The sequence below is a fragment of the Oncorhynchus mykiss genome, chromosome 9 (genome assembly GCF_057628025.1).
Source record: "Oncorhynchus mykiss isolate SJ-2025 chromosome 9, ASM5762802v1, whole genome shotgun sequence".
In the NCBI taxonomy this organism is placed as follows: Eukaryota; Metazoa; Chordata; class Actinopteri; order Salmoniformes; family Salmonidae; genus Oncorhynchus; species Oncorhynchus mykiss.
Genome location: NC_143030.1, coordinates 668,185 through 737,500, shown reverse-complemented (window position 1 = coordinate 737,500; position 69,316 = coordinate 668,185). Strand labels below are relative to the sequence as shown.

General features: G+C 40.4%; 2 protein-coding genes and 1 long non-coding RNA gene across 8 annotated transcripts in view; 2 read left to right on the top strand and 1 right to left on the bottom strand.

Annotated features, from left to right (window-relative positions):
- Positions 1-8,635: 8,635 nt before the first annotated feature.
- On the bottom strand, positions 8,636-31,589 carry LOC149980689 (uncharacterized). The gene is made up of 3 exons (XR_016482988.1): positions 31,036-31,589; positions 28,247-28,384; positions 8,636-8,872 (listed from the first exon to the last, which is right to left on the bottom strand). It is a non-coding gene; the product is annotated as an uncharacterized LOC149980689 (long non-coding RNA).
- Positions 31,588-37,375, top strand: LOC149980688 (uncharacterized). Of its 6 annotated transcripts, none has more exons than XR_016482983.1 (5): positions 31,589-32,100; positions 33,092-33,299; positions 34,439-34,598; positions 34,756-35,356; positions 36,162-37,375. XR_016482983.1 is itself a non-coding variant. In XM_090183235.1 (4 exons), the coding sequence occupies exons 2-4, from the start codon at positions 33,202-33,204 to the stop codon at positions 34,882-34,884; spliced, it is 387 nt and encodes a 128-aa protein (XP_090039361.1). In that variant the 5' UTR covers positions 31,588-32,100; positions 33,092-33,201; the 3' UTR covers positions 34,885-37,375. The 6 variants fall into 6 exon arrangements, 1 of the variants encoding a protein (XP_090039361.1); XR_016482987.1 differs by having other exon boundaries at positions 34,731-35,356; XR_016482985.1 differs by having other exon boundaries at positions 34,756-35,278; positions 36,162-36,460.
- A 24,348-nt stretch (positions 37,376-61,723) lies between these two features.
- Positions 61,724-69,316, top strand: part of LOC149980687 (antiviral innate immune response receptor RIG-I-like) — a 44,934-nt gene continuing 37,341 nt past the window's right edge. The window contains exons 1-3 of the mRNA XM_090183234.1: positions 61,724-62,133; positions 68,501-68,632; positions 68,746-68,927. Of these exons, the coding sequence (XP_090039360.1) occupies positions 62,028-62,133; positions 68,501-68,632; positions 68,746-68,927 (420 nt within the window). The 5' untranslated portion in view covers positions 61,724-62,027. The remainder of the gene's footprint in view (positions 62,134-68,500; positions 68,633-68,745; positions 68,928-69,316) is intronic.

Below are 69,316 nucleotides of genomic sequence, written 5' to 3'. Positions count from 1 at the left end.
TCTACTCTACTAGTATACTCTACTCTACTCTACAGCATACTCAACAGTCTACTCTACTAGTCTACTCTACTAGTCTACTCTACTAGTATACTCTACTAGTATACTCTACTCTACTCTACTAGCATACTCTACTCTGCTAGTCTACTCTACAGCATACTCAACAGTCTACTCTACTAGTCTACTCTACTAGTATACTCTACTCTACTCTACTAGCATACTCTACTCTACTAGTCTACTCTACAGCATACTCAACAGTCTACTCTACTAGTCTACTTTACTAGTCTACTCTACTAGCATACTCTACTCTACTAGTCTAATCTACTAGCATACTCTACTCTACTAGTCTACTTTACTAGTCTACTCTACTAGCATACTCTACTCTACTAGTCTAATCTACTAGTCTACTCTACTAGCATACTCTACTCTACTAGTCTACTTTACTAGTCTAATCTACTAGCATACTCAACTCTACTAGTCTACTCTACTAGCATACTCTACTCTACTAGTCTACTCTACTAGTCTACTCTACTAGCATACTCTACTTTACTAGTCTACTCTACTAGCATACTCTACTCTACTAGTCTACTATACTAGTCTACTCTACTAGCATACTCTACTCTACTAGTCTACTTTACTAGTCTACTCTACTAGCATACTCTACTCTACTAGTCTAAACTACTAGCATACTCTACTCTACTAGTCTACTTTACTAGTCTACTCTACTAGCATACTCTACTCTACTAGTCTACTATACTAGTCTACTCTACTAGCATACTCTACTCTACTAGTCTACTTTACTAGTCTACTCTACTAGCATACTCTACTCTACTAGTCTAAACTACTAGCATACTCTACTCTACTAGTCTACTTTACTAGTCTACTCTACTAGCATACTCTACTCTACTAGTCTACTATACTAGTCTACTCTACTAGCATACTCTACTATACTAGTCTACTCTACTAGCATACTCTACTTTACTAGTCTAATCTACTAGCATACTCGACTCTACTAGTCTACTCTACTAGCATACTCTACTCTACTAGTCTACTCTACTAGTCTACTCTACTAGCATACTCTACTCTACTAGTCTACTTTACTAGTCTACTCTACTAGCATACTCTACTCTACTTTACTAGTCTAATCTACTAGTCTACTATACTAGTCTAAACTACTAGCATACTCTACTCTACTAGTCTAAACTACTAGCATACTCTACTCTACTAGTCTACTTTACTAGTCTAATCTACTAGCATACTCTACTCTACTAGTCTACTCTACTAGCATTCTCTACTCTACTTTACTAGTCTAATCTACTAGCATACTCTACTCTACTAGTCTACTTTACTAGTCTACTCTACTAGCATACTCTACTCTACTAGTCTACTTTACTAGTCTAAACTACTAGCATACTCTACTCTACTAGTCTACTTTACTAGTCTACTCTACTAGCATACTCTACTCTACTAGTCTACTTTACTAGTCTACTCTACTAGCATACTCTACTCTACTTTACTAGTCTAATCTACTAGTCTACTATACTAGTCTAAACTACTAGCATACTCTACTCTACTAGTCTAAACTACTAGCATACTCTACTCTACTAGTCTACTTTACTAGTCTAATCTACTAGCATACTCTACTCTACTAGTCTACTCTACTAGCATTCTCTACTCTACTCTACTAGTCTACTCTACTAGCATACTCTACTCTACTAGTCTACTTTACTAGTCTACTCTACTAGCATACTCTACTCTACTTTACTAGTCTAATCTACTAGTCTACTATACTAGTCTAAACTACTAGCATACTCTACTCTACTAGTCTAAACTACTAGCATACTCTACTCTACTAGTCTACTTTACTAGTCTAATCTACTAGCATACTCTACTCTACTAGTCTACTCTACTAGCATTCTCTACTCTACTTTACTAGTCTAATCTACTAGCATACTCTACTCTACTAGTCTACTTTACTAGTCTACTCTACTAGCATACTCTACTCTACTAGTCTACTTTACTAGTCTAAACTACTAGCATACTCTACTCTACTAGTCTACTTTACTAGTCTACTCTACTAGCATACTCTACTCTACTAGTCTACTTTACTAGTCTAATCTACTAGCATACTCTACTCTACTAGTCTACTCTACTAGTCTTCTCTACTCTATTAGTCTACTCTACTAGTCTAATCTACTAGCATACTCGACTCTACTAGTCTAAACTACTAGCATACTCTACTCTACTAGTCTACTTTACTAGTCTACTCTAATAGCATACTCTACTCTACTAGTCTACTTTACTAGTCTACTCTACTAGCATACTCTACTCTACTAGTCTAAACTACTAGCATACTCTACTCTACTAGTCTACTTTACTAGTCTAATCTACTAGCATACTCAACTCTACTAGTCTACTCTACTAGCATACTCTACTCTACTAGTCTACTTTACTAGTCTACTCTACTAGCATACTCTACTAGTCTACTTTACTAGTCTAAACTACTAGCATACTCTACTCTACTAGTCTACTTTACTAGTCTACTCTACTAGCATACTCTACTCTACTAGTCTACTTTACTAGTCTAAACTACTAGCATACTCTACTCTACTAGTCTACTTTACTAGTCTAAACTACTAGCATACTCTACTCTACTATTCTACTTTACTAGGCTACTCTACTAGCATACTCTACTCTACTAGTCTAAACTACTAGCATACTCTACTCTACTAGTCTACTTTACTAGTCTACTCTACTAGCATACTCTACTCTACTAGTCTACTTTACTAGTCTACTCTACTAGCATACTCTACTAGTCTACTTTACTAGTCTAAACTACTAGCATACTCTACTCTACTAGCCTACTTTACTAGTCTACTCTACTAGCATACTCTACTAGTCTACTTTACTAGTCTAAACTACTAGCATACTCTACTCTACTAGTCTACTTTACTAGTCTACTCTACTAGCATACTCTACTCTACTAGTCTACTTTACTAGTCTAATCTACTAGCATACTCTACTCTACTAGTCTACTCTACTAGTCTTCTCTACTCTATTAGTCTACTCTACTAGTCTAATCTACTAGCATACTCGACTCTACTAGTCTACTCTACTAGCATACTCTACTCTACTAGTCTAAACTACTAGCATACTCTACTCTACTAGTCTACTTTACTAGTCTACTCTACTAGCATACTCTACTCTACTAGTCTACTTTACTAGTCTACTCTACTAGCATACTCTACTCTACTAGTCTAAACTACTAGCATACTCTACTCTACTAGTCTACTTTACTAGTCTAATCTACTAGCATACTCAACTCTACTAGTCTACTCTACTAGCATACTCTACTCTACTAGTCTACTTTACTAGTCTACTCTACTAGCATACTCTACTAGTCTACTTTACTAGTCTACTCTACTAGCATACTCTACTCTACTAGTCTACTTTACTAGTCTAAACTACTAGCATACTCTACTCTACTAGTCTACTTTACTAGTCTACTCTACTAGCATACTCTACTCTACTAGTCTAAACTACTAGCATACTCTACTCTACTAGTCTACTTTACTAGTCTACTCTACTAGCATACTCTACTCTACTAGTCTACTTTACTAGTCTAATCTACTAGCATACTCTACTCTACTAGTCTACTCTACTAGTATTCTCTACTCTATTAGTCTACTCTACTAGTCTACTCTACTAGTCTACTAGTCTATTCTACTCTACTATCTACTCTACTACTCTACTCTACTCTACTAGTCTAAACTACTAGTCTACTCTACTATTTAAACTACTAGTCTAATCTACTAGTCTAAACCTCTAGTCTAAACTACTAGTCTAAACTACTAGTCTACTCTACTCTACTAGTCTACTCTACTAGTCTACTCTACCAGTCTAAACTACTAGTCTACTCTACTAGTCTACTCTACAAGCCTGAGTAGCAGTACTGTCTTTCATATTCAAAGTCCAAATCTGTTTGAAATATGAACTAATCAATGCAAGAGTGTAGAAAACATCATGTGTTTATGTCATTCAGAGGACTATAAACACTCAAACACAGTCCACTAATGAACATCACTACAGCATTGATTAAGAGACAGAGAGGAAGAGATGAAGAGAGAGAGAGAGAGAGAGGGAGAGAGAGGGAGAGGGAGAGGGAGAGGGAGAGGGAGAGAGAGAGAGAGAGAGAGAGAGAGAGAGAGAGAGAGAGAGAGAGAGAGAGAGAGAGTTGTCCAGTGTGTTAGAGGTTGTTGTAATATTTGTAAGTCCTCTAGACGTTGAGATAAGAGGACCAGAAGGGGTCCAGTGACCTGTCTCAAACGGCTCCCCATTCCCTACATAGAGTGTTGCTTGGACCAGGGCCCATAGGACTCTACATAGGGCTCTACATAGGACTCTACATAGGACTCTACATAGGGCTCTACATAGGGCTCTACATGGGGCTCTACATAGGACTCTGCATAGGACTCTACATAGGGCTCTACATAGGACTCTACATAGGACTCTACAAAGGACTCTACATAGGACTCTACATGGGGCTCTACATGGGGCTTTACATAGGGTCCTGGTCTATAGTAGTGCCCTATATAGGGAATAGGGCTCTGGTCTATACTAGTGCACTATATAGGGAATAGGGTCCTGGTCTAAAGTAGTGTACTATATAGGGAATAGGGCTCTGGTCTATAGTAGTGCACTATATAGGGAATAGGGCTCTGGTCTAAAGTGGTACCACTATATAGGGAATAGGGCTCTGGTCTAAAGTAGTACCACTATATAGGGAATAGGGTCCTGGTCTAAAGTAGTGCACTATATAGGGAATAGGGTCCTGGTGTAAAGTAGTGCACTATATAGGGAGTAGGGCTCTGGTCTAAAGTAGTACCACTATATAGGGAATAGGGCTCTGGTCTAAAGTAGTACCACTATATAGGGAATAGGGCTCTGGTCTATAGTAGTGCACTATATAGGGAATAGGGCTCTGGTCTATAGTAGTTCACTATATAGGGAATAGGGCTCTGGTCTAAAGTAGTGCACTATATAGGGAATAGGGCTCTGGTCTATAGTAGTGCACTATATAGAGAATAGGGCTCTGGTCTATAGTAGTGCACTATATAGGGAATAGGGCTCTGGTCTAAAGTAGTGCCACTATATAGGGAATAGGGCTCTGGTCTATAGTAGTGCACTATATAGGGAATAGGGCTCTGGTCTATAGTAGTGCACTATATAGGGAATAGGGCTCTGGTCTATAGTAGTGGACTATATAGGGAATAGGGCTCTGGTCTAAAGTAGTACCACTATATAGGGAATAGGGCTCTGGTCTAAAGTAGTACCACTATATAGGGAATAGGGCTCTGGTCTAAAGTAGTACCACTATATAGGGAATAGGGCTCTGGTCTATAGTAGTGCACTATATAGGGAATAGGGCTCTGGTCTATAGTAGTGCACTATATAGGGAATAGGGCTCTGGTCTATAGTAGTGCACTATATAGGGAATAGGGCTCTGGTCTATAGTAGTGTACTATATAGGGAATAGGGCTCTGGTCTATACTAGTGTACTATATAGGGAATAGGGCTCTGGTCTATAGTAGTGCACTATATAGGGAATAGGGCTCTGGTCTAAAGTAGTACCACTATATAGGGAATAGGGCTCTGGTCTAAAGTAGTACCACTATATAGGGAATAGGGCTCTGGTCTAAAGTAGTACCACTATATAGGGAATAGGGCTCTGGTCTAAAGTAGTGTACTATATAGGGAATAGGGCTCTGGTCTAAAGTAGTACCACTATATAGGGAATAGGGCTCTGGTCTATAGTAGTGCACTATATAGGGAATAGGGCTCTGGTCTATAGTAGTGCACTATATAGGGAATAGGGCTCTGGTCTATAGTAGTGCACTATATAGGGAATAGGGCTCTGGTCTAAAGTAGTGCACTATATAGGGAATAGGGCTCTGGTCTAAAGTAGTACCACTATATAGGGAATAGGGCTCTGGTCTATAGTAGTGCACTATATAGGGAATAGGGCTCTGGTCTATAGTAGTGCACTATATAGGGAATAGAGCTCTGGTCTATAGTAGTGCACTATATAGGGAATAGGGCTCTGGTCTATAGTAGTGCACTATATAGGGAATAGGGCTCTGGTCTATAGTAGTGCACTATATAGGGAATAGGGCCCTGGTCTATAGTAGTGCACTATATAGGGAATAGGGCCCTGGTCTAAAGTAGTACCACTATATAGGGAATAGGGCTCTGGTCTAAAGTAGTACCACTATATAGGGAATAGGGCTCTGGTCTAAAGTAGTACCACTATATAGGGAATAGGGCTCTGGTCTAAAGTAGTGCACTATATAGGGAATAGGGCTCTGGTCTAAAGTAGTACCACTATATAGGGAATAGGGCTCTGGTCTAAAGTAGTACCACTATATAGGGAATAGGGCTCTGGTCTATAGTAGTGTACTATATAGGGAATAGGGTGCCATTTGGGATGAACCCTGGGATGTGTTTTGAAGTGTTTTGGTTAATTAAATGCGTATGCACCGAAGAGGACAATAGAGACTCTCTCTCATCCATCTCTCTCATGTCCCCTTCACCCATTTCATTAGTGGTCCTCTACATATCAGACATCCAGACACATCAAACAGCAGGGGGCCACCTGGAGTGTGTGTGTGGAGTGTGTACGGAGTGTGTGTGTGTGTGTGTGTGAAGTGGAGTGTGTACGGAGTGTGTGTGTGTGTGTGTGAAGTGGAGTGTGTGTGTGGAGTGTGTACGGAGTGTGTGTGTGTGTGTGAAGTGTGTGTGTACGGAGTGTGTGTGTGTGTGTGAAGTGGAGTGTGTGTGTGGAGTGTGTACGGAGTGTGTGTGTGTGTGTGAAGTGGAGTGTGTGTGTGGAGTGTGTACGGACTGTGTGTGTGTGGAGTGTGTACGGAGTGTGTGTGTGAAGTGTTTGTGTGTGTGTGTGTGTGTGTGTGTGTGTGTGTGTCTGAAGTGGAGTGTGTGTGTGTGTGAGAAGTGGAGTGTGTGTGTGTGACTACCACAACATTCAGGTACAGAACACATTTAAAAGCGGTGTTTTGTTGCTGCTGCTGCTTTCAAAGCAGGTTTTTATGTCCTGACAACCAACACGTCTTTGTGAGAGACAGAAGGATATCAGTGACGTGGGTCACCGAGGTAGCTGGCCCTTTAAACACGCTACACTTTATAACCACACTGACCCTGTCAGCTATAGATCAACCTTATCCACAGGCTGAGGTAAACAAACCTCTGGTATCTATGGCCATGTTGGCTTCATTGTTTAGATTGTATTATCGTTTTATCAATAACTACAATCAGAGTTAACCTCAAAACAACACAGTCAGAGGAAGGTTCTCCTCAGAACAACAGTCAGAGGAAGGTTCCCCTCAGAACAACAGTCAGAGGAAGGTTCTCCTCAGAACAACACCCAGTCAGAGGAAGGTTCCCCTCAAAACAACACAGTCAGAGGAAGGTTCTCCTCAGAACAACACCCAGTCAGAGGAAGGTTCCCCTCAAAACAACACAGTCAGAGGAAGGTTCTCCTCAGAACAATAATCAGAGGAAGGTTCTCCTCAGAACAACAGTCAGAGGAAGGTTCTCCTCAGAACAACAGTCAGAGGAAGGTTCTCCTCAGAACAACAGTCAGGGGAAGGTTCTCCTCAGAACAACAGTCAGAGGAAGGTTCTCCTCAGAACAACACGCAGTCAGAGGAAGGTTCCCCTCAAAACAACACAGTCAGAGGAAGGTTCTCCTCAGAACAACACCCAGTCAGAGGAAGGTTCCCCTCAAAACAACACAGTCAGAGGAAGGTTCTCCTCAGAACAATAATCAGAGGAAGGTTCTCCTCAGAAGAACAGTCAGAGGAAGGTTCTCCTCAGAACAACAGTCAGAGGAAGGTTCTCCTCAGAACAACAGTCAGGGGAAGGTTCTCCTCAGAACAACAGTCAGAGGAAGGTTCTCCTCAGAACAACACCCAGTCAGAGGAAGGTTCCCCTCAAAACAACACAGTCAGAGGAAGGTTCTCCTCAGAACAACACCCAGTCAGAGGAAGGTTCCCCTCAAAACAACACAGTCAGAGGAAGGTTCTCCTCAGAACAATAATCAGAGGAAGGTTCTCCTCAGAAGAACAGTCAGAGGAAGGTTCTCCTCAGAACAACAGTCAGAGGAAGGTTCTCCTCAGAACAACAGTCAGAGGAAGGTTCCCCTCAGAACAACAGTCAGAGGAAGGTTCTCCTCAGAACAACAGTCAGAGGAAGGTTCTCCTCAGAACAACAGTCAGAGGAAGGTTCTCCTCAGAACAACAGTCAGAGGAAGGTTCTCCTCAGAACAACAGCCAGAGGAAGGTTCTCCTCAGAACAACACCCAGTCAGAGGAAGGTTCCCCTCAGAACAACAGTCAGAGGAAGGTTCTCCTCAGAACAACACCCAGTCAGAGGAAGGTTCCCCTCAGAACAACAGTCAGAGGAAGGTTCTCCTCAGAACAACACCCAGTCAGAGGAAGGTTCTCCTCAGAACAACAGTCAGAGGAAGGTTCTCCTCAGAACAACAGTCAGAGGAAGGTTCTCCTCAGAACAACACACAGTCAGGGGAAGTGGTTTGATTTTAAGGAAAGACACTATTGGTAACTCTTAGTTTTTTTTCCATTTTTTTAATAAAAATAATTTTGCACGATATGAAAAATATGACTCACATCTAAGACAAACTAACATGGTAACAAAGCATTCAGCATAGTGGAGTATACATGAGACAGGAAGAGCAGCTGGTCAGTGAAGACAGACTTCATCACAGCAACGGGATGGAGACTCGTCCAGGGGCCTTGACTTTGTCTTGGGAATGTCCACGGTATTCATAACTCCAGACTTTAGCTGTGGGGGAAACGAGGGATCAATTCGAGTTTCATTCATTGTTTTGTGAAATTATAATGGACAGAGGGCAGTTAAAATGACATCGTGTCGAATATTCATAAAAACACAAACGAACAAACAAACATTCGCATCTTATTAGCCGGGACGACAAGTGAAATATTCAGAACGTAGACGCGGTCAACGTAATGACAAGACAGATGACATCCTCAGAGAATATGAACGTAATCAGGTAAGGAGAGAGAGTCCCGGCAGAGATTGGGGTTCACACCGTACTGTAGGGGTTCAGTAGCCTCACGCCAGTTCGTGCAGGGGTTTGGTTTTGAGCCGTTAGTTTGATCATGATGTCCAACCAAGTGAAAGACCACAGTGGATACTATCCTCAGAAAGAATAGGCTCCACAGACCACATCACTTGGTCAGGAGTTAGAGTTACCTTAGTAGTTCAGCTGTTAGTGTCCTGAGTTACCTTAGTAGTTTAGCTGTTAGTTAGTGTCCTGAGTTACCTTAGTAGTTTAGCTGTTAGTTAGTGTCCTGAGTTACCTTAGTAGTTCAGCTGTTAGTTAGTGTCCTGAGTTACCTTAGTAGTTTAGCTGTTAGTTAGTGTCCTGAGTTACCTTAGTAGTTTAGCTGTTAGTTAGTGTCCTGAGTTACCTTAGTAGTTCAGCTGTTAGTTAGTGTCCCGAGTTACCTTAGTAGTTTAGCTGTTAGTTAGTGTCCTGAGTTACCTTAGTAGTTTAGCTGTTAGTTAGTGTCCTGAGTTACCTTAGTAGTTTAGCTGTTAGTGTCCTGAGTTACCTTAGTAGTTCAGCTGTTAGTTAGTGTCCTGAGTTACCTTAGTAGTTTAGCTGTTAGTTAGTGTTCTGAGTTACCTTAGTAGTTTAGCTGTTAGTTAGTGTCCTGAGTTACCTTAGTAGTTTAGCTGTTAGTTAGTGTCCTGAGTTACCTTAGTAGTTTAGCTGTTAGTGTCCTGAGTTACCTTAGTAGTTTAGCTGTTAGTGTCCTGAGTTACCTTAGTAGTTCAGCTGTTAGTGTCCTGAGTTACCTTAGTAGTTTAGCTGTTAGTGTCCTGAGTTACCTTAGTAGTTCAGCTGTTAGTGTTCTGAGTTACCTTAGTAGTTCAGCTGTTAGTTAGTGTCCTGAGTTACCTTAGTAGTTCAGCTGTTAGTGTCCTGAGTTACCTTAGTAGTTTAGCTGTTAGTTAGTGTCCTGAGTTACCTTAGTAGTTTAGCTGTTAGTTAGTGTCCTGAGTGACCTTAGTAGTTTAGCTGTTAGTGTCCTGAGTTACCTTAGTAGTTCAGCTGTTAGTGTCCTGAGTTACCTTAGTAGTTCAGCTGTTAGTGTCCTGAGTTACCTTAGTAGTTCAGCTGTTAGTGTCCTGAGTTACCTTAGTAGTTTAGCTGTTAGTGTCCTGAGTTACCTTAGTAGTTCAGCTGTTAGTGTTCTGAGTTACCTTAGTAGTTTAGCTGTTAGTTAGTGTCCTGAGTTACCTTAGTAGTTCAGCTGTTAGTGTCCTGAGTTACCTTAGTAGTTCAGCTGTTAGTTAGTGTCCTGAGTTACCTTAGTAGTTCAGCTGTTAGTTAGTGTCCTGAGTTACCTTAGTAGTTTAGCTGTTAGTGTCCTGAGTTACCTTAGTAGTTCAGCTGTTAGTTAGTGTCCTGAGTTACCTTAGTAGTTTAGCTGTTAGTGTCCTGAGTTACCTTAGTAGTTTAGCTGTTAGTTAGTGTCCTGAGTTACCTTAGTAGTTTAGCTGTTAGTTAGTGTCCTGAGTTACCTTAGTAGTTCAGCTGTTAGTTAGTGTCCTGAGTTACCTTAGTAGTTCAGCTGTTAGTTAGTGTCCTGAGTTACCTTAGTAGTTCAGCTGTTAGTGTCCTGAGTTACCTTAGTAGTTTAGCTGTTAGTTAGTGTCCTGAGTTACCTTAGTAGTTTAGCTGTTAGTTAGTGTCCTGAGTTACCTTAGTAGTTTAGCTGTTAGTGTCCTGAGTTACCTTAGTAGTTTAGCTGTTAGTTAGTGTCCTGAGTTACCTTAGTAGTTTAGCTGTTAGTTAGTGTCCTGAGTTACCTTAGTAGTTCAGCTGTTAGTGTCCTGAGTTACCTTAGTAGTTTAGCTGTTAGTTAGTGTCCTGAGTTACCTTAGTAGTTTAGCTGTTAGTGTCCTGAGTTACCTTAGTAGTTTAGCTGTTAGTTAGTGTCCTGAGTTACCTTAGTAGTTTAGCTGTTAGTTAGTGTCCTGAGTTACCTTAGTAGTTTAGCTGTCAGTTAGTGTCCTGAGTTACCTTAGTAGTTTAGCTGTTAGTGTCCTGAGTTACCTTAGTAGTTTAGCTGTTAGTTAGTGTCCTGAGTTACCTTAGTAGTTTAGCTGTTAGTTAGTGTCCTGAGTTACCTTAGTAGTTTAGCTGTTAGTTAGTGTCCTGAGTTACCTTAGTAGTTTAGCTGTTAGTTAGTGTCCTGAGTTACCTTAGTAGTTTAGCTGTTAGTTAGTGTCCTGAGTTACCTTAGTAGTTTAGCTGTTAGTTAGTGTCCTGAGTTACCTTAGTAGTTTAGCTGTTAGTTAGTGTCCTGAGTTACCTTAGTAGTTTAGCTGTTAGTTAGTGTCCTGAGTTACCTTAGTAGTTTAGCTGTTAGTTAGTGTCCTGAGTTACCTTAGTAGTTTAGCTGTTAGTTAGTGTCCTGAGTTACCTTAGTAGTTTAGATGTTAGTTAGTGTCCTGAGTTACCTTAGTAGTTTAGCTGTTAGTTAGTGTCCTGAGTTACCTTAGTAGTTTAGCTGTTAGTGTCCTGAGTTACCTTAGTAGTTTAGCTGTTAGTTAGTGTTCTGAGTTACCTTACTGTTAGTAGTTTAGCTGTTAGTTAGTGTCCTGAGTTACCTTAGTAGTTCAGCTGTTAGTGTCCTGAGTTACCTTAGTAGTTCAGCTGTTAATTAGTGTCCTGAGTTACCTTAGTAGTTTAGCTGTTAGTGTCCTGAGTTACCTTAGTAGTTCAGCTGTTAGTGTCCTGAGTTACCTTAGTAGTTTAGCTGTTAGTTAGTGTCCTGAGTTACCTTAGTAGTTTAGCTGTTAGTTAGTGTCCTGAGTTACCTTAGTAGTTTAGCTGTTAGTGTCCTGAGTTACCTTAGTAGTTCAGCTGTTAGTTAGTGTCCTGAGTTACCTTAGTAGTTTAGCTGTTAGTTAGTGTCCTGAGTTACCTTAGTAGTTCAGCTGTTAGTTAGTGTCCTGAGTTACCTTAGTAGTTCAGCTGTTAGTTAGTGTCCTGAGTTACCTTAGTAGTTCAGCTGTTAGTGTCCTGAGTTACCTTAGTAGTTTAGCTGTTAGTTAGTGTCCTGAGTTACCTTAGTAGTTTAGCTGTTAGTTAGTGTCCTGAGTTACCTTAGTAGTTTAGCTGTTAGTGTCCTGAGTTACCTTAGTAGTTTAGCTGTTAGTTAGTGTCCTGAGTTACCTTAGTAGTTTAGCTGTTAGTTAGTGTCCTGAGTTACCTTAGTAGTTCAGCTGTTAGTGTCCTGAGTTACCTTAGTAGTTTAGCTGTTAGTTAGTGTCCTGAGTTACCTTAGTAGTTTAGCTGTTAGTGTCCTGAGTTACCTTAGTAGTTTAGCTGTTAGTTAGTGTCCTGAGTTACCTTAGTAGTTTAGCTGTTAGTTAGTGTCCTGAGTTACCTTAGTAGTTTAGCTGTCAGTTAGTGTCCTGAGTTACCTTAGTAGTTTAGCTGTTAGTGTCCTGAGTTACCTTAGTAGTTTAGCTGTTAGTTAGTGTCCTGAGTTACCTTAGTAGTTTAGCTGTTAGTTAGTGTCCTGAGTTACCTTAGTAGTTTAGCTGTTAGTTAGTGTCCTGAGTTACCTTAGTAGTTTAGCTGTTAGTTAGTGTCCTGAGTTACCTTAGTAGTTTAGCTGTTAGTTAGTGTCCTGAGTTACCTTAGTAGTTTAGCTGTTAGTTAGTGTCCTGAGTTACCTTAGTAGTTTAGCTGTTAGTTAGTGTCCTGAGTTACCTTAGTAGTTTAGCTGTTAGTTAGTGTCCTGAGTTACCTTAGTAGTTTAGCTGTTAGTTAGTGTCCTGAGTTACCTTAGTAGTTTAGATGTTAGTTAGTGTCCTGAGTTACCTTAGTAGTTTAGCTGTTAGTTAGTGTCCTGAGTTACCTTAGTAGTTTAGCTGTTAGTGTCCTGAGTTACCTTAGTAGTTTAGCTGTTAGTTAGTGTTCTGAGTTACCTTACTGTTAGTAGTTTAGCTGTTAGTTAGTGTCCTGAGTTACCTTAGTAGTTCAGCTGTTAGTGTCCTGAGTTACCTTAGTAGTTCAGCTGTTAATTAGTGTCCTGAGTTACCTTAGTAGTTTAGCTGTTAGTGTCCTGAGTTACCTTAGTAGTTCAGCTGTTAGTGTCCTGAGTTACCTTAGTAGTTTAGCTGTTAGTTAGTGTCCTGAGTTACCTTAGTAGTTTAGCTGTTAGTTAGTGTCCTGAGTTACCTTAGTAGTTTAGCTGTTAGTGTCCTGAGTTACCTTAGTAGTTCAGCTGTTAGTTAGTGTCCTGAGTTACCTTAGTAGTTTAGCTGTTAGTTAGTGTCCTGAGTTACCTTAGTAGTTCAGCTGTTAGTGTCCTGAGTTACCTTAGTAGTTTAGCTGTTAGTTAGTGTCCTGAGTTACCTTAGTAGTTTAGCTGTTAGTTAGTGTCCTGAGTTACCTTAGTAGTTTAGCTGTTAGTTAGTGTCCTGAGTTACCTTAGTAGTTCAGCTGTTAGTGTCCTGAGTTACCTTAGTAGTTTAGCTGTTAGTGTTCTGAGTTACCTTAGTAGTTTAGCTGTTAGTTAGTGTCCTGAGTTACCTTAGTAGTTTAGCTGTTAGTTAGTGTCCTGAGTTACCTTAGTAGTTTAGATGTTAGTTAGTGTCCTGAGTTACCTTAGTAGTTTAGATGTTAGTTACTGTCCTGAGTTACCTTAGTAGTTTAGCTGTTAGTTAGTGTCCTGAGTTACCTTAGTAGTTTAGCTGTTAGTTAGTGTCCTGAGTTACCTTAGTAGTTTAGATGTTAGTTAGTGTCCTGAGTTACCTTAGTAGTTTAGCTGTTAGTTAGTGTCCTGAGTTACCTTAGTAGTTTAGCTGTTAGATAGTGTCCTGAGTTACCTTAGTAGTTTAGCTGTTAGATAGTGTCCTGAGTTACCTTAGTAGTTTAGCTGTTAGTTAGTGTCCTGAGTTACCTTAGTAGTTTAGCTGTTAGTTAGTGTCCTGAGTTACCTTAGTAGTTTAGCTGTTAGTTAGTGTCCTGAGTTACCTTAGTAGTTTAGCTGTTAGTTAGTGTCCTGAGTTATATTAATAGTTTAGCTGTTAGTTAGTGTCCTGAGTTACCTTAGTAGTTTAGATGTTAGTTAGTTTCCTGAGTTACCTTAGTAGTTTAGCTGTTAGTGTTCTGAGTTACCTTAGTAGTTTAGCTGTTAGTTAGTGTCCTGAGTTACCTTAGTAGTTCAGCTGTTAGTGTCCTGAGTTACCTTAGTAGTTTAGCTGTTAGTTAGTGTCCTGAGTTACCTTAGTAGTTTAGCTGTTAGTTAGTGTCCTGAGTTACCTTAGTAGTTTAGATGTTAGTTAGTGTCCTGAGTTACCTTAGTAGTTTAGCTGTTAGTTAGTGTCCTGAGTTACCTTAGTAGTTCAGCTGTTAGTGTCCTGAGTTTCCTTAGTAGTTCAGCTGTTAGTTAGTGTCCTGAGTTACCTTAGTAGTTTAGCTGTTAGTGTCCTGAGTTACCTTAGTAGTTCAGCTGTTAGTGTCCTGAGTTACCTTAGTAGTTTAGCTGTTAGTTAGTGTCCTGAGTTACCTTAGTAGTTCAGCTGTTAGTGTCCTGAGTTACCTTAGTAGTTCAGCTGTTAGTGTCCTGAGTTACCTTAGTAGTTCAGCTGTTAGTTAGTGTCCTGAGTTACCTTAGTAGTTTAGCTGTTAGTTAGTGTCCTGAGTTACCTTAGTAGTTCAGCTGTTAGTGTCCTGAGTTACCTTAGTAGTTTAGCTGTTAGTGTTCTGAGTTACCTTAGTAGTTTAGCTGTTAGTTAGTGTCCTGAGTTACCTTAGTAGTTTAGCTGTTAGTTAGTGTCCTGAGTTACCTTAGTAGTTTAGATGTTAGTTAGTGTCCTGAGTTACCTTAGTAGTTTAGCTGTTAGTTAGTGTCCTGAGTTACCTTAGTAGTTTAGCTGTTAGTTAGTGTCCTGAGTTACCTTAGTAGTTTAGATGTTAGTTAGTGTCCTGAGTTACCTTAGTAGTTTAGCTGTTAGATAGTGTCCTGAGTTACCTTAGTAGTTTAGCTGTTAGTTAGTGTCCTGAGTTACCTTAGTAGTTTAGCTGTTAGTTAGTGTCCTGAGTTACCTTAGTAGTTTAGCTGTTAGTTAGTGTCCTGAGTTACCTTAGTAGTTTAGCTGTTAGTTAGTGTCCTGAGTTACCTTAGTAGTTTAGCTGTTAGTTAGTGTCCTGAGTTACCTTAGTAGTTCAGCTGTTAGTGTTCTGAGTTACCTTAGTAGTTTAGCTGTTAGTTAGTGTCCTGAGTTACCTTAGTAGTTCAGCTGTTAGTGTCCTGAGTTACCTTAGTAGTTTAGATGTTAGTTAGTTTCCTGAGTTACCTTAGTAGTTTAGCTGTTAGTGTTCTGAGTTACCTTAGTAGTTTAGCTGTTAGTTAGTGTCCTGAGTTACCTTAGTAGTTCAGCTGTTGGTGTCCTGAGTTACCTTAGTAGTTTAGATGTTAGTTAGTGTCCTGAGTTACCTTAGTAGTTTAGCTGTTAGTTAGTGTCCTGAGTTACCTTAGTAGTTCAGCTGTTAGTGTCCTGAGTTTCCTTAGTAGTTCAGCTGTTAGTTAGTGTCCTGAGTTACCTTAGTAGTTTAGCTGTTAGTGTCCTGAGTTACCTTAGTAGTTCAGCTGTTAGTGTCCTGAGTTACCTTAGTAGTTTAGCTGTTAGTTAGTGTCCTGAGTTACCTTAGTAGTTCAGCTGTTAGTGTCCTGAGTTACCTTAGTAGTTCAGCTGTTAGTGTCCTGAGTTACCTTAGTAGTTCAGCTGTTAGTTAGTGTCCTGAGTTACCTTAGTAGTTTAGATGTTAGTTAGTGTCCTGAGTTACCTTAGTAGTTTAGCTGTTAGTTAGTGTTCTGAGTTACCTTAGTAGTTTAGCTGTTAGTTAGTGTCCTGAGTTACCTTAGTAGTTCAGCTGTTAGTGTCCTGAGTTACCTTAGTAGTTTAGCTGTTAGTGTTCTGAGTTACCTTAGTAGTTTAGCTGTTAGTTAGTGTCCTGAGTTACCTTAGTAGTTTAGCTGTTAGTTAGTGTCCTGAGTTACCTTAGTAGTTTAGATGTTAGTTAGTGTCCTGAGTTACCTTAGTAGTTTAGATGTTAGTTAGTGTCCTGAGTTACCTTAGTAGTTTAGCTGTTAGTTAGTGTCCTGAGTTACCTTAGTAGTTTAGCTGTTAGTGTTCTGAGTTACCTTAGTAGTTTAGCTGTTAGTTAGTGTCCTGAGTTACCTTAGTAGTTTAGCTGTTAGTGTCCTGAGTTACCTTAGTAGTTTAGCTGTTAGTTAGTGTCCTGAGTTACCTTAGTAGTTTAGCTGTTAGTTAGTGTCCTGAGTTACCTTAGTAGTTTAGCTGTTAGTTAGTGTCCTGAGTTACCTTAGTAGTTTAGCTGTTAGTTAGTGTTCTGAGTTACCTTAGTAGTTTAGCTGTTAGTGTTCTGAGTTACCTTAGTAGTTTAGCTGTTAGTGTTCTGAGTTACCTTAGTAGTTTAGCTGTTAGTTAGTGTCCTGAGTTACCTTAGTAGTTTAGCTGTTAGTTAGTGTCCTGAGTTACCTTAGTAGTTCAGCTGTTAGTGTCCTGAGTTACCTTAGTAGTTTAGCTGTTAGTTAGTGTCCTGAGTTATATTAATAGTTTAGCTGTTAGTTAGTGTCCTGAGTTACCTTAGTAGTTTAGATGTTAGTTAGTTTCCTGAGTTACCTTAGTAGTTTAGCTGTTAGTGTTCTGAGTTACCTTAGTAGTTTAGCTGTTAGTTAGTGTCCTGAGTTACCTTAGTAGTTCAGCTGTTAGTGTCCTGAGTTACCTTAGTAGTTTAGCTGTTAGTTAGTGTCCTGAGTTACCTTAGTAGTTTAGCTGTTAGTTAGTGTCCTGAGTTACCTTAGTAGTTTAGATGTTAGTTAGTGTCCTGAGTTACCTTAGTAGTTTAGCTGTTAGTTAGTGTCCTGAGTTACCTTAGTAGTTCAGCTGTTAGTGTCCTGAGTTTCCTTAGTAGTTCAGCTGTTAGTTAGTGTCCTGAGTTACCTTAGTAGTTTAGCTGTTAGTGTCCTGAGTTACCTTAGTAGTTCAGCTGTTAGTGTCCTGAGTTACCTTAGTAGTTTAGCTGTTAGTTAGTGTCCTGAGTTACCTTAGTAGTTTAGCTGTTAGTTAGTGTCCTGAGTTACCTTAGTAGTTCAGCTGTTAGTGTCCTGAGTTACCTTAGTAGTTCAGCTGTTAGTGTCCTGAGTTACCTTAGTAGTTCAGCTGTTAGTTAGTGTCCTGAGTTACCTTAGTAGTTTAGCTGTTAGTTAGTGTCCTGAGTTACCTTAGTAGTTCAGCTGTTAGTGTCCTGAGTTACCTTAGTAGTTTAGCTGTTAGTGTTCTGAGTTACCTTAGTAGTTTAGCTGTTAGTTAGTGTCCTGAGTTACCTTAGTAGTTTAGCTGTTAGTTAGTGTCCTGAGTTACCTTAGTAGTTTAGATGTTAGTTAGTGTCCTGAGTTACCTTAGTAGTTTAGCTGTTAGTTAGTGTCCTGAGTTACCTTAGTAGTTTAGCTGTTAGTTAGTGTCCTGAGTTACCTTAGTAGTTTAGATGTTAGTTAGTGTCCTGAGTTACCTTAGTAGTTTAGCTGTTAGATAGTGTCCTGAGTTACCTTAGTAGTTTAGCTGTTAGTTAGTGTCCTGAGTTACCTTAGTAGTTTAGCTGTTAGTTAGTGTCCTGAGTTACCTTAGTAGTTTAGCTGTTAGTTAGTGTCCTGAGTTACCTTAGTAGTTTAGCTGTTAGTTAGTGTCCTGAGTTACCTTAGTAGTTTAGCTGTTAGTTAGTGTCCTGAGTTACCTTAGTAGTTCAGCTGTTAGTGTTCTGAGTTACCTTAGTAGTTTAGCTGTTAGTTAGTGTCCTGAGTTACCTTAGTAGTTCAGCTGTTAGTGTCCTGAGTTACCTTAGTAGTTTAGATGTTAGTTAGTTTCCTGAGTTACCTTAGTAGTTTAGCTGTTAGTGTTCTGAGTTACCTTAGTAGTTTAGCTGTTAGTTAGTGTCCTGAGTTACCTTAGTAGTTCAGCTGTTGGTGTCCTGAGTTACCTTAGTAGTTTAGATGTTAGTTAGTGTCCTGAGTTACCTTAGTAGTTTAGCTGTTAGTTAGTGTCCTGAGTTACCTTAGTAGTTCAGCTGTTAGTGTCCTGAGTTTCCTTAGTAGTTCAGCTGTTAGTTAGTGTCCTGAGTTACCTTAGTAGTTTAGCTGTTAGTGTCCTGAGTTACCTTAGTAGTTCAGCTGTTAGTGTCCTGAGTTACCTTAGTAGTTTAGCTGTTAGTTAGTGTCCTGAGTTACCTTAGTAGTTCAGCTGTTAGTGTCCTGAGTTACCTTAGTAGTTCAGCTGTTAGTGTCCTGAGTTACCTTAGTAGTTCAGCTGTTAGTTAGTGTCCTGAGTTACCTTAGTAGTTTAGATGTTAGTTAGTGTCCTGAGTTACCTTAGTAGTTTAGCTGTTAGTTAGTGTTCTGAGTTACCTTAGTAGTTTAGCTGTTAGTTAGTGTCCTGAGTTACCTTAGTAGTTCAGCTGTTAGTGTCCTGAGTTACCTTAGTAGTTTAGCTGTTAGTGTTCTGAGTTACCTTAGTAGTTTAGCTGTTAGTTAGTGTCCTGAGTTACCTTAGTAGTTTAGCTGTTAGTTAGTGTCCTGAGTTACCTTAGTAGTTTAGATGTTAGTTAGTGTCCTGAGTTACCTTAGTAGTTTAGATGTTAGTTAGTGTCCTGAGTTACCTTAGTAGTTTAGCTGTTAGTTAGTGTCCTGAGTTACCTTAGTAGTTTAGCTGTTAGTGTTCTGAGTTACCTTAGTAGTTTAGCTGTTAGTTAGTGTCCTGAGTTACCTTAGTAGTTTAGCTGTTAGTGTCCTGAGTTACCTTAGTAGTTTAGCTGTTAGTTAGTGTCCTGAGTTACCTTAGTAGTTTAGCTGTTAGTTAGTGTCCTGAGTTACCTTAGTAGTTCAGCTGTTAGTGTCCTGAGTTACCTTAGTAGTTTAGCTGTTAGTTAGTGTCCTGAGTTACCTTAGTAGTTTAGCTGTTAGTTAGTGTCCTGAGTTACCTTAGTAGTTTAGCTGTTAGTTAGTGTTCTGAGTTACCTTAGTAGTTTAGCTGTTAGTGTTCTGAGTTACCTTAGTAGCTTAGCTGTTAGTGTTCTGAGTTACCTTAGTAGTTTAGCTGTTAGTTAGTGTCCTGAGTTACCTTAGTAGTTTAGCTGTTAGTTAGTGTCCTGAGTTACCTTAGTAGTTCAGCTGTTAGTTAGTGTCCCGAGTTACCTTAGTAGTTTAGCTGTTAGTTAGTGTCCTGAGTTACCTTAGTAGTTTAGCTGTTAGTGTCCTGAGTTACCTTAGTAGTTCAGCTGTTAGTTAGTGTCCTGAGTTACCTTAGTAGTTTAGCTGTTAGTTAGTGTCCTGAGTTACCTTAGTAGTTTAGATGTTAGTTAGTGTCCTGAGTTACCTTAGTAGTTTAGATGTTAGTTAGTGTTCTGAGTTACCTTAGTAGTTTAGCTGTTAGTTAGTGTCCTGAGTTACCTTAGTAGTTTAGCTGTTAGTTAGTGTCCTGAGTTACCTTAGTAGTTTAGCTGTTAGTTAGTGTCCTGAGTTACCTTAGTAGTTCAGCTGTTAGTGTCCTGAGTTACCTTAGTAGTTTAGCTGTTAGTGTCCTGAGTTACCTTAGTAGTTTAGCTGTTAGTGTCCTGAGTTACCTTAGTAGTTTAGCTGTTAGTTAGTGTCCTGAGTTACCTTAGTAGTTTAGCTGTTAGTTAGTGTTCTGAGTTACCTTAGTAGTTTAGCTGTTAGTTAGTGTTCTGAGTTACCTTAGTAGTTTAGCTGTTAGTTAGTGTCCTGAGTTACCTTAGTAGTTTAGCTGTTAGTTAGTGTCCTGAGTTACCTTAGTAGTTTAGCTGTTAGTTAGTGTTCTGAGTTACCTTAGTAGTTTAGCTGTTAGTGTCCTGAGTTACCTTAGTAGTTTAGCTGTTAGTTAGTGTTCTGAGTTACCTTAGTAGTTTAGCTGTTAGTGTTCTGAGTTACCTTAGTAGTTTAGCTGTTAGTTAGTGTCCTGAGTTACCTTAGTAGTTCAGCTGTTAGTTAGTGTCCTGAGTTACCTTAGTAGTTTAGCTGTTAGTTAGTGTCCTGAGTTACCTTAGTAGTTTAGCTGTTAGTTAGTGTCCTGAGTTACCTTAGTAGTTTAGCTGTTAGTTAGTGTCCTGAGTTACCTTAGTAGTTTAGCTGTTAGTTAGTGTCCTGAGTTACCTTAGTAGTTTAGCTGTTAGTTAGTGTCCTGAGTTACCTTAGTAGTTTAGCTGTTAGTTAGTGTCCTGAGTTACCTTAGTAGTTTAGCTGTTAGTTAGTGTCCTGAGTTACCTTAGTAGTTTAGCTGTTAGTTAGTGTCCTGAGTTACCTTAGTAGTTTAGCTGTTAGTGTCCTGAGTTACCTTAGTAGTTCAGCTGTTAGTTAGTGTCCTGAGTTACCTTAGTAGTTTAGCTGTTAGTGTCCTGAGTTACCTTAGTAGTTCAGCTGTTAGTGTCCTGAGTTACCTTAGTAGTTTAGCTGTTAGTTAGTGTCCTGAGTTACCTTAGTAGTTCAGCTGTTAGTGTCCTGAGTTACCTTAGTAGTTTAGCTGTTAGTTAGTGTCCTGAGTTACCTTAGTAGTTTAGCTGTTAGTTAGTGTCCTGAGTTACCTTAGTAGTTTAGCTGTTAGTGTCCTGAGTTACCTTAGTAGTTCAGCTGTTAGTGTCCTGAGTTACCTTAGTAGTTTAGCTGTTAGTTAGTGTCCTGAGTTACCTTAGTAGTTTAGCTGTTAGTTAGTGTCCTGAGTTACCTTAGTAGTTTAGCTGTTAGTTAGTGTCCTGAGTTACCTTAGTAGTTTAGCTGTTAGTTAGTGTCCTGAGTTACCTTAGTAGTTTAGCTGTTAGTGTTCTGAGTTACCTTAGTAGTTTAGCTGTTAGTGTTCTGAGTTACCTTAGTAGTTTAGCTGTTAGTGTTCTGAGTTACCTTAGTAGTTTAGCTGTTAGTTAGTGTCCTGAGTTACCTTAGTAGTTTAGCTGTTAGTTAGTGTCCTGAGTTACCTTAGTAGTTTAGCTGTTAGTGTCCTGAGTTACCTTAGTAGTTCAGCTGTTAGTTAGTGTCCTGAGTTACCTTAGTAGTTTAGCTGTTAGTGTCCTGAGTTACCTTAGTAGTTCAGCTGTTAGTGTCCTGAGTTACCTTAGTAGTTTAGCTGTTAGTTAGTGTCCTGAGTTACCTTAGTAGTTCAGCTGTTAGTTAGTGTCCTGAGTTACCTTAGTAGTTTAGATGTTAGTTAGTGTCCTGAGTTACCTTAGTAGTTTAGCTGTTAGTTAGTGTCCTGAGTTACCTTAGTAGTTCAGCTGTTAGTTAGTGTCCTGAGTTACCTTAGTAGTTTAGCTGTTAGTTAGTGTCCTGAGTTACCTTAGTAGTTTAGCTGTTAGTTAGTGTCCTGAGTTACCTTAGTAGTTTAGCTGTTAGTTAGTGTCCTGAGTTACCTTAGTAGTTTAGCTGTTAGTTAGTGTTCTGAGTTACCTTACTGTTAGTAGTTTAGCTGTTAGTTAGTGTCCTGAGTTACCTTAGTAGTTCAGCTGTTAGTGTCCTGAGTTACCTTAGTAGTTTAGCTTTTAGTTAGTGTCCTGAGTTACCTTAGTAGTTTAGCTGTTAGTTAGTGTCCTGAGTTACCTTAGTAGTTTAGCTGTTAGTGTCCTGAGTTACCTTAGTAGTTCAGCTGTTAGTGTCCTGAGTTACCTTAGTAGTTTAGCTGTTAGTTAGTGTCCTGAGTTACCTTAGTAGTTTAGCTGTTAGTTAGTGTCCTGAGTTACCTTAGTAGTTTAGCTGTTAGTTAGTGTCCTGAGTTACCTTAGTAGTTTAGCTGTTAGTTAGTGTCCTGAGTTACCTTAGTAGTTTAGCTGTTAGTGTTATGATTTACCTTAGTAGTTTAGCTGTTAGTGTTCTGAGTTACCTTAGTAGTTTAGTTGTTAGTGTTCTGAGTTACCTTAGTAGTTTAGCTGTTAGTTAGTGTCCTGAGTTACCTTAGTAGTTTAGCTGTTAGTGTCCTGAGTTACCTTAGTAGTTTAGCTGTTAGTTAGTGTCCTGAGTTACCTTAGTAGTTTAGCTGTTAGTTAGTGTCCTGAGTTACCTTAGTAGTTCAGCTGTTAGTTAGTGTCCTGAGTTACCTTAGTAGTTTAGCTGTTAGTGTTATGAGTTACCTTAGTAGTTTAGCTGTTAGTGTTCTGAGTTACCTTAGTAGTTTAGTAGTTAGTGTCCTGAGTTACCTTAGTAGTTTAGCTGTTAGTTAGTGTCCTGAGTTACCTTAGTAGTTTAGCTGTTAGTTAGTGTCCTGAGTTACCTTAGTAGTTTAGCTGTTAGTGTTCTGAGTTACCTTAGTAGTTTAGCTGTTAGTGTTCTGAGTTACCTTAGTAGTTTAGCTGTTAGTGTTCTGAGTTACCTTAGTAGTTTAGCTGTTAGTTAGTGTCCTGAGTTACCTTAGTAGTTTAGCTGTTAGTTAGTGTCCTGAGTTACCTTAGTAGTTTAGCTGTTAGTGTCCTGAGTTACCTTAGTAGTTCAGCTGTTAGTTAGTGTCCTGAGTTACCTTAGTAGTTTAGCTGTTAGTGTCCTGAGTTACCTTAGTAGTTCAGCTGTTAGTGTCCTGAGTTACCTTAGTAGTTTAGCTGTTAGTTAGTGTCCTGAGTTACCTTAGTAGTTCAGCTGTTAGTTAGTGTCCTGAGTTACCTTAGTAGTTTAGATGTTAGTTAGTGTCCTGAGTTACCTTAGTAGTTTAGCTGTTAGTTAGTGTCCTGAGTTACCTTAGTAGTTCAGCTGTTAGTTAGTGTCCTGAGTTACCTTAGTAGTTTAGCTGTTAGTTAGTGTCCTGAGTTACCTTAGTAGTTTAGCTGTTAGTTAGTGTCCTGAGTTACCTTAGTAGTTTAGCTGTTAGTTAGTGTCCTGAGTTACCTTAGTAGTTTAGCTGTTAGTTAGTGTTCTGAGTTACCTTACTGTTAGTAGTTTAGCTGTTAGTTAGTGTCCTGAGTTACCTTAGTAGTTCAGCTGTTAGTGTCCTGAGTTACCTTAGTAGTTTAGCTTTTAGTTAGTGTCCTGAGTTACCTTAGTAGTTTAGCTGTTAGTTAGTGTCCTGAGTTACCTTAGTAGTTTAGCTGTTAGTGTCCTGAGTTACCTTAGTAGTTCAGCTGTTAGTGTCCTGAGTTACCTTAGTAGTTTAGCTGTTAGTTAGTGTCCTGAGTTACCTTAGTAGTTTAGCTGTTAGTTAGTGTCCTGAGTTACCTTAGTAGTTTAGCTGTTAGTTAGTGTCCTGAGTTACCTTAGTAGTTTAGCTGTTAGTTAGTGTCCTGAGTTACCTTAGTAGTTTAGCTGTTAGTGTTATGAGTTACCTTAGTAGTTTAGCTGTTAGTGTTCTGAGTTACCTTAGTAGTTTAGTTGTTAGTGTTCTGAGTTACCTTAGTAGTTTAGCTGTTAGTTAGTGTCCTGAGTTACCTTAGTAGTTTAGCTGTTAGTGTCCTGAGTTACCTTAGTAGTTTAGCTGTTAGTTAGTGTCCTGAGTTACCTTAGTAGTTTAGCTGTTAGTTAGTGTCCTGAGTTACCTTAGTAGTTCAGCTGTTAGTGTCCTGAGTTACCTTAGTAGTTTAGCTGTTAGTTAGTGTCCTGAGTTACCTTAGTAGTTTAGCTGTTAGTTAGTGTCCTGAGTTACCTTAGTAGTTTAGCTGTTAGTTAGTGTCCTGAGTTACCTTAGTAGTTTAGCTGTTAGTTAGTGTCCTGAGTTACCTTAGTAGTTTAGCTGTTAGTGTTCTGAGTTACCTTAGTAGTTTAGCTGTTAGTTAGTGTCCTGAGTTACCTTAGTAGTTTAGCTGTTAGTTAGTGTCCTGAGTTACCTTAGCAGTTTAGCTGTTAGTTAGTGTCCTGAGTTACCTTAGTAGTTTAGCTGTTAGTTAGTGTCCTGAGTTACCTTAGTAGTTTAGCTGTTAGTTAGTGTCCTGAGTTACCTTAGTAGTTTAGCTGTTAGTTAGTGTCCTGAGTTACCTTAGTAGTTTAGCTGTTAGTTAGTGTCCTGAGTTACCTTAGTAGTTTAGCTGTTAGTTAGTGTCCTGAGTTACCTTAGTAGTTCAGCTGTTAGTGTTCTGAGTTACCTTAGTAGTTCAGCTGTTAGTGTCCTGAGTTACCTTAGTAGTTCAGCTGTTAGTGTCCTGAGTTACCTTAGTAGTTTAGCTGTTAGTTAGTGTCCTGAGTTACCTTAGTAGTTTAGCTGTTAGTTAGTGTCCTGAGTTACCTTAGTAGTTTAGCTGTTAGTTAGTGTCCTGAGTTACCTTAGTAGTTTAGCTGTTAGTTAGTGTCCTGAGTTACCTTAGTAGTTCAGCTGTTAGTGTTCTGAGTTACCTTAGTAGTTTAGCTGTTAGTGTCCTGAGTTACCTTAGTAGTTCAGCTGTTAGTGTCCTGAGTTACCTTAGTAGTTTAGCTGTTAGTTAGTGTCCTGAGTTACCTTAGTAGTTTAGCTGTTAGTTAGTGTTCTGAGTTACCTTAGTAGTTTAGCTGTTAGTTAGTGTCCTGAGTTACCTTAGTAGTTTAGCTGTTAGTTAGTGTCCTGAGTTACCTTAGTAGTTTAGCTGTTAGTTAGTGTCCTGAGTTACCTTAGTAGTTTAGCTGTTAGTTAGTGTCCTGAGTTACCTTAGTAGTTTAGCTGTTAGTTAGTGTCCTGAGTTACCTTAGTAGTTCAGCTGTTAGTTAGTGTCCCGAGTTACCTTAGTAGTTTAGCTGTTAGTTAGTGTCCTGAGTTACCTTAGTAGTTTAGCTGTTAGTGTCCTGAGTTACCTTAGTAGTTTAGCTGTTAGTTAGTGTCCTGAGTTACCTTAGTAGTTTAGCTGTTAGTTAGTGTCCTGAGTTACCTTAGTAGTTTAGCTGTTAGTTAGTGTCCTGAGTTACCTTAGTAGTTTAGCTGTTAGTTAGTGTTCTGAGTTACCTTAGTAGTTTAGCTGTTAGTTAGTGTCCTGAGTTACCTTAGTAGTTTAGCTGTTAGTTAGTGTCCTGAGTTACCTTAGTAGTTTAGCTGTTAGTTAGTGTCCTGAGTTACCTTAGTAGTTTAGCTGTTAGTTAGTGTCCTGAGTTACCTTAGTAGTTTAGCTGTTAGTTAGTGTCCTGAGTTACCTTAGTAGTTTAGCTGTTAGTTAGTGTCCTGAGTTACCTTAGTAGTTTAGCTGTTAGTTAGTGTCCTGAGTTACCTTAGTAGTTTAGATGTTAGTTAGTGTTCTGAGTTACCTTAGTAGTTTAGATGTTAGTTAGTGTCCTGAGTTACCTTAGTAGTTCAGCTGTTAGTGTCCTGAGTTACCTTAGTAGTTTAGCTGTTAGTTAGTGTCCTGAGTTACCTTAGTAGTTTAGATGTTAGTTAGTGTCCTGAGTTACCTTAGTAGTTTAGCTGTTAGTTAGTGTCCTGAGTTACCTTAGTAGTTTAGCTGTTAGTGTTCTGAGTTACCTTAGTAGTTTAGCTGTTAGTTAGTGTCCTGAGTTACCTTAGTAGTTTAGCTGTTAGTGTCCTGAGTTACCTTAGTAGTTCAGCTGTTAGTGTCCTGAGTTACCTTAGTAGTTTAGCTGTTAGTGTCCTGAGTTACCTTAGTAGTTTAGCTGTTAGTTAGTGTCCTGAGTTACCTTAGTAGTTTAGCTGTTAGTTAGTGTCCTGAGTTACCTTAGTAGTTTAGCTGTTAGTTAGTGTCCTGAGTTACCTTAGTAGTTTAGCTGTTAGTTAGTGTCCTGAGTTACCTTAGTAGTTTAGCTGTTAGTGTCCTGAGTTACCTTAGTAGTTTAGCTGTTAGTTAGTGTCCTGAGTTACCTTAGTAGTTTAGCTGTTAGTTAGTGTCCTGAGTTACCTTAGTAGTTTAGCTGTTAGTTAGTGTCCTGAGTTACCTTAGTAGTTTAGCTGTTAGTTAGTGTCCTGAGTTACCTTAGTAGTTTAGATGTTAGTTAGTGTCCTGAGTTACCTTAGTAGTTTAGCTGTTAGTTAGTGTCCTGAGTTACCTTAGTAGTTTAGCTGTTAGTGTTCTGAGTTACCTTAGTAGTTTAGCTGTTAGTTAGTGTCCTGAGTTACCTTAGTAGTTTAGCTGTTAGTGTCCTGAGTTACCTTAGTAGTTCAGCTGTTAGTGTCCTGAGTTACCTTAGTAGTTTAGCTGTTAGTGTCCTGAGTTACCTTAGTAGTTTAGCTGTTAGTTAGTGTCCTGAGTTACCTTAGTAGTTTAGCTGTTAGTTAGTGTCCTGAGTTACCTTAGTAGTTTAGCTGTTAGTTAGTGTCCTGAGTTACCTTAGTAGTTTAGCTGTTAGTTAGTGTCCTGAGTTACCTTAGTAGTTTAGCTGTTAGTTAGTGTCCTGAGTTACCTTAGTAGTTTAGATGTTAGTTAGTGTTCTGAGTTACCTTAGTAGTTTAGATGTTAGTTAGTGTCCTGAGTTACCTTAGTAGTTCAGCTGTTAGTGTCCTGAGTTACCTTAGTAGTTTAGCTGTTAGTTAGTGTCCTGAGTTACCTTAGTAGTTTAGATGTTAGTTAGTGTCCTGAGTTACCTTAGTAGTTTAGCTGTTAGTTAGTGTCCTGAGTTACCTTAGTAGTTTAGCTGTTAGTGTTCTGAGTTACCTTAGTAGTTTAGCTGTTAGTTAGTGTCCTGAGTTACCTTAGTAGTTTAGCTGTTAGTGTCCTGAGTTACCTTAGTAGTTCAGCTGTTAGTGTCCTGAGTTACCTTAGTAGTTTAGCTGTTAGTGTCCTGAGTTACCTTAGTAGTTTAGCTGTTAGTTAGTGTCCTGAGTTACCTTAGTAGTTTAGCTGTTAGTTAGTGTCCTGAGTTACCTTAGTAGTTTAGCTGTTAGTTAGTGTCCTGAGTTACCTTAGTAGTTTAGCTGTTAGTTAGTGTCCTGAGTTACCTTAGTAGTTCAGCTGTTAGTTAGTGTCCTGAGTTACCTTAGTAGTTTAGCTGTTAGTTAGTGTCCTGAGTTACCTTAGTAGTTTAGCTGTTAGTTAGTGTCCTGAGTTACCTTAGTAGTTCAGCTGTTAGTTAGTGTCCTGAGTTACCTTAGTAGTTCAGCTGTTAGTTAGTGTCCCGAGTTACCTTAGTAGTTTAGCTGTTAGTTAGTGTCCTGAGTTACCTTAGTAGTTTAGCTGTTAGTTAGTGTCCTGAGTTACCTTAGTAGTTTAGCTGTTAGTTAGTGTCCTGAGTTACCTTAGTAGTTTAGCTGTTAGTTAGTGTCCTGAGTTACCTTAGTAGTTCAGCTGTTAGTTAGTGTCCCGAGTTACCTTAGTAGTTTAGCTGTTAGTTAGTGTCCTGAGTTACCTTAGTAGTTTAGCTGTTAGTTAGTGTCCTGAGTTACCTTAGTAGTTTAGCTGTTAGTTAGTGTCCTGAGTTACCTTAGTAGTTCAGCTGTTAGTTAGTGTCCCGAGTTACCTTAGTAGTTTAGCTGTTAGTTAGTGTCCTGAGTTATCTTAGTAGTTTAGCTGTTAGTTAGTGTCCTGAGTTACCTTAGTAGTTTAGCTGTTAGTTAGTGTCCTGAGTTACCTTAGTAGTTTAGCTGTTAGTTAGTGTCCTGAGTTACCTTAGTAGTTCAGCTGTTAGTTAGTGTCCTGAGTTACCTTAGTAGTTTAGATGTTAGTTAGTGTCCTGAGTTACCTTAGTAGTTTAGCTGTTAGTTAGTGTCCTGAGTTACCTTAGTAGTTTAGCTGTTAGTTAGTGTCCTGAGTTACCTTAGTAGTTTAGCTGTTAGTTAGTGTTCTGAGTTACCTTAGTAGTTTAGCTGTTAGTTAGTGTCCTGAGTCTAGGTCGGGGTTAACTTACTGTTTGTAGTTTAGCTGTTAGTTAGTGTTCTGAGTCGGAGCAGGGGTTATTTTACTGTATTGGAGTTGAGTTATTAGTGTTCTGAGTCGGAGTCTGGGTTAGCTTACTGTATTGGAGTTGAGTTATTAGTGTTCTGAGTCGGAGTCTGGGTTAGCTTACTGTATTGGAGTTGAGTTATTAGTGTTCTGAGTCTGGGTTAACTTACTGTATGGGAGTTGAGTTATTAGTGTTCTGAGTCTGAGTCTGGGTTAACTTACTGTATGGGAGTTGAGTTATTAGTGTTCTGAGTCTGAGTCTGGGTTAGCTTACTGTATTGGAGTTGAGTTATTAGTGTTCTGAGTCTGGGTTAACTTACTGTATTGGAGTTGAGCTAGCCGTAGGTGCTTTAGTTGTGTAGTTTGATGTTGAGTCTCTTCTCCAACTGTCTCTGTGCTGCTATTCTACTCCCATAGATGACGTAGGTCCACGACAGTAACACCACTGCCAGGAGGAGCTGGAAACAAACAACACAACACTTATAGCAACTTACTGAGTATGTTCACAGCCTTACATAGGTTAAATAACAAAAAATACACACAATATTTAAATGTACTCTCTCTTATGTTTACAGGGGTTAACTTCCAAATTGTTACAATGATATAGAATTTAGCTAGCTAGCTATGGTAGTGTGTGTGTGTGTGTGTGTGTGTGTGTGTGTGTGTGTGTGTGTGTGTGTGTGTGTGTGTGTGTGTGTGTGTGTGTGTGTGTGGAAGGGAAGGGAAGGGAAGGGAAGGGAAGGGAAGGGAAGGGAAGGGAAGGGAAGGGAGCTGGCCACTTAGGCCAGTGCTGAAACTGCCAGCTAGATAACGTTAGCTAGCTGGCAACCAGGCTAGTTAGCTAAACTCACAACGTTTTCAAACATATTAGGGGATTACAAAAAACAGTAACTGTAATCCGTTACTAAAATATTGTAATCAGATTACAGATACCCTTGAAAAACTAGATTATTACTTAGAGGATAACTTTTAAATTCAGAAAGGATGTTTGCGGAAAAAATAATCCTTAATGACATTGAAATCAGCATTGAAGAAAGGCACAAGTTTAAGTTTGTTCCACATGAGTTGTTTTTTCCCCAATGTTTGTAAACATTGTGCATGTAAACAAAAACTGTATAGCCTCATAACATGGTTATAACTATAATGTTGATATCATGGATGGTCAGTCCTGTATAGTCTCATAACATGGTTATAACTATAATGTTGATATCATGGATGGTCAGTCCTGTATAGTCTCATAACATGGTTATAACTATAATGTTGATATTGTGGATGGTCAGTCCTGTATAGCCTCATAACATGGTTATAACTATAATGTTGATATCATGGATGGTCAGTCCTGTATAGCCTCATAACATGGTTATAACTATAATGTTGATATCATGGATGGTCAGTCCTGTATAGTCTCATAACATGGTTATAACTATAATGTTGATATCATGGATGGTCAGTCCTGTATAGTCTCATAACATGGTTATAACTATAATGTTGATATCATGGATGGTCAGTCCTGTATAGTCTCATAACATGGTTATAACTATAATGTTGATATCATGGATGGTCAGTCCTGTATAGCCTCATAACATGGTTATAACTATAATGTTGATATCATGGATGGTCAGTCCTGTATAGTCTCATAACATGGTTATAACTATAATGTTGATATCATGGATGGTCAGTCCTGTATAGTCTCATAACATGGTTATAACTATAATGTTGATGTCATGGATGGTCAGTCCTGTATAGTCTCATAACATGGTTATAACTATAATGTTGATATCATGGATGGTCAGTCCTGTATAGTCTCATAACATGGTTATAACTATAGTGTTGATATCATGGATGGTCAGTCCTGTATAGCCTCATAACATGGTTATAACTATAATGTTGATATCATGGATGGTCAGTCCTGTATAGCCTCATAACATGGTTATAACTATAATGTTGATATCATGGATGGTCAGTCCTGTATAGCCTCATAACATGGTTATAACTATAATGTTGATATCATGGATGGTCAGTCCTGTATAGCCTCATAACATGGTTATAACTATAGTGTTGATATCATGGATGGTCAGTCCTGTATAGCCTCATAACATGGTTATAACTATAATGTTGATATCATGGATGGTCAGTCCTGTATAGTCTCATAACATGGTTATAACTATAATGTTGATATCATGGATGGTCAGTCCTGTATAGTCTCATAACATGGTTATAACTATAATGTTGATATCATGGATGGTCAGTCCTGTATAGTCTCATAACATGGTTATAACTATAATGTTGATATCATGGATGGTCAGTCCTGTATAGTCTCATAACATGGTTATAACTATAATGTTGATATCATGGATGGTCAGTCCTTACATCCACAGCTCTGTCTATTCATCTGAGAGTGGTTACGTTTCTCCAGGACCATCCCTCAGCGTTTTACCAAAACAGAGGCCGTTTTGTTATTGTTTCACCTGTGGATTTGCCCTTTAAAAACTAAAGTCTATCAGTCAGTATCACGACTGAAAAGGGCTATCTAGATGTGAAAAATTAATATGCTGCCATATGCTGCATTTGCTACAGGCCTCGTGTTTACCTTTTAGTTGGTGACACTTTGATATCTTGATAATATGCAGCTGTTTAATGTAAAGATATAATTGAATCGTATTATTATATGTAGTAGAACGTGATGGGTTAGAAGAAGCCTACATAACCAACCCATAAAGTAACATGTAACATCCATATATGTCCAGCTATGTAAACTTTAACAATGATTTATCCTGCAATAGATGTCATCCAATTGGTAACACACATACTTGTCTTCTTCTAACAGGAATATGATCAGATTACGTTACTGAGTTTGGGTAATCCAAAAGTTAAATGACTGATTATAATTTTGGACAGGTAACAGATTAGATTTAGAAAGTAACCTAGTCAAACCTGCATATTGGCCACATCTTGTCTGTCTGGATACGTTCAGTAGGGAGTTATGTGATTAGCTATGTACTGTAGTATAGATAAATAGGGCTGCTCACACTTTGGAAGTGTTATCCCTAGCAGTTAGCTAGTAGCTAGTTAGCACAACCAGCTACAGGGGAACATAAAAACTACTCACAACAGAGTAGAGTCTATCCAATGCTCGGTTGCTGATGTTCATCATCTTCAATTTTGGTAGAAATGGACCACGTTTTGTTTAGCTGCGGTTAGCTGGTTAGCTGGCTGGTCAGCTGGCTGGTTAGCTGGTTAGCTGGCTGGTTAGCTGGTTGGTTGGCTGGCTAGCTGGCTGGCTGGCTGGCTGGCTGGTTAGCTGGCTGGCTGGTTAGCTGGTTGGTTGGCTGGCTGGCTGGTTAGCTGTCTTCCATGTCTATGACAACGTGGATTGTAAACAACCGAGGAGTCGCACTTGTTGTCAGTCAATAGCTTCACGCTGGCGCCATCTGGCGGAATTACTGGCATTAAAAGACAATAACAATAGCTGCTAGCACGGGAAATGATTACGTGACAATTGTCCCATTTATAGATGAGATGTGGATGTTTAATACTAATAAAACAAGATTAAATAGTTTATACCAACAACAACAACAACAACAAAAGTAGATACAATTAAATCGACATTAACCCCCTATATGTGATCCTCCTTGGCAACCAGAGTGTTGCGGAAGTCCTCCAGTATCCCAGAATCCTCTATGTTGCCAAAGGCTCTCTGATTCACAACAGTCCGCTACCTCGCCGATAAAATCCTACTATAACATTATATCTTTATAATTTATACTATTATTTAGGTCTGAATGATTCTTAGTGTTGTCAGATAGTTTAGTTGGTGAGACTAACGGATTCGGTGGTGTGATGTTTTGACTGTGAACCGGAGAACTCTGCAGAGATTCGAGTTGTCAGGAAGAGAGACGCTACTCGGTTAGCCTGTCAGCTGACGAGCTATCTAACGTTAACTACTATAAACCAACATCAAAGTTGTATTTTAAAATATATATTGTTAGTGCTAGAAAACTCGCTAGTGATGCAGCTAACCAGGGCATGGATGGTTAGCTGTAGCGTTCAAATTCGGCTACTGGAGACGACGTGTGGACAGACACGGAAGCAGCACGTTACCCAGCTGTAAAGGGTATATGCTACATCTTGTGGATAAAGCCACACGTTTCACTCTACATATCAATCCTAACAGGTACATTTGACTTTAAAATGTAGGTAGCTAAACAGGGAAATATCTAGGCCGTAAGACTAGATCACTGGTAACATTGTTGTTGACCCAACATTCCCATAGTAGGCTAACCTACATTAATCTCAGCCCTACCTACACTTTAGGCAGCTCCATTGTTCAAAGTGGGGAGTTGGATCAACTGACACTGTGTCCAGGTAAGTCATGTTATTGAATCGGTCTAGGCAGATGGGAGTCTTAGAGTCTGGGGACAAGACTGCAATAAAGTCTTAGAGGGCTCCTGTTCCTGACCCCCCCCTCTAGAAGATGGCCCCTACTAAGATGAAGTTGCGTGTTTGTCTGAGGGAGAGCGGAGGATTAGGTCAGCAACAGGAGGAATCCCTCCCTTTGTCGCAGTCTGTCTCGGCCGAGGAGTCTCCAAACTCTTAAGACTGGTATCTGCCTAGGACCGGTTCTACAACATAACTTACCTGGACAGGTGCCTCCATTGCTTTTGCTTCCTCTGCAATCAGGAGTGGAACAACAACAAGATAGGACTGTGTCCCTAATTACACCATTTTCCTTATATAGTGCACTACTTTTGACCAGGGCCTGTGCATCGCAAATGGCACCTAGGGCTCTGGTCGAAAGCAGCACACTATCCTGCCCTACCAAGCAAAAAGGCAGCAACTGCTCATAGCGTGGAACTGAGAAAAATTTCATTTTTTTTTTTACCTTGGTTTCACAGTAAACTTATGCAGTTACTGCTAACATTGACCCCCATTTTCTCCAAAACACAATACGAGGCAGGATACTTGTCCACATGATTAAGCATGTATTTAATGTAGCAAAACATGACAACTCATTTTTGACCAAATTAGCATTTACTGCCGTTTTGCTTGGTAGGGCAGTATAGGGTGTCAACTAAGGTGTTCAGGAAATCCTTCCTACCAGCTCTAGGCTCTAGAATGAATAACATTTTCCTTCTCTGATCTTTCATCTTAATCTTGGTCTCTAGGTGTCCGCTGTGTAAGCAGCCGTTCTCCTCCAGCCTTACTCTCAAACCTCCTGTACCCGGAGAAAACAGGACCGCAGCTGCCATGGTGACCACCAGAGCAGGTGGTAACCATGGAGAGTGAAAGAGGAGGAGAGGACGAAGGTGGAAAGGGTGGGAACTCCTCTTCTACCCCGGCCAGAGGATGGAGGGATCGATGGATAGATGAGAGGTAACTTTTTGTTGTTGTATTGTTCAAGTTAGCAACTGTTTCTACACTCTGATAGCTACAATAGTGATGTTATGATTGATTAATACTGTTTCTACACTCTGATAGCTACAGTAGTGCTGTTATGATTGATAGCTACAGTAGTGCTGTTATGATTGATTAATACTGTTTCTACACTCTGATAGCTACAATAGTGCTGTTATGATTGATTAATACTGTTTCTACACTCTGATAGCTACAGTAGTGCTGTTATGATTGATTAATACTGTTTCTACACTCTGATAGCTACAGTAGTGCTGTTATGATTGATAGCTACAGTAGTGGTGTTATGACTGATTAATACTGTTTCTACACTCTGATAGCTACAGTAGTGCTGTTATGATTGATAGCTACAATAGTGCTGTTATGATTGATAGCTACAGTAGCGCTGTTATGATTGATAGCTACAGTAGTGGTGTTATGACTGATTAATACTGTTTCTACACTCTGATAGCTACAGTAGTGCTGTTATGATTGATAGCTACAATAGTGCTGTTATGATTGATAGCTACAGTAGCGCTGTTATGATTGATAGCTACAATAGTGGTGTTATGATTGATTAATACTGTTTCTACACTCTGATAGCTACAGTAGTGCTGTTATGATTGATAGCTACAGTAGCGCTGTTATGACTGATAGCTACAATAGTGCTGTTATGATTGATAGCTACAGTAGTGCTGTTATGATTGATAGCTACAGTAGTGCTGTTATGATTGATTAATACTGTTTCTACACTCTGATAGCTACAGTAGTGCTGTTATGATTGATTAATACTGTTTCTACACTCTGATAGCTACAATAGCGCTGGCGTGTCAATAATGACTTGTGTTCAGAAAATGACGTGGTGTCGCCGGCTGTGTTTAGATTTGGACGGTGTAGCTCACGTCCACTTTCTTTCAATGTTTAATTCGGGAGAGGTGGATTACCCATAATGCTCATTGACTGAACCTTCCAATTTACCCATGGCAATTATGCACCACAATAATAATAATATTTCTATGGTGAAGGACAGACCAGTAAGCCAGTCTTTCAGTGTCGAGTCTTTCGGGTTAAAAGGTTTGCAGTAATGTTGGACGATCAAATCCTCTGAACCTTGGTTACAGTGGGAGCTGGCAGTGTTCCACGGCTCATTGGTCAACATCGTCCAACGTTTCATCACCTCGCCAATCGCACGCCGTAATAGGGAGGGAGGGGGCGGGGTCATCCAGGATGAACTCCACCCCTTTCCAGCTGGCACGGATGGACCACTTCTTCCACGAGCTGGTGAGCACACATACACCTGCACACGCAGACATTTAAATACTTAATTTGACTCCACGTTAGTCTAGGCTGCCGATGAGAGCACACACATCCTCTCCCTAACCCTCCTGTGTGTGTGTCTCTCCCTCATATCAGTTCAACCCGTTCTCCTCTCTCCAAGGAAGCCTTTGACCAGCTGGCCATCTACGACCCTCCGGCGCTGACCTACGAGGACAGTATGACATCATCAACCAGTGACACTGGCCTCTCTGTCACCTGCACCTACGACCCTCCGGCGCCGACCTACTAGGACGGTATGACATCATCAACCAGTGACACTGGCCTCTCTGTCACCTCCATCTACGACCCTCCGGCGCTGACCTACGAGGACAGTATGACATCATCAACCAGTGACACTGGCCTCTCTGTCACCTCCATCTACGACCCTCCGGCGCCGACCTACTAGGACGGTATGACATCATCAACCAGTGACACTGGCCTCTCTGTCACCTGCACCTACGACCCTCCGGCGCCGACCTACTAGGACGGTATGACATCATCAACCAGTGACACTGGCCTCTCTGTCACCTCCATCTACGACCCTCCGGCGCTGACCTACGAGGACAGTATGACATCATCAACCAGTGACACTGGCCTCTCTGTCACCTCCATCTACGACCCTCCGGCGCCGACCTACTAGGACGGTATGACATCATCAACCAGTGACACTGGCCTCTCTGTCACCTCCATCTACGACCCTCCGGCGCCGACCTACGAGGACGGTATGACATCATCAACCAGTGACACTGACCTCTCTGTCACCTCCATCTCAGAGGAAGAGATATTGTTTTGTTACTACTTTTGGGATGAGCTTCCAGTTGGCTCATCTATCCCCCCTCCTCCTCTCCCCTGGAACTAGTCCCCAGGTCGTTGGGGTCGTTGAGGTCGTTGGGGTAAATGAGAATGTGTTCTCAGTCAACTGAGCTGGTGAAATAAATCAATAAAATATATATTTTTTAGTCTGGGTCCTATATGGCAGCCTATTCCCTATTAAGTGCTCTACTGCCTGTGTAGTCTGCTGTGGAGTCCACTGTGTAGTCCACTGTGTAGTCCACTGTGGAGTCCACTGTGTAGTCCACTGTAGGGAATAGGCTGCCATTTGGGACTATGCCTTATAGTTGCTGCACTGTTTGAGAGGAGAGCTGGCAGGGAAGTGTTACATTATACTGTGTACACTATGCTGTTCTGTTCATATGACCATCTATCTCTCTATCTATCTATCTCTATCTATCTAGGAAGTGTTACATTATACTGTGTACACTATGCTGTTCTGTTCATATGACCATCTGTCTCTATCTATCTAGGAAGTGTTACATTATACTGTGTACACTATGCTGTTCTGTTCATATGACCATCTGTCTCTATCTATCTAGGAAGTGTTACATTATACTGTGTACACTATGCTGTTCTGTTCATATGACCATCTGTCTCTATCTATCTATATCTATCTAGGAAGTGTTACATTATACTGTGTACACTATGCTGTTCTGTTCATATCACCACCTATCTCTATCTATATCTATCTAGGAAGAGGAGGATGGGTCGGAGGGATGGAAAGAGAGAGACTGCAGCAGGAAGTAGCGCATTGTCGGTAACAGGAAGTAGGAGTGGAAGAGAGGAGTCGGGAGGGGAGGAAGAGGGGAGGAAGAGAGGAGTGAGGGAGGACATGGCTAAGACCATAGTACTCCACATACACTGGGGGTAGAGGATAATCAATAGTGTTGCTGTGGACACTGGGTAATCTGACTAACACGCCTGTTTGACCTGGCTGTGGACACTGGGTAATCTGACTAACACACCTGTTTGACCTGGCTGTGGACACTGGGTAATCTGACTAACACACCTGTTTGACCTGGCTGTGGACACTGGGTAATCTGACTAACACACCTGTTTGACCTGGCTGTGGACACTGGGTAATCTGACGAACACACCTGTTTGACCTGGCTGTGGACACTGGGTAATCTGACGAACACACCTGTTTGACCTGGCTGTGGACACTGGGTCATCTGACTAACACGCCTGTTTGACCTGGCTGTGATACTGGGTAATCTGACTAACACACCTGTTTGACCTGGCTGTGGACACTGGGTAATCTGACTAACACACCTGTTTGACCTGGCTGTGATACTGGTAATCTGACTAACACGCCTGTTTGACCTGGCTGTGATACTGGTAATCTGACTAACACGCCTGTTTGACCTGGCTGTGGACACTGGGTAATCTGACTAACACGCCTGTTTGACCTGGCTGTGATACTGGTAATCTGACTAACACGCCTGTTTGACCTGGCTGTGATACTGGTAATCTGACTAACACGCCTGTTTGACCTGGCTGTGGACACTGGGTAATCTGACTAACACGCCTGTTTGACCTGGCTGTGATACTGGTAATCTGACTAACACGCCTGTTTGACCTGGCTGTGATACTGGTAATCTGACTAACACACCTGTTTGACCTGGCTGTGATACTGGTAATCTGACTAACACGCCTGTTTGACCTGGCTGTGATACTGGTAATCTGACTAACACACCTGTTTGACCTGGCTGTGATACTGGTAGTCTGACTAACACGCCTGTTTGACCTGGCTGTGATACTGGTAATCTGACTAACACGCCTGTTTGACCTGGCTGTGATACTGTAGGACTACTCATTTACTGAGTCAATTCAGGAAGCATTCAATGTCCTGTATTTGTGTTAACCATGGCAACCAGCGGTGTCAATAAAGAGATGGGCTGATCGTCTTCCTGCACGTGTGTCTGTGGATCCTTTCCCCTTAATGTATTGTTGTTGTCAGCCACGCCCATTATTTCAGGCTCTAATTGGGCGAAGAGGCTACTTGTATAGTTTCCACTTGTTGTTACCTGGTAAATAAGCAGCAACTGTCGTTAACCTCAATGAGAATAAGGTGAGGAAACGGTCCACGTCAGGCAGGACCAGCTTTAAAAAAACAATTTAAACACTGTTTATTTAAATCTTTAGTTGAGTAAAATAAGTAGTGCTGTTCTGTTCAAGATAAGACAGAATACTATACTGTACACTCAGACAGAAGACTGCAGTAAACAGCGATACTGTACACTCAGACAGAAGACTGCAGTAAACAGCGATACTGTACACTCAGACAGAAGACTGCAGTAAACAGCGATACTGTACACTCAGACAGAAGACTGCAGTAAACAGCGATACTGTACACTCAGGTAGAAAACTGCAGTAAACAGCGATACTGTACACTCAGACAGAAGACTGCAGTAAACAGCGATACTGTACACTCAGGCAGAAAACTGCAGTAAACAGGGATACTGTACACTCAGGCAGAAAACTGCAGTAAACAGGGATACTGTACACTCAGGCAGAAAACTGCAGTAAACAGGGATACTGTACACTCAGGCAGAAAACTGCAGTAAACAGGGATACTGTACACTCAGGCAGAAAACTGCAGTAAACAGGGATACTGTACACTCAGGCAGAAAACTGCAGTAAACAGGGATACTGTACACAATTCTACGCCGTCTTTCCAAATAAAACACAATTTAATCTATTTGAGCAAAATACGTAGTTTTGTTGTGATCGCAAGAAAAACATCCTAATGATTGAAGTTAAAGTGATTGGTTATAGGTTAAAGTGATTGGTTATAGGTTAAAGTGACTGGTTATAGGTTAAAGTGATTGGTTATAGGTTAAAGTGATTGGTTATAGGTTAAAGTGATTGGTTATAGGTTAAAGTGATTGGTTATAGGTTAAAGTGATTGGTTATAGGTTAAAGTGACTGGTTATAGGTTAAAGTGACTGGTTATAGGTTAAAGTGACTGGTTATAGGTTAAAGTGACTGGTTATAGGTTAAAGTGATTGGTTATAGGTTAAAGTGATTGGTTATAGGTTAAAGTGACTGGTTATAGGTTAAAGTGACTGGTTATAGGTTAAAGTGACTGGTTATAGGTTAAAGTGACTGGTTATAGGTTAAAGTGACTGGTTATAGGTTAAAGTGACTGGTTATAGGTTAAAGTGACTGGTTATAGGTTAAAGTGATTGGTTATAGGTTAAAGTGACTGGTTATAGGTTAAAGTGATTGGTTATAGGTTAAAGTGATTGGTTATAGGTTAAAGTGACTGGTTATAGGTTAAAGTGATTGGTTATAAGTTAAAGTGACTGGTTATAGGTTAAAGTGATTGGTTATAGGTTAAAGTGATTGGTTATAGGTTAAAGTGATTGGTTATAGGTTAAATTGACTGGTTATAGGTTAAAGTGATTGGTTATAGGTTAAAGTGATTGGTTATAGGTTAAAGTGATTGGTTATAGGTTAAAGTGATTGGTTATAGGTTAAAGTGACTGGTTATAGGTTAAAGTGACTGGTTATAGGTTAAAGTGATTGGTTATAGGTTAAAGTGACTGGTTATAGGTTAAAGTGATTGGTTATAGGTTAAAGTGATTGGTTATAGGTTAAAGTGATTGGTTATAGGTTAAAGTGATTGGTTATAGGTTAAAGTGATTGGTTATAGGTTAAAGTGATTGGTTATAGGTTAAAGTGACTGGTTATAGGTTAAAGTGACTGGTTATAGGTTAAAGTGATTGGTTATAGGTTAAAGTGATTGGTTATAGGTTAAAGTGACTGGTTATAGGTTAAAGTGATTGGTTATAGGTTAAAGTGATTGGTTATAGGTTAAAGTGATTGGTTATAGGTTAAAGTGATTGGTTATAGGTTAAAGTGACTGGTTATAGGTTAAAGTGACTGGTTATAGGTTAAAGTGATTGGTTATAGGTTAAAGTGATTGGTTATAGGTTAAAGTGACTGGTTATAGGTTAAAGTGATTGGTTATAGGTTAAAGTGATTGGTTATAGGTTAAAGTGATTGGTTATAGGTTAAAGTGATTGGTTATAGGTTAAAGTGATTGGTTATAGGTTAAAGTGACTGGTTATAGGTTAAAGTGATTGGTTATAGGTTAAAGTGATTGGTTATAGGTTAAAGTGATTGGTTATAGGTTAAAGTGATTGGTTATAGGTTAAAGTTATTGGTTATAGGTTAAAGTGACTGGTTATAGGTTAAAGTGATTGGTTATAGGTTAAAGTGACTGGTTATAGGTTAAAGTGATTGGTTATAAGTTAAAGTGACTGGTTATAGGTTAAAGTGATTGGTTATAGGTTAAAGTGACTGGTTATAGGTTAAAGTGACTGGTTATAGGTTAAAGTGATTGGTTATAGGTTAAAGTGATTGGTTATAGGTTAAAGTGATTGGTTATAGGTTAAAGTGATTGGTTATAGGTTAAAGTGATTGGTTATAGGTTAAAGTGATTGGTTATAGGTTAAAGTGATTGGTTATAGGTTAAAGTGATTGGTTATAAGTTAAAGTGACTGGTTATAGGTTAAAGTGATTGGTTATAGGTTAAAGTGATTGGTTATAGGTTAAAGTGATTGGTTATAGGTTAAAGTGATTGGTTATAGGTTAAAGTGATTGGTTATAGGTTAAAGTGATTGGTTATAGGTTAAAGTGATTGGTTATAGGTTAAAGTGATTGGTTATAGGTTAAAGTGACTGGTTATAGGTTAAAGTGATTGGTTATAGGTTAAAGTGATTGGTTATAGGTTAAAGTGATTGGTTATAGGTTAAAGTGATTGGTTATAGGTTAAAGTGATTGGTTATAGGTTAAAGTGATTGGTTATAGGTTAAAGTGATTGGTTAAAGGTTAAAGTGACTGGTTATAGGTTAAAGTGACTGGTTATAGGTTAAAGTGACTGGTTATAGGTTAAAGTGATTGGTTATAGGTTAAAGTGACTGGTTATAGGTTAAAGTGATTGGTTATAGGTTAAAGTGATTGGTTATAGGTTAAAGTGATTGGTTATAGGTTAAAGTGATTGGTTATAGGTTAAAGTGATTGGTTATAGGTTAAAGTGATTGGTTATAGGTTAAAGTGATTGGTTATAGGTTAAAGTGATTGGTTATAGGTTAAAGTGACTGGTTATAGGTTAAAGTGATTGGTTATAGGTTAAAGTGATTGGTTATAGGTTAAAGTGATTGGTTATAGGTTAAAGTGATTGGTTATAGGTTAAAGTGATTGGTTATAGGTTAAAGTGATTGGTTATAGGTTAAAGTGATTGGTTATAGGTTAAAGTGATTGGTTATAGGTTAAAGTGATTGGTTATAGGTTAAAGTGATTGGTTATAGGTTAAAGTGATTGGTTATAGGTTAAAGTGACTGGTTATAGGTTAAAGTGACTGGTTATAGGTTAAAGTGATTGGTTATAAGTTAAAGTGACTGGTTATAGGTTAAAGTGATTGGTTATAGGTTAAAGTGATTGGTTATAGGTTAAAGTGATTGGTTATAGGTTAAAGTGATTGGTTATAGGTTAAAGTGATTGGTTATAGGTTAAAGTGATTGGTTATAGGTTAAAGTGACTGGTTATAGGTTAAAGTGACTGGTTATAGGTTAAAGTGACTGGTTATAGGTTAAAGTGATTGGTTATAGGTTAAAGTGACTGGTTATAGGTTAAAGTGATTGGTTATAGGTTAAAGTGATTGGTTATAGGTTAAAGTGATTGGTTATAGGTTAAAGTGATTGGTTATAGGTTAAAGTGATTGGTTATAGGTTAAAGTGATTGGTTATAGGTTAAAGTGACTGGTTATAGGTTAAAGTGATTGGTTATAGGTTAAAGTGATTGGTTATAGGTTAAAGTGATTGGTTATAGGTTAAAGTGATTGGTTATAGGTTAAAGTTATTGGTTATAGGTTAAAGTGACTGGTTATAGGTTAAAGTGATTGGTTATAGGTTAAAGTGACTGGTTATAGGTTAAAGTGATTGGTTATAAGTTAAAGTGACTGGTTATAGGTTAAAGTGATTGGTTATAGGTTAAAGTGACTGGTTATAGGTTAAAGTGACTGGTTATAGGTTAAAGTGATTGGTTATAGGTTAAAGTGATTGGTTATAGGTTAAAGTGATTGGTTATAGGTTAAAGTGATTGGTTATAGGTTAAAGTGATTGGTTATAGGTTAAAGTGATTGGTTATAAGTTAACGTGACTGGTTATAGGTTAAAGTGATTGGTTATAGGTTAAAGTGATTGGTTATAGGTTAAAGTGATTGGTTATAGGTTAAAGTGATTGGTTATAGGTTAAAGTGATTGGTTATAGGTTAAAGTGATTGGTTATAGGTTAAAGTGACTGGTTATAGGTTAAAGTGATTGGTTATAGGTTAAAGTGATTGGTTATAGGTTAAAGTGATTGGTTATAGGTTAAAGTGATTGGTTATAGGTTAAAGTGATTGGTTATAGGTTAAAGTGATTGGTTATAGGTTAAAGTGACTGGTTATAGGTTAAAGTGATTGGTTATAGGTTAAAGTGATTGGTTATAGGTTAAAGTGATTGGTTATAGGTTAAAGTGATTGGTTATAGGTTAAAGTGATTGGTTATAGGTTAAAGTGATTGGTTATAGGTTAAAGTGACTGGTTATAGGTTAAAGTGATTGGTTATAGGTTAAAGTGATTGGTTATAGGTTAAAGTGATTGGTTATAGGTTAAAGTGACTGGTTATAGGTTAAAGTGATTGGTTATAGGTTAAAGTGATTGGTTATAGGTTAAAGTGATTGGTTATAGGTTAAAGTGATTGGTTATAGGTTAAAGTGATTGGTTATAGGTTAAAGTGACTGGTTATAGGTTAAAGTGATTGGTTATAGGTTAAAGTGACTGGTTATAGGTTAAAGTGATTGGTTATAAGTTAAAGTGACTGGTTATAGGTTAAAGTGATTGGTTATAGGTTAAAGTGACTGGTTATAGGTTAAAGTGACTGGTTATAGGTTAAAGTGATTGGTTATAGGTTAAAGTGATTGGTTATAGGTTAAAGTGATTGGTTATAGGTTAAAGTGATTGGTTATAGGTTAAAGTGATTGGTTATAGGTTAAAGTGATTGGTTATAGGTTAAAGTGATTGGTTATAAGTTAAAGTGACTGGTTATAGGTTAAAGTGATTGGTTATAGGTTAAAGTGATTGGTTATAGGTTAAAGTGATTGGTTATAGGTTAAAGTGATTGGTTATAGGTTAAAGTGATTGGTTATAGGTTAAAGTGATTGGTTATAGGTTAAAGTGACTGGTTATAGGTTAAAGTGATTGGTTATAGGTTAAAGTGATTGGTTATAGGTTAAAGTGATTGGTTATAGGTTAAAGTGATTGGTTATAGGTTAAAGTGATTGGTTATAGGTTAAAGTGATTGGTTATAGGTTAAAGTGACTGGTTATAGGTTAAAGTGATTGGTTATAGGTTAAAGTGATTGGTTATAGGTTAAAGTGATTGGTTATAGGTTAAAGTGATTGGTTATAGGTTAAAGTGATTGGTTATAGGTTAAAGTGATTGGTTATAGGTTAAAGTGACTGGTTATAGGTTAAAGTGATTGGTTATAGGTTAAAGTGATTGGTTATAGGTTAAAGTGATTGGTTATAGGTTAAAGTGATTGGTTATAGGTTAAAGTGACTGGTTATAGGTTAAAGTGATTGCACTAAAGAATATTTCACTGTGTGGACAATAATATATCTTTGGACAAGTCAATGCATATAACAATACTAGTTTCCAAGTGACTACTAGCTGACGAGCATAATAACTAACAGAAGATGAGTTATTAGGTATTGATATATAAGAGAAGACAAGGTAAGGGAGTATAGGAAGAATCTATAAACATAAAGTACTCATCTATCCAAGGCCCCATACCCGACCGGCAAATAAGGGAGTGACAACGTGAACGAAGGAACAAACCCAACTCACGCGAAGGGCCATTACGAATACATAGAAGAGTTGGTGGGGCCGCACGGCAAGGCCCCTTGTTACACCGAAGTGACTAAAATCCTAAAGTACTCTGCCTAGCCAGAGGACGGGACAGAGGCTTTTGCTGCAGGCGATGGACTAAAGTCAGCACCGTGACACTGTAACCCAGAATGTGTCCCAAATAACACCAAAGTGCACTACTTTAGACCCTATTCCCTATATAGTGCACTACTATAGACCAGGGCCCTATTCCCTATATAGTACACTACTATAGACCAGAGCCCTATTCCCTATATAGTGCACTACTTTAGACCCTATTCCCTATATAGTACACTACTATAGACCCTATTCCCTATATAGTGCACTACTATAGACCAGAGCCCTATTCCCTATATAGTACACTACTATAGACCCTATTCCCTATATAGTACACTACTATAGACCAGGGCCCTATTCCCTATATAGTACACTACTATAGACCAGAGCCCTATTCTCTATATAGTGCACTACTATAGACCAGAGCCCTATTCTCTATATAGTGCACTACTATAGACCAGAGCCCTATTCTCTATATAGTGCACTACTATAGACCAGAGCCCTATTCCCTATATAGTGCACTACTATAGACCAGAGCCCTATTCCCTATATAGTGGTACTACTATAGACCAGAGCCCTATTCCCTATATAGTACACTACTATAGACCAGAGCCCTATTCTCTATATAGTGCACTACTATAGACCAGAGCCCTATTCCCTATATAGTGCACTACTTTAGACCAGGGCCTACAGGGTTCCGTTTAGGACACATAGCGGACCTTGTGGGTCCTTGAGGCGAATGTGTTCCTTGTAAGAGGGAACTATAATGCACAGTATTTCAGGACTCTAGGTCTTCACACAGACCGTTCCTTCGTTGTCCACATGGTCCCTAATCCAGTAGGTTTTAAACACCCCAAACAGCCACCCCGACCGCTTGGAGGTGTCCACATGGTCCCTAATCCAGTAGGTTTTAAACACCCCAAACAGCCACCCCGACCGCTTGGAGGTGTCCACATGGCCCTAAATCCAGTAGGACTTAAACAGCCACCCCGACCGCTTGGAGGTGTCCACATGGTCCCTAATCCAGTAGGATTTAAACAGCCACCCCGACCGCTTGGAGGTGTCCACATGGTCCCTAATCTAGTAGGATTTAAACAGCCACCCCGACCGCTTGGAGGTGTCCACATGGTCCCTAATCTAGTAGGATTTAAACAGCCACCCCGACCGCTTGGAGGTGTCCACATGGTCCTAAAGCACACCGTTGCCTTGTTGTGTAGCACATTACAATTATATAAAACTGGGGTGGAGGGGACAGAAAAAGCTATTTCCGAATGTGGGGGGGAGGGAGGTGACATATATTTGAGACTAGTGTATTGCAAATAATTTAGTAATCGACTTAAATCAGTAAAATATATTTTGAGTTGTAAACAGGGAAACAACGACGAGTCCCAGACGGTTCTCAATAGAACATACAGGAGGAGGTATGTCGTTTACTACCTAAACTATTAGCATCATCTGGTGACCCACCAGTGTTTGGAACGCGTTGAGCTCGTTGACAAAAACACCACAGAACGTGGAAGGTCCGCGGTGGGTCTGTGTTATTTATACGGTTATATTTGACACAGGTTTGGGCGGCAGGGTAGCCTAGTGGTTAGAGCGTTGGACTAGTAACCGAAAGGTTGCAAGTTCGAATCCCCGAGCTGTCGTTCTGCCCCTGAACAGGCACTGTTCCTAGGCCGTCATTGAGAATAAGAATTTGTTCTTAACTGACTTGCCTGGTTAAATAAAGGTAAAATAAATATGAAATGGTTTACAGCAGTGAATGACATCTATTAGTTTTCTGTTATAGTGTTTCTAAGGAGAAGCCATATCAGGGAAACTACATGTTCTCACTATATGATGGAACATTCAGGTGTCTGCCTGACTGTGGGGCACTTTCTGTTCAGTGAGAGTGTCAAAGGCGTTTGCTCTCCAGATCGTTAATCTGGCCTAGTTGTCAAAGTTTCAAACTTTTATTAAGTCACTCTGTTTTTGGTCTTTATACACGTTATTACAATTCAATGGTTCTACAGTTTCCCAATACATCAATAATGCTCAATCAATCCTTAATGCGCTATACTATGCCAGATAATACTGCAAATATAAATCACTTAACACACTTCTTATAGACACTTATAGACACTTAACACACTTATAGAGTTATAACTCTATAAACAAAGCAAACAGCCATATATTTACCTTGACGCTCTATTCCCCTGGTCTCTATAAGAGTAGTAATATTTACCTTGAAGCTCTATTCCCCTGGTCTCTATAAGAGTAGTAATATTTACCTTGAAGCTCTATTCCCTTGGTCCTTCCCCTGGTCTCTATAAGAGTAGTAATATTTACCTTGAAGCTCTATTCCCTTGGTACTTCCCCTGGTCTCTATAAGAGTAGTAATATTTACCTTGAAGCTCTATTCCCTTGGTACTTCCCCTGGTCTCTATAAGAGTAGTAATATTTACCTTGAAGCTCTATTCCCTTGGTACTTCCCCTGGTCTCTATAAGAGTAGTAATATTTACCTTGAAGCTCTATTCCCTTGGTACTTCCCCTGGTCTCTATAAGAGTAGTAATATTTACCTTGAAGCTCTATTCCCTTGGTCCTTCCCCTGGTCTCTATAAGAGTAGTAATATTTACCTTGAAGCTCTATTCCCTTGGTCCTTCCCCTGGTCTCTATAAGAGTAGTAATATTTACCTTGAAGCTCTATTCCCTTGGTACTTCCCCTGGTCTCTATAAGAGTAGTAATATTTACCTTGAAGCTCTATTCCCTTGGTCCTTCCCCTGGTCTCTATAAGAGTAGTAATATTTACCTTGAAGCTCTATTCCCTTGGTCCTTCCCCTGGTCTCTATAAGAGTAGTAATATTTACCTTGAAGCTCTATTCCCTTGGTCCTTCCCCTGGTCTCTATAAGAGTAGTAATATTTACCTTGAAGCTCTATTCCCTTGGTCCTTCCCCTGGTCTCTATAAGAGTAGTAATATTTACCTTGAAGCTCTATTCCCTTGGTCTCTATAAGAGTAGTAATATTTACCTTGAAGCTCTATTCCCTTGGTCCTTCCCCTGGTCTCTATAATAGTAATATTTACCTTGAAGCTCTATTTCCCTTGGTCCTTCCCCTGGTCTCTATAAGAGTAGTAATATTTACCTTGAAGCTCTATTCCCTTGGTCCTTCCCCTGGTCTCTATAAGAGTAGTAATATTTACCTTGAAGCTCTATTCCCTTGGTCCTTCCCCTGGTCTCTATAATAGTAATATTTACCTTGAAGCTCTATTCCCCTTGGTCCTTCCCCTGGTCTCTATAATAGTAATATTTACCTTGAAGCTCTATTCCCCTTGGTCCTTCCCCTGGTCTCTGTAATAGTAATATTTACCTTGAAGCTCTATTCCCCTTGGTCCTTCCCCTGGTCTCTATAATAGTAATATTTACCTTGAAGCTCTATTCCCCTTGGTCCTTCCCCTGGTCTCTATAATAGTAATATTTACCTTGAAGCTCTATTCCCTTGGTCCTTCCCCTGGTCTCTATAATAGTAATATTTACCTTGAAGCTCTATTCCCTTGGTCCTTCCCCTGGTCTCTATAATAGTAATATTGACCTTGAAGCTCTATTCCCTTGGTCCTTCCCCTGGTCTCTATAATAGTAATATTTACCTTGAAGCTCTATTCCCCTTGGTCCTTCCCCTGGTCTCTGTAATAGTAATATTTACCTTGACGCTCTATTCCCTTGGTGCTTCCCCTGGTCTCTATAATAGTAATATTTACCTTGACGCTCTATTCCCTTGGTCCTTCCCCTGGTCTCTATAATAGTAATATTTACCTTGAAGCTCTATTCCCTTGGTCCTTCCCCTGGTCACTATAATAGTAATATTTACCTTGAAGCTCTATTCCCTTGGTCCTTCCCCTGGTCTCTATAAGAGTAGTAATATTTACCTTGACGCTCTATTCCCCTGGTCTCTATAAGAGTAGTAATATTTACCTTGAAGCTCTATTCCCTTGGTCCTTCCCCTGGTCTCTATAATAGTAATATTTACCTTGAAGCTCTATTCCCTTGGTCCTTCCCCTGGTCTCTATAATAGTAATATTTACCTTGAAGCTCTATTCCCTTGGTCTCTATAATAGTAATATTTACCTTGAAGCTCTATTCCCTTGGTCCTTCCCCTGGTCTCTATAATAGTAATATTTACCTTGAAGCTCTATTCCCTTGGTCCTTCCCCTGGTCTCTATAATAGTAATATTTACCTTGAAGCTCTATTCCCCTTGGTCCTTCCCCTGGTCTCTATAATAGTAATATTTACCTTGAAGCTCTATTCCCTTGGTCCTTCCCCTGGTCTCTATAAGAGTAGTAATATTTACCTTGACGCTCTATTCCCCTGGTCTCTATAAGAGTAGTAATATTTACCTTGAAGCTCTATTCCCTTGGTCCTTCCCCTGGTCTCTATAATAGTAATATTTACCTTGAAGCTCTATTCCCTTGGTCCTTCCCCTGGTCTCTATAATAGTAATATTTACCTTGAAGCTCTATTCCCTTGGTCTCTATAATAGTAATATTTACCTTGAAGCTCTATTCCCTTGGTCCTTCCCCTGGTCTCTATAATAGTAATATTTACCTTGAAGCTCTATTCCCTTGGTCCTTCCCCTGGTCTCTATAATAGTAATATTTACCTTGAAGCTCTATTCCCTTGGTCCTTCCCCTGGTCTCTATAAGAGTAGTAATATTTACCTTGACGCTCTATTCCCTTGGTACTTCCCCTGGTCTCTATAAGAGTAGTAATATTTACCTTGAAGCTCTATTCCCTTGGTCCTTCCCCTGGTCTCTATAATAGTAATATTTACCTTGAAGCTCTATTCCCCTTGGTCCTTCCCCTGGTCTCTATAATAGTAATATTTACCTTGAAGCTCTATTCCCCTTGGTCCTTCCCCTGGTCTCTATAATAGTAATATTTACCTTGAAGCTCTATTCCCTTGGTCCTTCCCCTGGTCTCTATAAGAGTAGTAATATTTACCTTGAAGCTCTATTCCCTTGGTCCTTCCCCTGGTCTCTATAAGAGTAGTAATATTTACCTTGAAGCTCTATTCCCTTGGTCCTTCCCCTGGTCTCTATAATAGTAATATTTACCTTGAAGCTCTATTCCCCTTGGTCCTTCCCCTGGTCTCTATAATAGTAATATTTACCTTGAAGCTCTATTCCCCTTGGTCCTTCCCCTGGTCTCTGTAATAGTAATATTTACCTTGAAGCTCTATTCCCCTTGGTCCTTCCCCTGGTCTCTATAATAGTAATATTTACCTTGAAGCTCTATTCCCCTTGGTCCTTCCCCTGGTCTCTATAATAGTAATATTTACCTTGAAGCTCTATTCCCTTGGTCCTTCCCCTGGTCTCTATAATAGTAATATTTACCTTGAAGCTCTATTCCCTTGGTCCTTCCCCTGGTCTCTATAATAGTAATATTGACCTTGAAGCTCTATTCCCTTGGTCCTTCCCCTGGTCTCTATAATAGTAATATTTACCTTGAAGCTCTATTCCCCTTGGTCCTTCCCCTGGTCTCTGTAATAGTAATATTTACCTTGACGCTCTATTCCCTTGGTGCTTCCCCTGGTCTCTATAATAGTAATATTTACCTTGACGCTCTATTCCCTTGGTCCTTCCCCTGGTCTCTATAATAGTAATATTTACCTTGAAGCTCTATTCCCTTGGTCCTTCCCCTGGTCACTATAATAGTAATATTTACCTTGAAGCTCTATTCCCTTGGTCCTTCCCCTGGTCTCTATAAGAGTAGTAATATTTACCTTGACGCTCTATTCCCCTGGTCTCTGTAAGAGTAGTAATATTTACCTTGAAGCTCTATTCCCTTGGTCCTTCCCCTGGTCTCTATAATAGTAATATTTACCTTGAAGCTCTATTCCCTTGGTCCTTCCCCTGGTCTCTATAATAGTAATATTTACCTTGAAGCTCTATTCCCTTGGTCTCTATAATAGTAATATTTACCTTGAAGCTCTATTCCCTTGGTCCTTCCCCTGGTCTCTATAATAGTAATATTTACCTTGAAGCTCTATTCCCTTGGTCCTTCCCCTGGTCTCTATAATAGTAATATTTACCTTGAAGCTCTATTCCCCTTGGTCCTTCCCCTGGTCTCTATAATAGTAATATTTACCTTGAAGCTCTATTCCCTTGGTCCTTCCCCTGGTCTCTATAAGAGTAGTAATATTTACCTTGACGCTCTATTCCCCTGGTCTCTATAAGAGTAGTAATATTTACCTTGAAGCTCTATTCCCTTGGTCCTTCCCCTGGTCTCTATAATAGTAATATTTACCTTGAAGCTCTATTCCCTTGGTCCTTCCCCTGGTCTCTATAATAGTAATATTTACCTTGAAGCTCTATTCCCTTGGTCTCTATAATAGTAATATTTACCTTGAAGCTCTATTCCCTTGGTCCTTCCCCTGGTCTCTATAATAGTAATATTTACCTTGAAGCTCTATTCCCTTGGTCCTTCCCCTGGTCTCTATAATAGTAATATTTACCTTGAAGCTCTATTCCCTTGGTCCTTCCCCTGGTCTCTATAAGAGTAGTAATATTTACCTTGACGCTCTATTCCCTTGGTACTTCCCCTGGTCTCTATAAGAGTAGTAATATTTACCTTGAAGCTCTATTCCCTTGGTCCTTCCCCTGGTCTCTATAATAGTAATATTTACCTTGAAGCTCTATTCCCCTTGGTCCTTCCCCTGGGGCCTGTTGCACAAAAGTAGAATTAAGACATCCGGGATAAATGACTCAGCTGAGCTCAATGAAGCCAAAACATGTGCGTCCAGGCTTAATTGGTTGCACAAAGACCAAGCCAGGATGAGCAGACACGGATTCATTAAGCCAGGTGAAACCAATCCTGGATAGGTGCGCGCTCACGGCTCACTCAAATAGACCCCGCCACAGATCACAGATTAACTGATTTACCATGGCAACTAGAGCCGCGTACTTTTCCCCGTCGGAAGCACAAATCCTCATGGAGGCATACGAGGAGGTAAAATATATAATTAAGAAGAAAGGCAACACCGCCACAGTGATAAAGCAAAGAGAAAAAGCGTGGCAAAGTATTGCAGACCGCCTGAATGCGTAAGTAGTGCACAATTACACACTCACCGCTCCGCTGAAACATCACAATTACAATTCAAATATTTAATTCACATCTCCAAAAATGCAGTTGTACTGTAATTATGAAACGGTTATTTTTTTTTATTGAAATGCACTGCAGATATGAGTGAAATTGTGTAAAGTAACTCCATCACACTGTATAAAGCTATGATAAAATTTTTGATATTTTTACTGAAAACAAGACAAAAATACCAAGTAATTTTTTGCAGTGTGACTCCATTAAGTGTGTGTGTGTGTGTGTGTGTGTGTGTGTGTGTGTGTGTGTAGATTAAACATGAACGGGCCAAAACGGACATGGCAGCAGGTCAAAATCAAATACAAGAACATTCTGCAGAATGGTATGGTCCCTGACTAATATTTAACAAAGCACAAGCATATATTGTACCCAGAAGGTGCCTGCTCACACATTGTCTGTACTGTTTTAGCAGTGAAAAAGAATACCCACAGACAAGGCACGGGTGGTGGGTCACCAAAGGCTGACCTTACCCCAGCAGAGGACATGGCCTTGGAGCTAAATAAAGGCAGGCCCGTCTTAGAGGGGATCCCTGGGGGGAAAGAGACGAGCATAGGTTCCTCCCAAGATGCCACCCGCTTCATTCAAGGTATGTCCTTCCATCTCTACATGGGATACAACCACATTCATATTGAATCAATTTGGACTGTCTGACTTTGGTTTACCTATTGCCTTGCAGTGTCTGGCAGCACTGTGTTCCTGTTAGAGCCACCAGCACAAGCACCAGACGATGCTGATCCAGTGAGTACTCCATCAAAGGCATACTGTAGGCCTGGCATGTCTTGTCTACTAGCTTCAATATGAATCCGATTAAATGTGATAGGGTGAAGGCCCCAGTGCAGCAGCAACAGCACATGATGGAGACGATGATGAGGAGGAGACCATCTCTCTGGATTCCAGAAGGCATGAGGTATCATGTTAAGACTGTGAAAGTACTATTTACTCTACAATGGTGAGGAGTCCTCATCAAAATCAAAAAATCTAATTTCTTTTACAGGACCCAGATGCTATACAGTGGGAAAACCAGCCTGGCAACACAGTGCGTATTAATAAAAGGACACCACATCCTGCCAAATTCCAGCTGCGCTAATTGTATTGTGTTCACAGAGCTCACAAGCTATCAGAAAGTTGTATGGCAACCACCTCCGGTGCCAAATAGAACTGGCAGACATAGACATTCAGTACAAGAAGAAAAAGATGGAAAATCTTGCACTGGAGTTCGAAATAAAAAAGAGGACAATTAGGAAACTGGACCTTGAAATAAAAAAACTTGAGAGGGAGGTGAGATATGCCTTCAATGTACACTGTATGCTAACTGTAACACAAATGTATTAATCATTATTTTTCTTTCCTCCCCCAGCTCCAAGAAGATGACACAGCTCAAAATAAAAATTAGGTATATTCTCGTAAAGTCAAGTGAGCCATGACATATGAGCTCTTATTGTGAGCACACAGGACGGTGGCATCTTTCTAAGGTTTTTTTTATTTTCCCAGCAATCAGTACAACCAAGTCATCGTTATAAGGCATCGCCCTCTTTTGCCCAGCACCAGGTGTGGCCACTAGCCTATATGAAGGCCCAAAATTGTGTGTTCCTTTCTGCTCTGACAATGGCATGCCCATTCGTGCGAGATGTGGTGGATGAAGAAGCACTTGTGCTGAGGAGAGCCTTCAGGTGAGAAAGGGTCTTCAGGGACCGGTTGGACCCACTGGCCTTCCCTGATGACCATCTATATGAAAGATACAGGTTTTCTGCAGATGGCATCAGGTATCTATGCAGACTACTGGGTCCCAGGATTAAGCACCGCACTGCACGGAGCCATGCACTGAGTGTGGAGCAAATGGTTTGTGTGGCCTTGCGCTTTTTTGCTAGTGGAGCCTTCCTGTACTCAGTGGGGGATGCAGAACAGCTGAACAAGGCCACAATTTGCCGCACAATAAGGAGTGTGTGTCTGGCTATCAAAGCATTAGCAGATGTCTTCATCTCCTTCCCTGGCCACAGAAGACTCTGTGACATCAAAGAGGAGTTCTATAGGATTGCAGGTAAGAGGATCTACAAATTACAGGACAACTGTTAACACATAGTAGGATACTCATTACTTTGTGTGACAGGTTTCCCCAATGTCATTGGTGCAGTGGACTGCACACACATAAGGATAAAAGCCCCCTCAGGTGCCCATGAGGCCGATTTTGTGAATAGGAAATCCTTTCACAGCATTAATGTTCAGGTGAACATAACTTTTTGATATTGTCCATTGACGAACACGCTGCATTGCCAGTGATGTGCATTGATTGGTGTAATATTCCTCATCTTATGATTTCAGATGGTCTGCAATGCTGACTGTGTGATCAGCAATGTTGTGGCAAAATGGCCTGGCTCAGTCCATGACTCCAGAATCTTTCGGGCCTCTGAAATCTATCAGTGCCTATCACAAGGTAAGCCACACAACCCCTATTTATAACCATCATGGCTGTGTCAAGAATATCACTGTGTTTATGAGGTAGTAATGATGAGATTTTGTGTTGACAGGTGAATTCTCTGGTGTGTTGCTGGGAGACAGGGGGTATGGCTGCCAGCCTTTTCTCCTGACACCTTTCACAGACCCCCAGGAAGCACAGCAGGCCTACAACCATGCCCATGCCAGGACCAGGGCCAGAGTTGAAATGACCTTTGGCCTCCTGAAGGCACGCTTTCACTGCCTTCACAAATTAAGGGTCAGCCCTGTTAGGGCATGTGATATTACTGTGGCTTGTGCTGTCCTCCACAATGTGGCCTGCCTGAGGAAGGAGAGGGCCCCCAGAGTGCCACCAGCCATGGACTGGGACAATCCGGCAATCTTCCCTGATGACGACAGTGGTCGGCTGCTGAGGGACCAATATGTGTTGACTTATTTTAGTTAGTATGTGTGCTTTCAATTTTGGTTAAATATGTCCTGCGGTGGCAGAGGAATTTGGGTTTTTTTGGGTTCGTTTTTTGACGAATTTGGCCTCTTATGATGTTTGTGCGGTATACTGTGTGTAATACAAGGCTGCAGGGAGGCTACTGCATCCATTCATTTGTCTGTTCAGTTGATGTGTATGGATTTGTCCTGCATTTATTTTAGTGTGCAGACATGCAGGGTGTGTTATACACATTCAAAGGTCTGTATATGTATCATTTTGTATAATATGCTTAGATTCTGTGCTTTCCATCTTGTAGAGTCACTGTGACTTCAGTTTTGAAAGGAGCTGATGGTTTACCTGCTTTGTTTTGTCCTTATTCAATAAAGGAACATAATGTTACACATTGTGTTTTTATATTCATATGGAATGTGTATTTGTTTATATGACAGAGTACTAGGGCCACACTGAAGAAAAAGGATAAAGTCATAAATTTATGAGGCTGGTTCTTTCTGCAGAAAAGCTACATTGTTTTTACAGTTTTGATACTTATGACAATGTGATACTTAATATTCTGGCACATCAGCATGTCTTTGTTTATGAAACCATACTGAAGTACAATTTCACGAAATGCCCCACATCTGTCATTTTAACAACTGTCCTCCTTTAAAACAACTGGTTACAATATTATGACTTGTGTTTTTTTCCCCTCTGTGGCCCTAATATTCTAGCATTTTATATATAGCCTTATAGTCTATGGGAAACTGTAAATTATCTAATGATAGCAACATCATCTAAAAATCATTTTTTATCCAAAATCATTGAAATTAATGATCACAAACGTTTAAATAACAGTGGGTCTAGTTATATGTGATAACAATGTATAGTGAGCAGTGAAATAACTATTGGTTTCCATTTGTGGTGACTGCTAACTGACATTAGGGATGAGATTAAATAGATCCTGGAATTTAGCCTGGTCTGGAGCAGGCTAGCTCCACAGAAAAAATCTCCATGGTAATTTATACCATAACATATCCTCCTGCCCCCTATCCATCTTTAGTGCAACCGGATTACGGATCAATTGAGCCAGGATCACCAAGATATCCTGGCTTAATCCCTTATCCTAGTTTTGTGCAACAGGCCCCTGGTCTCTATAATAGTAATATTTACCTTGAAGCTCTATTCCCCTTGGTCCTTCCCCTGGTCTCTATAATAGTAATATTTACCTTGAAGCTCTATTCCCTTGGTCCTTCCCCTGGTCTCTATAATAGTAATATTTACCTTGAAGCTCTATTCCCTTGGTCCTTCCCCTGGTCTCTATAATAGTAATATTTACCTTGAAGCTCTATTCCCTTGGTCCTTCCCCTGGTCTCTATAAGAGTAGTAATATTTACCTTGACGCTCTATTCCCTTGGTCCTTCCCCTGGTCTCTATAAGAGTAGTAATATTTACCTTGAAGCTATATTCCCTTGGTCCTTCCCCTGGTCTCTATAATAGTAATATTTACCTTGAAGCTCTATTCCCTTGGTCCTTCCCCTGGTCTCTATAATAGTAATATTTACCTTGAAGCTCTATTCCCTTGGTCCTTCCCCTGGTCTCTATAATAGTAATATTTACCTTGAAGCTCTATTCCCCTTGGTCCTTCCCCTGGTCTCTATAATAGTAATATTTACCTTGAAGCTCTATTCCCTTGGTCCTTCCCCTGGTCTCTATAATAGTAATATTTACCTTGAAGCTCTATTCCCTTGGTCCTTCCCCTGGTCTCTATAATAGTAGTAATATTTACCTTGAAGCTCTATTCCCTTGGTCCTTCCCCTGGTCACTATAATAGTAATATTTACCTTGAAGCTCTATTCCCTTGGTCCTTCCCCTGGTCTCTATAATAGTAGTAATATTTACCTTGAAGCTCTATTCCCTTGGTCCTTCCCCTGGTCACTATAATAGTAATATTTACCTTGAAGCTCTATTCCCTTGGTCCTTCCCCTGGTCTCTATAAGAGTAGTAATATTTACCTTGAAGCTCTATTCCCCTGGTCCTTCCCCTGGTCTCTATAAGAGTAGTAATATTCACCTTGAAGCTCTATTCCCCTGGTCTCTATAAGAGTAGTAATATTCACCTTGAAGCTCTATTCCCCTGGTCTCTATAAGAGTAGTAATATTTACCTTGAAGCTCTATTCCCCTGGTCTCTATAAGAGTAGTAATATTTACCTTGAAGCTCTATTCCCCTTGGTCCTTCCCCTGGTCTCTATAAGAGTAGTAATATTTACCTTGAAGCTCTATTCCCCTGGTCTCTATAATAGTAGTAATATTTACCTTGAAGCTCTATTCCCTTGGTCCTTCCCCTGGTCACTATAATAGTAATATTTACCTTGAAGCTCTATTCCCTTGGTCCTTCCCCTGGTCTCTATAAGAGTAGTAATATTCACCTTGAAGCTCTATTCCCCTGGTCTCTATAAGAGTAGTAATATTTACCTTGAAGCTCTATTCCCCTTGGTCCTTCCCCTGGTCTCTATAAGAGTAGTAATATTTACCTTGAAGCTCTATTCCCCTGGTCTCTATAATAGTAGTAATATTTACCTTGAAGCTCTATTCCCTTGGTCCTTCCCCTGGTCACTATAATAGTAATATTTACCTTGAAGCTCTATTCCCTTGGTCCTTCCCCTGGTCTCTATAAGAGTAGTAATATTTACCTTGAAGCTCTATTCCCCTGGTCCTTCCCCTGGTCTCTATAAGAGTAGTAATATTCACCTTGAAGCTCTATTCCCCTGGTCTCTATAAGAGTAGTAATATTTACCTTGAAGCTCTATTCCCTTGGTCCTTCCCCTGGTCTCTATAAGAGTAGTAATATTTACCTTGAAGCTCTATTCCCTTGGTCCTTCCCCTGGTCTCTATAAGAGTAGTAATATTTACCTTGAAGCTCTATTCCCTTGGTCCTTCCCCTGGTCTCTATAAGAGTAGTAATATTTACCTTGAAGCTCTATTCCCCTGGTCTCTATAAGAGTAGTAATATTTACCTTGAAGCTCTATTCCCTTGGTCCTTCCCCTGGTCTCTATAAGAGTAGTAATATTTACCTTGAAGCTCTATTCCCCTGGTCTCTATAAGAGTAGTAATATTTACCTTGAAGCTCTATTCCCTTGGTCCTTCCCCTGGTCTCTATAAGAGTAGTAATATTTACCTTGAAGCTCTATTCCCCTGGTCTCTATAAGAGTAGTAATATTTACCTTGACGCTCTATTCCCCTGGTCTCTATAAGAGTAGTAATATTTACCTTGAAGCTCTATTCCCCTGGTCTCTATAAGAGTAGTAATATTTACCTTGAAGCTCTATTCCCCTGGTCTCTATAAGAGTAGTAATATTTACCTTGAAGCTCTATTCCCTTGGTCCTTCCCCTGGTCTCTATAAGAGTAGTAATATTTACCTTGAAGCTCTATTCCCCTGGTCCTTCCCCTGGTCTCTATAAGAGTAGTAATATTCACCTTGAAGCTCTATTCCCCTGGTCTCTATAAGAGTAGTAATATTCACCTTGAAGCTCTATTCCCCTGGTCTCTATAAGAGTAGTAATATTTACCTTGAAGCTCTATTCCCCTGGTCCTTCCCCTGGTCTCTATAAGAGTAGTAATATTCACCTTGAAGCTCTATTCCCCTGGTCTCTATAAGAGTAGTAATAATTACCTTGAAGCTCTATTCCCCTTGGTCCTTCCCCTGGTCTCTATAAGAGTAGTAATATTTACCTTGAAGCTCTATTCCCTTGGTCCTTCCCCTGGTCTCTATAAGAGTAGTAATATTTACCTTGAAGCTCTATTCCCTTGGTCCTTCCCCTGGTCTCTATAAGAGTAGTAATATTTACCTTGAAGCTCTATTCCCTTGGTCCTTCCCCTGGTCTCTATAAGAGTAGTAATATTTACCTTGAAGCTCTATTCCCCTGGTCTCTATAAGAGTAGTAATATTTACCTTGAAGCTCTATTCCCTTGGTCCTTCCCCTGGTCTCTATAAGAGTAGTAATATTTACCTTGAAGCTCTATTCCCCTGGTCTCTATAATAGTAATATTTACCTTGAAGCTCTATTCCCTTGGTCCTTCCCCTGGTCTCTATAAGAGTAGTAATATTTACCTTGAAGCTCTATTCCCCTGGTCTCTATAAGAGTAGTAATATTTACCTTGACGCTCTATTCCCCTGGTCTCTATAAGAGTAGTAATATTTACCTTGAAGCTCTATTCCCCTGGTCTCTATAAGAGTAGTAATATTTACCTTGAAGCTCTATTCCCCTGGTCTCTATAAGTGTAGTAATATTTACCTTGAAGCTCTATTCCCCTTGGTCCTTCCCCTGGTCTCTATAAGAGTAGTAATATTTACCTTGAAGCTCTATTCCCCTGGTCTCTATAAGAGTAGTAATATTTACCTTGAAGCTCTATTCCCCTTGGTCCTTCCCCTGGTCTCTATAAGAGTAGTAATATTTACCTTGAAGCTCTATTCCCTTGGTCCTTCCCCTGGTCTCTATAAGAGTAGTAATATTTACCTTGACGCTCTATTCCCTTGGTCTCTATAAGAGTAGTAATATTTACCTTGAAGCTCTATTCCCCTTGGTCCTTCCCCTGGTCTCTATAAGAGTAGTAATATTTACCTTGAAGCTCTATTCCCCTGGTCTCTATAAGAGTAGTAATATTTACCTTGAAGCTCTATTCCCCTTGGTCCTTCCCCTGGTCTCTATAAGAGTAGTAATATTTACCTTGAAGCTCTATTCCCCTGGTCTCTATAATAGTAGTAATATTTACCTTGAAGCTCTATTCCCCTTGGTCCTTCCCCTGGTCTCTATAAGAGTAGTAATATTTACCTTGAAGCTCTATTCCCCTTGGTCCTTCCCCTGGTCTCTATAAGAGTAGTAATATTTACCTTGAAGCTCTATTCCCCTGGTCTCTATAATAGTAGTAATATTTACCTTGAAGCTCTATTCCCTTGGTCCTTCCCCTGGTCTCTATAAGAGTAGTAATATTTACCTTGAAGCTCTATTCCCTTGGTCCTTCCCCTGGTCTCTATAAGAGTAGTAATACTTACCTTGAAGCTCTATTCCCCTTGGTCCTTCCCCTGGTCTCTATAAGAGTAGTAATATTTACCTTGAAGCTCTATTCCCCTTGGTCCTTCCCCTGGTCTCTATAAGAGTAGTAATATTTACCTTGAAGCTCTATTCCCCTTGGTCCTTCCCCTGGTCTCTATAAGAGTAGTAATATTTACCTTGAAGCTCTATTCCCCTGGTCTCTATAAGAGTAGTAATATTTACCTTGAAGCTCTATTCCCCTGGTCTCTATAAGAGTAGTAATATTGACCTTGAAGCTCTATTCCCCTGGTCTCTATAAGAGTAGTAATATTGACCTTGAAGCTCTATTCCCCTTGGTCCTTCCCCTGGTCTCTATAAGAGTAGTAATATTGACCTTGAAGCTCTATTCCCCTTGGTCCTTCCCCTGGTCTCTATAAGAGTAGTAATATTTACCTTGAAGCTCTATTCCCCTGGTCTCTATAAGAGTAGTAATATTTACCTTGAAGCTCTATTCCCCTGGTCTCTATAAGAGTAGTAATATTGACCTTGAAGCTCTATTCCCCTGGTCTCTATAAGAGTAGTAATATTGACCTTGAAGCTCTATTCCCCTGGTCTCTATAAGAGTAGTAATATTGACCTTGAAGCTCTATTCCCCTTGGTCCTTCCCCTGGTCTCTATAATAGTAGTAATATTTACCTTGAAGCTCTATTCCCCTGGTCTCTATAAGAGTAGTAATATTTACCTTGAAGCTCTATTCCCCTGGTCTCTATAAGAGTAGTAATATTTACCTTGAAGCTCTATTCCCCTGGTCCTTCCCCTGGTCTCTATAAGAGTAGTAATATTTACCTTGAAGCTCTATTCCCCTGGTCTCTATAAGAGTAGTAATATTTACCTTGAAGCTCTATTCCCCTGGTCCTTCCCCTGGTCTCTATAAGAGTAGTAATATTGACCTTGAAGCTCTATTCCCCTGGTCTCTATAAGAGTAGTAATATTTACCTTGAAGCTCTATTCCCCTGGTCTCTATAAGAGTAGTAATATTTACCTTGAAGCTCTATTCCCCTGGTCCTTCCCCTGGTCTCTATAAGAGTAGTAATATTTACCTTGAAGCTCTATTCCCCTGGTCTCTATAAGAGTAGTAATATTTACCTTGAAGCTCTATTCCCTTGGTCCTTCCCCTGGTCTCTATAATAGTAATATTTACCTTGAAGCTCTATTCCCTTGGTCTCTATAATAGTAATATTGACCTTGAAGCTCTATTCCCTTGGTCCTTCCCCTGGTCTCTATAATAGTAATATTTACCTTGAAGCTCTATTCCCTTGGTCCTTCCCCTGGTCTCTATAATAGTAATATTTACCTTGAAGCTCTATTCCCCTTGGTCCTTCCCCTGGTCTCTATAATAGTAATATTTACCTTGAAGCTCTATTCCCCTTGGTCCTTCCCCTGGTCTCTATAATAGTAATATTTACCTTGAAGCTCTATTCCCTTGGTCCTTCCCCTGGTCTCTATAATAGTAATATTTACCTTGAAGCTCTATTCCCCTTGGTCCTTCCCCTGGTCTCTATAATAGTAATATTTACCTTGAAGCTCTATTCCCCTTGGTCCTTCCCCTGGTCTCTATAATAGTAATATTTACCTTGAAGCTCTATTCCCCTGGTCCTTCCCCTGGTCTCTATAATAGTAATATTTACCTTGAAGCTCTATTCCCCTTGGTCCTTCCCCTGGTCTCTATAATAGTAATATTTACCTTGAAGCTCTATTCCCCTGGTCCTTCCCCTGGTCTCTATAAGAGTAGTAATATTGACCTTGAAGCTCTATTCCCCTGGTCCTTCCCCTGGTCTCTATAAGAGTAGTAATATTGACCTTGAAGCTCTATTCCCCTGGTCCTTCCCCTGGTCTCTATAAGAGTAGTAATATTGACCTTGAAGCTCTATTCCCCTTGGTCCTTCCCCTGGTCTCTATAAGAGTAGTAATATTGACCTTGAAGCTCTATTCCCTTGGTCTCTATAAGAGTAGTAATATTGACCTTGAAGCTCTATTCCCCTTGGTCCTTCCCCTGGTCTCTATAAGAGTAGTAATATTGACCTTGAAGCTCTATTCCCCTTGGTCCTTCCCCTGGTCTCTATAAGAGTAGTAATATTTTCTGGTGTTTATACGACTATAATCTTCTTATTTAGTCTGAATTTCCTATGGTTTTTACTGCCTACTGTTTAGATATTGATTTCCTTTTTATCGACTCTTGGCTACTACGAGGCTTTAACTATTTCTGGGCTTTTTCAATCTCGCCAAACTGCGATTGTCTCTGGCACTCCAAAGATGGAACTTGGTGCTCCCAAGAGTTCTCTATGCCTCGCTCCGTTGAGGGGTGAAGTTCTCTCTTCCACAACCTTGTTCTCTTATTATTTTTATAAGGTGTGAGCTTCCAGTGTACAACACAATTCTTTAAGATATACCAGTCAATAGTTTTGCTCGCGCCTTGAGATCAAAGTAGTCAATGCAAACAGAGTATAGTAAAAGTAATTTACCTGGTCTGATGATTCTCTATGATGTCCAAATCATATGGGTAGAGGATCATGTCTAGGCACTGATCTCTCCTCCTTTTATACCTCGTTTAGACACTCAGTTTGGGGGAAGATGTTTGGGAGTGCAATCTATCTTAACACAGTGTGCCATTACATTATGTCCTTGCCACTTTTTGTTGCAGCGTGCTCAAGATTAAGTAGCACTTAGTCCAATGTTAATTGGGGCGTTGGTTTGGTAGATCTGTTCCTACCACTCCTCAGTCTTCATGTAGGTTGGTTCTTGTTTTAATGTCCAGTACTTGTAGTGCCTGTGTATTTGGCTCCCTCTGCTGGTCACTTGCTGTTGTGGCAGTTTGTTCCCGCATTCCCCAGTCAATAGCTGGTCTTAGAGTCCATGGATGTGGCTCTGGATCTGGACCGGCTACTGTTGGAGGGGTCTGATCTCTTTTGGCTTTTGCTACAACTGTTATGAGTGATTATGGTGTTAAAACAAGATGTTGCTTTGCATAATATTGTATAATAAATTGTCACAGGGAATTCATCCTAAATAAAAATGTGTCATTTGTATGCTCTGCTATTTCATTGATGCAGCACCTCTATTGATCAATTGAATCTATCCTGTATGGTATATACTGAATGTTATTTGGCACAGATTAGTTCACCACGACCATAGAGAATTATCTTATTGTTTGGTGTTGCCCTCGCTAGTGGGTTATGTAACGAGTCCAAACTGATCCTAGATCTGGGTCTAACTACCCAACCACCTCTGGGGACTTTACTGAGGCAGGTGTTTCGTTTTATTGTCACTCGGGATGTTTCGGTTTCGTTTCTTCAGGCCGGCGAGGCTGAGGCGTGGTTACCACTGACATGTTATAGGAGATCAGCTGAGTCAGTACGGCCAATATCACGGAACACCAAACCACTATACCCGTTGAGCAGCTGTCAGCTTAATGCAAGAGACATAGTCAATATCTCTCTGCTATCAGTTCATCGATCATTCATCGATCATGTATGAGTTGGAGAAGAGCAATCTACAGAGGTGTAGTGAATACGTGGTTCATATTTTGCGACCGTCTTACGTCAAAGGCTTCATGACAACTTACCTGCGTCCAGGTACAGTATGTATAATGTCGCTTTAGCTACTAACGGTAGTCTGTGAAGTTCCTTTACCTTTTATCCTGTTTTAGCTACTACCGATTATTTCACCTTAGTTATCCTGTTGTTTTAGCTACTAACGATTATTTTACCTTAGTTATCCTGTTGTTTTAGCTACTAACGATTGTTTTACCATTGTTATCCTGTTGTTTTAGCTACTGACTGTAGTCTATACGGTTGTTTTACATTTGTTGTCCTGTTGTTTTAGCTACTAACGATTATTTTACCATTGTTATCCTGTTGTTTTAGCTACTAACGATTGTTTTACATTTGTTATCCTGTTGTTTTAGCTACTAACGGTAGTCTAGACGATTGTTTTACATTTGTTATCCTGTTGTTTTAGCTACTAACGATTGTTTTACCTTTGTTATCCTGTTGTTTTAGCTACTAACGGTAGTCTAGACGATTGTTTTACATTTGTTATCCTGTTGTTTTAGCTACTAATGATTGTTTTACCTTTGTTATCCTGTTTCATATCGACAGACACGGTCAGCTTTTGATTACATGATTTGGTTCTTGCAATTCTACAAAACAATGATTTTGTTTTCATTTGTGTCTCACGGCCTGTAACGCTGACAAATGGTTTGCATGTAGAGAAATGACTGCCACCGTTGTGCCAGACCCCCCCCTGCCAGACCCCCCCAGCCAGAACACTTCCCCTTCGCGTGAACGCGCACGCACTCAGTTATTCGTCATTGCGACATACGTGAACGCGCACGCACTCAATTCTTCACTGCTGCGACTAGCTTGCTAGTTGAGATATCTGTTCTTTTAGGCTGCGTTTCATTTTATTTTTTTATGTCGGTTTTATCGTGGGGGAGGCACTAGTAATGTCTGAAGTTTTCGGTTTGGCTATTTGTTTCAAGTGTAGTAGTCTATAAATAAATCTCTTTGCCAAAATTCGTCATCTCTCCCATGTCTTATTCGACTAGTAGTTGTTCTGAAATGTTTATTGCTAGCCTACATTGGACTCCCTCCTCAATGTTTTAATATAACACACATACATCAATTATTAATTTCGGTTGCCTGTCCTGATGTGACGTGTGTTCTATGGAAAGTATTTGACTCTGATGTGTGCCACAGAAAGTACTGGACTCTAAACTACAAAATTAAGGAAATTAGAAGGGGGGGGGGGGGGGGGGTCGGCAAGGCAATTTATTGCCGAGCATAAAGAAACAAACATTTATTTTAGAAACATTTTGTAATATTTAAGAAAATAAAGATGATACACAAATATTATCACACAATTACACAAAACATCACAGAAAGTTTAGTTTGTTAACAAACATTAAATAGGAAATCTTTGCATAATAACTTCTAAAATGACAAATCACTTTCTTGGAACAGAGTCCTCTTTTGGGGGGGGGGGGGGGTGGCAGCATAACCTTTCAAGTTTAGACAGACAGACAGACACACATACGTTACACACACATACATTACACACACATTACACACACTATACATTACACACACATACATTACACACACATTACACACACTATACATTACACACACACACATTACACACACACACATTACACACACACACATTACACACACACACACATTACACACACACATTACACACACATTACACACATTACACACACACACATTACACACACACACATTACACACACTATACATTACACACATATGGCGCACACGTCTATTCTGTATGTCGTTCTTCTTTCTTAGTTAGACAACAGCACATAAACATATTTTCTCTCCCCGAGCCACATTTATTGTAATGTCTTGGAAAACGGGTGTAAATACAAACGTATCATTACATTCTTTATCATCTACGATGTTGATTTATATACAGCATGCTGTTCATAGCAGTGCAGCCATATCACCTTGTAGGCAGAAGAGTGACTGTGTGTCTGTATGTGTGTGTGGTGGTTGTTGTCGGATCTTGGACAAGCCACTGTGATGGAAAATAAATCACTTCATTCTGTTCTTTATTGTATATCATGATATCTATGAGGCAAGACAATGTTATGTTATGATTTAAAAAGACAAACCTAAATCTTGTTGTGTCATTCTACTCAATGTAGAAATAAGGACCGGAGGGGAGAATTAATGCACCTTTTAGCAAATCACATTTATTTTAAAGTTATCAATTTGTACAGTATATGCAGTATATATACAGTATGTAATCAATGTGTACAGTATATGCAGTATATATACAGTATGTAATCAATGTGTACAGTATATGCAGTATATATACAGTATGTAATCAATGTGTACAGTATATGCAGTATATATACAGTATGTAATCAATTTGTACAGTATATGCAGTATATATACAGTATGTAATCAATGTGTACAGTATATGCAGTATATATACAGTATATCATCAATTTGTACAGTATATGCAGTATATATACAGTATGTAATCAATTTGTACAGTATATGCAGTATATATACAGTATATGCAGTAAATATACAGTATATAATCAATTTGTACAGTATATGCCGAAACCATAAATACATGTTACGGTAGATGTTGTATTACATGATGGAATCTACCATATTCTAAAATGTAACATATGGAATATGATAAAGTAGAAAACTGCTACCTAACCTGTTCACTGTGACAGTAAAAACACAAATAAAACAGATGTTTTTATTATAAATATAGAGCAACAGGTCCTAGTACAAAAGTACATCAATATCAAAGTGATTTTTGGATAGGGGGGGGTTATATAATCATCAGCATTTTACAACCAACCAAGGGACTTTGCATTTCTGATTCCTGCAGCTCAACTCATTCTACCAATTAGGCAACAGTACACAGGGAAGTCCTGTTGATTGGCCACTGAATCTTCAAAGAGAAAGAACAACAGTACAACACTCTATCCAGGCCGAGAGGTATTAAGGAGCTGGTCGTTTTCTGGCCCTGTAGGCTAGAATTAGAATCCTGAACATCATGTGAGCTGCAATAGGGAGCCTGTCCAGGGTGCTAATCAGTGGAGGGGGATCTGAGAATGCAGGCAGTCCAGCAGGATATGAGTTGAAGTAGTCTATATATAAGTAGTGTATATATATATATTGGTCTATATTATTGTATTTTTAAAATTTCTATAATTATTATCATTATTGTGTTTTGTGGCTGAGGGGTGGGGGGAGGTTGATGGGGATTGAGGAGGTGCTGGGGGTGTCCTATGGAGGGGGGAGGGATTGTGGAGGTGCTGGGGGTGTCCATATGGAGGGGGAGGGGATTGTGGAGGTGCTGGGGGTGTCCTATGGAGGGGGAAGGGATGGTGGAGGTGCTGGGGGTGTCCTATTGAGGGGGAAGGGATGGTGGAGGTGCTGGGGGTGTCCTATTGAGGGTTGATGGGGATGGTGGAGGTGCTGGGGGTGTCCTATTGAGGGTTGATGGGGATGGTGGAGTTGCTGGGGGTGTCCTATCGAGGGGGAAGGGATGGTGGAGGTGCTGGGGGTGTCCTATGGAGGGGGAAGGGATGGTGGAGGGGCTGGGGGTGTCCTATGGAGGGGGAAGGGATGGTGGAGGTGCTGGGGGTGTCCTATTGAGGGCCGATGGTGCTGGGGGTGTCCTATTGAGGGGTGGTGGAGGTGCTGGGGGTGTCCTATGGAGGGATGGTGGAGGTGCTGGGGGTGTCCTATGGAGGGATGGTGGAGGTGCTGGGGGTGTCCTATTGAGGGATGGTGGAGGTGCTGGGGGTGTCCTATTGAGGGATGGTGGAGGTGCTGGGGGTGTCCTATGGAGGGATGGTGGAGGTGCTGGGGGTGTCCTATGGAGGGATGGTGGAGGTGCTGGGGGTGTCCTATGGAGGGATGGTGGAGGTGCTGGGGGTGTCCTATGGAGGGATGGTGGAGGTGCTGGGGTGTCCTATGGAGGGTTGATGGTGCAGGGGGTGTCCTATGGAGGGATGGTGGAGGTGCTGGGGGTGTCCTATGGAGGGATGGTGGAGGTGCTGGGGGTGTCCTATTGAGGGATGGTGGAGGTGCTGGGGTGTCCTATGGAGGGTTGATGGTGCAGGGGGTGTCCTATGGAGGGATGGTGGAGGTGCTGGGGGTGTCCTATTGAGGGATGGTGGAGGTGCTGGGGGTGTCCTATTGAGGGATGGTGGAGGTGCTGGGGGTGTCCTATGGAGGGATGGTGGAGGTGCTGGGGGTGTCCTATTGAGGGATGGTGGAGGTGCTGGGGGTGTCCTATTGAGGGATGGTGGAGGTGCTGGGGGTGCCCTATTGAGGGATGGTGGAGGTGCTGGGGGTGTCCTATGGAGGGATGGTGGAGGTGCTGGGGGTGTCCTATTGAGGGATGGTGGAGGTGCTGGGGGTGTCCTATTGAGGGTCGATGGTGCTGGGGGTGTCCTATTGAGGGGTGGTGGAGGTGCTGGGGATGTCCTATGGAGGGATGGTGGAGGTGCTGGGGGTGTCCTATTGAGGGGTGGTGGAGGTACTGGGGATGTCCTATGGAGGGATGGTGGAGGTGCTGGGGGTGTCCTATGGCGGGATGGTGGAGGTGCTGGGGGTGTCCTATTGAGGGATGGTGGAGGTGCTGGGGGTGTCCTATGGAGGGATGGTGGAGGTGCTGGGGGTGTCCTATTGAGGGATGGTGGAGGTGCTGGGGGTGTCCTATGGAGGGATGGTGGAGGTGCTGGGGGTGTCCTATTGAGGGATGGTGGAGGTGCTGGGGGTGTCCTATGGAGGGTTGATGGTGCAGGGGGTGTCCTATGGAGGGATGGTGGAGGTGCTGGGGGTGTCCTATTGAGGGATGGTGGAGGTGCTGGGGGTGTCCTATGAAGGGATGGTGGAGGTGCTGGGGGTGTCCTATTGAGGGATGGTGGAGGTGCTGGGGGTGTCCTATTGAGGGATGGTGGAGGTGCTGGGGGTGTCCTATGGAGGGTTGATGGTGCAGGGGGTGTCCTATTGATGGATGGTGGAGGTGCTGGGGGTGTCCTATTGAGGGATGGTGGAGGTGCTGGGGGTGTCCTATTGAGGGTCGATGGTGCTGGGGGTGTCCTATTGAGGGGTGGTGGAGGTGCTGGGGGTGTCCTATGGAGGGTTGATGGTGCAGGGGGTGTCCTATGGAGGGATGGTGGAGGTGCAGGGGGTGTCCTATTGAGGGATGGTGGAGGTGCTGGGGGTGTCCTATTGAGGGATGGTGGAGGTGCTGGGGGTGTCCTATTGAGGGATGGTGGAGGTGCTGGGGGTGTCCTATGGAGGGTTGATGGTGCTGGGGGTGTCCTATGGAGGGATGGTGGAGGTGCAGGGGGTGTCCTATGGAGGGCGAAGGCACCTATTGAGGAGGGGATTCTTCATGGAGGCACATTCAGTCATAGTTTTGTTTATTCTACTATTATACATGTATTTGTTTTTCTTATTGTTTTCTATCATTAAACCAGTTTACTGTGATTATGGATATGCACTCATGTCGACTTGTATATTTGAACTTTTTAATTTTCGTCCCAGAGGACATTTTTTTTGGTTTATTATTGTTGTTATTATTTTATTATTACTACTGTACCTACATTCTTAAAAAACTAAGACAGAAAAAGTTTACAAAATATGTAGGAAAAGCCATAAGAGGGAAAAGCAGGATGGGATGGGGGGGACTGAGGGACGGGTAGAGAGGACAGTAGAGGGCTCTGAATAACCACTTTCTGTTGTGGCTAGAGTCTAACACTTCCTGTGGCACACATCAGAGGGTATGATTGGTCACCAAAAATGATTATGACATGTGCCAGGCCTTGCAGTCCTAAAATAGAAGGGGGGTGGGGAGAATTGACAGGTAAGAAAATAGCCTTGCTGAAATCCCCCCCCCGCCCCTCCCCCCCTCTAATTTCCTTAACTTTGTGGCTAGAGTCAAATACTTTCTATAGAACAAACTTCACATCAGGATAGGCAACCAAAATGAATAATTAATAGGCTAATGCACTTGAAACAAATAGCCAAACCGAAGACTGCAGACATTACTAGCGCCTCCCCCGCGATCTACTCGACATAAAAAAAATAAAATTAAACGCAGCCTAACATGAACAGAAATCCCAAACTAGCAAGCTAGTTGCAGCAGTGGAGAATTGAGTGCGCGGGGGGGGGGGGGGGGGGGGATTCTGGCAGGGGGAGGAGCTTTTCGGCACAACACCGTCACTTCCATCTTTACACCACTAGAAAGTGTCAATGTACAGCAATTCTCCTCTCCCTCTCATTTCACATGTAGGATACATTGTAGTCATTTAGCAGACACAGGGGCTTACAGCAGCAATTAGGGTTACCTGCCTTGCTCAAGTGAGCTCTTAGTCGCTAGGCAACCTCTTCTTCTCCTGAAATGAACCTTTGGTGTTCCGCGTTCCAGAGGTTGCAGAGAGGATCCTATCAGAGGAGAGTAAGTCTGTGACGGCAGCAGCCCAGGTGTTTCTAGACCAGGTGTGTCTCCTGGAGGAACTGGGATGGTACCAGGCCCTGCTAGATGCCCTGGAAGCAGAAGGTGTGTGTGTGTGTGTCTGTCTGTCTGTCTGTCTGTCTGTCTGTCTGTCTCCTGGACGAACTGGGATGGTACCAGGCCCTGCTTGATATTGTTGCTAATGTTGTTGTCTCTAGACTATAAGGGTCTGTGTGAGGCCCTGAAGGTGTGGGACTTTCAGACCCTGGAGAGCACCAAGCTACACAGAGTGCTTCTGGACCGGATAGAACCCCGCTTCACCAAAATGATCAAACCCAGAGACCTGCTGCTACACCTGGGAGATTGTCTCAGAAAGAGAGAGTGTGAAGAGATACAGGCGGTAAGTTATCTAGTCATAATATACTGGTTATATAGTCATAATATACTGGTTATATAGTTAAAATATACTAGTTATATAGTCATAATATACTAGTTATATAGTCATCATATACTAGTTATCTAGTCATAATATACTAGTTATATAGTCATAATATACTAGTTATATAGTCATAATATACTGGTTATATAGTTAAAATATACTAGTTATATAGTCATAATATACTAGTTATATAGTCATCATATACTAGTTATCTAGTCATAATATACTAGTTATATAGTCATAATATACTAGTTATATAGTCATAATATACTGGTTATATAGTCATAATATACTGGTTATATAGTTAAAATATACTAGTTATATAGTCATAATATACTAGTTATATAGTC

Coding starts and splice junctions, on each gene's coding strand:
- LOC149980688 (XM_090183235.1), top strand. CDS start 33,202: ATGGAGAGTGAAAGAGGAGGAGAGGACGAAGGTGGAAAGGGTGGGAAC. Junction 33,300..34,438: donor GATCGATGGATAGATGAGAG/GTAACTTTTTGT, acceptor CCTTGGTTACAG/TGGGAGCTGGCAGTGTTCCA. Junction 34,599..34,755: donor ACCACTTCTTCCACGAGCTG/GTGAGCACACAT, acceptor CCTCTCTCCAAG/GAAGCCTTTGACCAGCTGGC.